At 43.9% G+C, this 72089-nt stretch overlaps 1 protein-coding gene across 1 annotated transcript; it reads right to left on the reverse strand.

Annotated features, from left to right (window-relative positions):
- Positions 1-33485: 33485 nt before the first annotated feature.
- On the reverse strand, positions 33486-45576 carry LOC126519867 (uncharacterized). The gene is made up of 4 exons (XM_072285699.1): positions 45391-45576; positions 43288-43406; positions 34674-37896; positions 33486-34529 (listed from the first exon to the last, which is right to left on the reverse strand). Exons 1-4 carry the CDS (start codon positions 45574-45576, stop codon positions 33486-33488), a joined length of 4572 nt encoding a protein of 1523 aa, XP_072141800.1.
- Between the last annotated feature and the right edge of the window lie 26513 nt (positions 45577-72089).

Here is a 72089-nt window from a genome sequence, read left to right on the forward strand (position 1 = left end):
AAGAAAAGGCGTTTTCAGAAGAGCTCATTTGCATGGTGTATGTTACTCTCGCATCCACGTCGCAATCGAGATAGCAACGCAATCATAATAAATGCCTCGAAGTCGCTTGAAAGAACAATCTTTTAAATAATACAGAACGCAATTACAAGAGTACGGATAATTTTTTACGATTCGAGTCGGCGGTTAACTTGCTTTCTGTGGTGGGTGCCTGTTAGAACAGAGAATAGCTGATTTACGAAAACACACAGCCCGTGGAAAAAAATGTCTCTCTTTTGCTGCAAGGAAACGTGCCAAGAAAGAAAAGGCGTTTTCAGAAGAGCTCATTTGCATCGTGTATGTTACTCTCGCATCCACGTCGCAATCGAGATAGCAACGCAATCATAATAAATGCCTCGAAGTCGCTTGAAAGAACAATCTTTTAAATAATACAGAACGCCATCACAAGAGTACGGATAATTTTTTACGATTCGTCTTGGCGGTTCACTTGCTTTCTGTGGTGGGCGCCTGTTAGAATAGAGAATAGCTGATTTGCGAAAACACACTGCCCGTGGAAAAAAAAGTGTCTCTTTTGCTGGAAGGAAACATGCCAAGAAAGAAAAGGCGTTTTCAGAAGAGCTCATTTGCATGGTGTATGTTACTCGCGCATCCACGTCGCAATCGAGATAGCAACGCTATCATAATAAATGCCTCGAAGTCGCTTGAAAGAACAATCTTTTAAATAATACAGAACGCAATTACAAGAGTACGGATAATTTTTTACGATTCGAGTCGGCGGTTAACTTGCTTTCTGTGGTGGGTGCCTGTTAGAACAGAGAATAGCTGATTTACGAAAACACACTGCCCGTGGAAAAAAAAGTCTCTCTTTTGCTGCAAGGAAACATGCCAAGAAAGAAAAGGCGTTTTCAGAAGAGCTCATTTGCATGGTGTATGTTACTCTCGCATCCACGTCGCAATCGAGATAGCAACGCTATCATAATAAATGCCTCGAAGTCGCTTGAAAGAACAATCTTTTAAATAATACAGAACGCAATTACAAGAGTACGGATAATTTTTTACGATTCGAGTCGGCGGTTAACTTGCTTTCTGTGGTGGGTGCCTGTTAGAACAGAGAATGGCTGATTTACGAAAACACACTGCCCGTGGAAAAGAAAGTCTCTCTTTTGCTGGAAGGAAACATGCCAAGAAAGAAAAGGCGTTTTCAGAAGAGCTCATTTGCATGGTGTATGTTACTCTCGCATCCACGTCGCAATCGAGATAGCAACGCAATCATAATAAATGCCTCGAAGTCGCTTGAAAGAACAATCTTTTAAATAATACAGAACGCAATTACAAGAGTACGGATAATTTTTTACGATTCGAGTCGGCGGTTAACTTGCTTTCTGTGGTGGGTGCCTGTTAGAACAGAGAATAGATGATTTACGAAAACACACTGCCCGTGGAAAAAAAAGTCTCTCTTTTGCTGCAAGGAAACATGCCAAGAAAGAAAAGGCGTTTTCAGAAGAGCTCATTTGCATGGTGTATGTTACTCTCGCATCCACGTCGCAATCGAGATAGCAACGCTATCATAATAAATGCCTCGAAGTCGTTGAAAGAACAATCTTTTAAATAATACAGAACGCAATTACAAGAGTACGGATAATTTTTTACGATTCGAGTCGGCGGTTAACTTGCTTTCTGTGGTGGGTGCCTGTTAGAACAGAGAATAGCTGATTTACGAAAACACACTGCCCGTGGAAAAAAAAGTCTCTCTTTTGCTGGAAGGAAACATGCAAAGAAAGAAAAGGCGTTTTCAGAAGAGCTCATTTGCATGGTGTATGTTACTCTCGCATCCACGTCGCAATCGAGATAGCAACGCTATCATAATAAATGCCTCTAAGTCGCTTGAAAGAACAATCTTTTAAATAATACAGAACGCAATTACAAGAGTACGGATAATTTTTTACGATTCGAGTCGGCGGTTAACTTGCTTTCTGTGGTGGGTGCCTGTTAGAACAGAGAATAGCTGATTTACGAAAACACACAGCCCGTGGAAAAAAATGTCTCTCTTTTGCTGCAAGGAAACGTGCCAAGAAAGAAAAGGCGTTTTCAGAAGAGCTCATTTGCATGGTGTATGTTACTCTCGCATCCACGTCGCAATCGAGATAGCAACGCAATCATAATAAATGCCTCGAAGTCGCTTGAAAGAACAATCTTTTAAATAATACAGAACGCCATCACAAGAGTACGGATAATTTTTTACGATTCGTCTTGGCGGTTCACTTGCTTTCTGTAGTGGGCGCCTGTTAGAATAGAGAATAGCTGATTTACGAAAACACACTGCCCGTGGAAAAGAAAGTCTCTCTTTTGCTGGAAGGAAACATGCCAAGAAAGAAAAGGCGTTTTCAGAAGAGCTCATTTGCATGGTGTATGTTACTCTCGCATCCACGTCGCAATCGAGATAGCAACGCTATCATAATAAATGCCTCGAAGTCGCTTGAAAGAACAATCTTTTAAATAATACAGAACGCAATTACAAGAGTACGGATAATTTTTTACGATTCGAGTCGGCGGTTAACTTGCTTTCTGTGGTGGGTGCCTGTTAGAACAGAGAATAGATGATTTACGAAAACACACTGCCCGTGGAAAAAAAAGTCTCTCTTTTGCTGCAAGGAAACATGCCAAGAAAGAAAAGGCGTTTTCAGAAGAGCTCATTTGCATGGTGTATGTTACTCTCGCATCCACGTCGCAATCGAGATAGCAACGCAATCATAATAAATGCCTCGAAGTCGCTTGAAAGAAGAATCTTTTAAATAATACAGAACGCAATTACAAGAGTACGGATAATTTTTTACGATTCGAGTCGGCGGTTAACTTGCTTTCTGTGGTGGGTGCCTGTTAGAACAGAGAATAGCTGATTTACGAAAACACACTGCCCGTGGAAAAAAAAGTCTCTCTTTTGCTGGAAGGAAACATGCCAAGAAAGAAAAGGCGTTTTCAGAAGAGCTCATTTGCATGGTGTATGTTACTCTCGCATCCACGTCGCAATCGAGATAGCAACGCAATCATAATAAATGCCTCGAAGTCGCTTGAAAGAACAATCTTTTAAATAATACAGAACGCAATTACAAGAGTACGGATAATTTTTTACGATTCGAGTCGGCGGTTAACTTGCTTTCTGTGGTGGGTGCCTGTTAGAGCAGAGAATAGCTGATTTACGAAAACACACTGCCCGTGGAAAAAAATGTCTCTCTTTTGCTGCAAGGAAACATGCCAAGAAAGAAAAGGCGTTTTCAGAAGAGCTCATTTGCATGGTGTATGTTACTCTCGCATCCACGTCGCAATCGAGATAGCAACGCTATCATAATAAATGCGTCGAAGTCGCTTGAAAGAACAATCTTTTAAATAGTACAGAACGCAATTACAAGAGTACGGATAATTTTTTACGATTCGAGTCGGCGGTTAACTTGCTTTCTGTGGTGGGTGCCTGTTAGAACAGAGAATAGCTGATTTACGAAAACACACAGCCCGTGGAAAAAAATGTCTCTCTTTTGCTGCAAGGAAACATGCCAAGAAAGAAAAGGCGTTTTCAGAAGAGCTCATTTGCATGGTGTATGTTACTCTCGCATCCACGTCGCAATCGAGATAGCAGTGCTATCATAATAAATGCCTCGAAGTCGCTTGAAAGAACAATCTTTTAAATAATACAGAACGCAATTACAAGAGTACGGATAATTTTTTACGATTCGAGTCGGCGGTTAACTTGCTTTCTGTGGTGGGTGCCTGTTAGAACAGAGAATGGCTGATTTACGAAAACACACTGCCCGTGGAAAAAAAAAGTATCTCTTTTGCTGGAAGGAAACATGCAAAGAAAGAAAAGGCGTTTTCAGAAGAGCTCATTTGCATGGTGTATGTTACTCTCGCATCCACGTCGCAATCGGGATAGCAACGCAATCATAATAAATGCCTCGAAGTCGCTTGAAAGAACAATCTTTTAAATAATACAGAACGCAATTACAAGAGTACGGATAATTTTTTACGATTCGAGTCTGCGGTTAACTTGCTTTCTGTGGTGGGTGCCTGTTAGAGCAGAGAATAGCTGATTTACGAAAACACACTGCCCGTGGAAAAAAATGTCTCTCTTTTGCTGCAAGGAAACATGCCAAGAAAGAAAAGGCGTTTTCAGAAGAGCTAATTTGCATGGTGTATGTTACTCTCGCATCCACGTCGCAATCGAGATAGCAACGCTATCATAATAAATGCCTCGAAGTCGCTTGAAAGAACAATCTTTTAAATAATACAGAACGCAATTACAAGAGTACGGATAATTTTTTACAATTCGAGTCGGCGGTTAACTTGCTTTCTGTGGTGGGTGCCTGTTAGAACAGAGAATGGCTGATTTACGAAAACACACTGCCCGTGGAAAAAAAATGTCTCTCTTTTGCTGCAAGGAAACATGCCAAGAAAGAAAAGCGTTTTCAGAAGAGCTCATTTGCATGGTGTATGTTACTCTCGCATCCACGTCGCAAACGAGATAGCAACGCTATCATAATAAATGCCTCGAAGTCGCTTGAAAGAACAATCTTTTAAATAATACAGAACGCAATTACAAGAGTACGGATAATTTTTTACGATTCGAGTCGGCGGTTAACTTGCTTTCTGTGGTGGGTGCCTGTTAGAACAGAGAATAGCTGATTTACGAAAACACACTGCCCGTGGAAAAAAAAGTCTCTCTTTTGCTGGAAGGAAACATGCAAAGAAAGAAAAGGCGTTTTCAGAAGAGCTCATTTGCATGGTGTATGTTACTCTCGCATCCACGTCGCAATCGAGATAGCAACGCTATCATAATAGATGCCTCGAAGTCGCTTGAAAGAACAATCTTTTAAATAATACAGAACGCAATTACAAGAGTACGGATAATTTTTTACGATTCGAGTCGGCGGTTAACTTGCTTTCTGTGGTGGGTGCCGGTTAGAACAGAGAATGGCTGATTTACGAAAACACACTGCCCGTGGAAAAAAAAAGTCTCTCTTTTGCTGGAAGGAAACATGCAAAGAAAGAAAAGGCGTTTTCAGAAGAGCTCATTTGCATGGTGTATGTTACTCTCGCATCCACGTCGCAATCGAGATAGCAACGCAATCATAATAAATGCCTCGAAGTCGCTTGAAAGAACAATCTTTTAAATAATACAGAACGCAATTACAAGAGTACGGACAATTTTTTACGATTCGAGTCGGCGGTTAACTTGCTTTCTGTGGTGGGTGCCTGTTAGAACAGAGAATAGCTGATTTACGAAAACACACTGCCCGTGGAAAAAAATGTCTCTCTTTTGCTGCAAGGAAACATGCCAAGAAAGAAAAGGCGTTTTCAGAAGAGCTCATTTGCATGGTGTATGTTACTCTCGCATCCACGTCGCAATCGAGATAGCAACGCAATCATAATAAATGCCTCGAAGTCGCTTGAAAGAACAATCTTTTAAATAATACAGAACGCAATTACAAGAGTACGGATAATTTTTTACGATTCGAGTCGGCGGTTAACTTGCTTTCTGTGGTGGGTGCCTGTTAGAACAGAGAATAGCTGATTTACGAAAACACACTGCCCGTGGAAAAAAAAGTCTCTCTTTTGCTGGAAGGAAACATGCCAAGAAAGAAAAGGCGTTTTCAGAAGAGCTCATTTGCATGGTGTATGTTACTCTCGCATCCACGTCGCAATCGAGATAGCAACGCAATCATAATAAATGCCTCGAAGTCGCTTGAAAGAAGAATCTTTTAAATAATACAGAACGCAATTACAAGAGTACGGATAATTTTTTACGATTCGAGTCGGCGGTTAACTTGCTTTCTGTGGTGGGTGCCTGTTAGAACAGAGAATAGCTGATTTACGAAAACACACTGCCCGTGGAAAAAAAAGTCTCTCTTTTGCTGGAAGGAAACATGCAAAGAAAGAAAAGGCGTTTTCAGAAGAGGTCATTTGCATGGTGTATGTTACTCTCGCATCCACGTCGCAATCGAGATAGCAACGCTATCATAATAAATGCCTCGAAGTCGCTTGAAAGAACAATCTTTTAAATAATACAGAACGCAATTACAAGAGTACGGATAATTTTTTACGATTCGAGTCGGCGGTTAACTTGCTTTCTGTGGTGGGTGCCTGTTAGAACAGAGAATGGCTGATTTACGAAAACACACTGCCCGTGGAAAAAAAAGTCTATCTTTTGCTGGAAGGAAACATGTAAAGAAAGAATAGGCGTTTTCAGAAGAGCTCATTTGCATGGTGTATGTTACTCTCGCATCCACGTCGCAATCGAGATAGCAACGCAATCATAATAAATGCCTCGAAGTCGCTTGAAAGAACAATCTTTTAAATAATACAGAACGCAATTACAAGAGTACGGATAATTTTTTACGATTCGAGTCGGCGGTTAACTTGCTTTCTGTGGTGGGTGCCTGTTAGAACAGAGAATAGCTGATTTACGAAAACACACAGCCCGTGGAAAAAAATGTCTCTCTTTTGCTGCAAGGAAACGTGCCAAGAAAGAAAAGGCGTTTTCAGAAGAGCTCATTTGCATGGTGTATGTTACTCTCGCATCCACGTCGCAATCGAGATAGCAACGCAATCATAATAAATGCCTCGAAGTCGCTTGAAAGAACAATCTTTTAAATAATACAGAACGCCATCACAAGAGTACGGATAATTTTTTACGATTCGTCTTGGCGGTTCACTTGCTTTCTGTAGTGGGCGCCTGTTAGAATAGAGAATAGCTGATTTACGAAAACACACTGCCCGTGGAAAAGAAAGTCTCTCTTTTGCTGGAAGGAAACATGCCAAGAAAGAAAAGGCGTTTTCAGAAGAGCTCATTTGCATGGTGTATGTTACTCTCGCATCCACGTCGCAATCGAGATAGCAACGCTATCATAATAAATGCCTCGAAGTCGCTTGAAAGAACAATCTTTTAAATAATACAGAACGCAATTACAAGAGTACGGATAATTTTTTACGATTCGAGTCGGCGGTTAACTTGCTTTCTGTGGTGGGTGCCTGTTAGAACAGAGAATAGATGATTTACGAAAACACACTGCCCGTGGAAAAAAAAGTCTCTCTTTTGCTGCAAGGAAACATGCCAAGAAAGAAAAGGCGTTTTCAGAAGAGCTCATTTGCATGGTGTATGTTACTCTCGCATCCACGTCGCAATCGAGATAGCAACGCAATCATAATAAATGCCTCGAAGTCGCTTGAAAGAAGAATCTTTTAAATAATACAGAACGCAATTACAAGAGTACGGATAATTTTTTACGATTCGAGTCGGCGGTTAACTTGCTTTCTGTGGTGGGTGCCTGTTAGAACAGAGAATGGCTGATTTACGAAAACACACTGCCCGTGGAAAAAAAAGTCTATCTTTTGCTGGAAGGAAACATGCAAAGAAAGAAAAGGCGTTTTCAGAAGAGCTCATTTGCATGGTGTATGTTACTCTCGCATCCACGTCGCAATCGAGATAGCAACGCAATCATAATAAATGCCTCGAAGTCGCTTGAAAGAACAATCTTTTAAATAATACAGAACGCAATTACAAGAGTTCGGATAATTTTTTACGTTTCGAGTCGGCGGTTAACTTGCTTTCTGTGGTGGGTGCCTGTTAGAACAGAGAATAGCTGATTTACGAAAACACACAGCCCGTGGAAAAAAATGTCTCTCTTTTGCTGCAAGGAAACATGCCAAGAAAGAAAAGGCGTTTTCAGAAGAGCTCATTTGCATGGTGTATGTTACTCTCGCATCCACGTCGCAATCGAGATAGCAACGCTATCATAATAAATGCCTCGAAGTCGCTTGAAAGAACAATCTTTTAAATAATACAGAACGCAATTACAAGAGTACGGATAATTTTTTACGATTCGAGTCGGCGGTTAACTTGCTTTCTGTGGTGGGTGCCTGTTAGAACAGAGAATGGCTGATTTACGAAAACACACTGCCCGTGGAAAAAAAAGTCTCTCTTTTGCTGGAAGGAAACATGCAAAGAAAGAAAAGGCGTTTTCAGAAGAGCTCATTTGCATGGTGTATGTTACTCTCGCATCCACGTCGCAATCGAGATAGCAACGCTATCATAATAAATGCCTCGAAGTCGCTTGAAAGAACAATCTTTTAAATAGTACAGAACGCAATTACAAGAGTACGGATAATTTTTTACGATTCGAGTCGGCGGTTAACTTGCTTTCTGTGGTGGGTGCCTGTTAGAACAGACAATAGCTGATTTACGAAAACACACAGCCCGTGGAAAAAAATGTCTCTCTTTTGCTGCAAGGAAACATGCCAAGAAAGAAAAGGCGTTTTCAGAAGAGCTCATTTGCATGGTGTATGTTACTCTCGCATCCACGTCGCAATCGAGATAGCAGCGCTATCATAATAAATGCCTCGAAGTCGCTTGAAAGAACAATCTTTTAAATAATACAGAACGCAATTACAAGAGTACGGATAATTTTTTACGATTCGAGTCGGCGGTTAACTTGCTTTCTGTGGTGGGTGCCTGTTAGAACAGAGAATAGCTGATTTACGAAAACACACTGCCCGTGGAAAAAAAAGTCTCTCTTTTGCTGGAAGGAAACATGCAAAGAAAGAAAAGGCGTTTTCAGAAGAGCTCATTTGCATGGTGTATGTTACTCTCGCATCCACGTCGCAATCGAGATAGCAACGCTATCATAATAGATGCCTCGAAGTCGCTTGAAAGAACAATCTTTTAAATAATACAGAACGCAATTACAAGAGTACGGATAATTTTTTACGATTCGAGTCGGCGGTTAACTTGCTTTCTGTGGTGGGTGCCTGTTAGAACAGAGAATGGCTGATTTACGAAAACACACTGCCCGTGGAAAAAAAAGTCTCTCTTTTGCTGGAAGGAAACATGCAAAGAAAGAAAAGGCGTTTTCAGAAGAGCTCATTTGCATGGTGTATGTTACTCTCGCATCCACGTCGCAATCGAGATAGCAACGCAATCATAATAAATGCCTCGAAGTCGCTTGAAAGAAGAATCTTTTAAATAATACAGAACGCAATTACAAGAGTACGGATAATTTTTTACGATTCGAGTCGGCGGTTAACTTGCTTTCTGTGGTGGGTGCCTGTTAGAACAGAGAATAGCTGATTTACGAAAACACACTGCCCGTGGAAAAAAAAGTCTCTCTTTTGCTGGAAGGAAACATGCAAAGAAAGAAAAGGCGTTTTCAGAAGAGGTCATTTGCATGGTGTATGTTACTCTCGCATCCACGTCGCAATCGAGATAGCAACGCTATCATAATAAATGCCTCGAAGTCGCTTGAAAGAACAATCTTTTAAATAATACAGAACGCAATTACAAGAGTACGGATAATTTTTTACGATTCGAGTCGGCGGTTAACTTGCTTTCTGTGGTGGGTGCCTGTTAGAACAGAGAATGGCTGATTTACGAAAACACACTGCCCGTGGAAAAAAAAGTCTATCTTTTGCTGGAAGGAAACATGTAAAGAAAGAATAGGCGTTTTCAGAAGAGCTCATTTGCATGGTGTATGTTACTCTCGCATCCACGTCGCAATCGAGATAGCAACGCAATCATAATAAATGCCTCGAAGTCGCTTGAAAGAACAATCTTTTAAATAATACAGAACGCAATTACAAGAGTACGGATAATTTTTTACGATTCGAGTCGGCGGTTAACTTGCTTTCTGTGGTGGGTGCCTGTTAGAACAGAGAATAGCTGATTTACGAAAACACACAGCCCGTGGAAAAAAATGTCTCTCTTTTGCTGCAAGGAAACATGCCAAGAAAGAAAAGGCGTTTTCAGAAGAGCTCATTTGCATGGTGTATGTTACTCTCGCATCCACGTCGCAATCGAGATAGCAACGCTATCATAATAAATGCCTCGAAGTCGCTTGAAAGAACAATCTTTTAAATAATACAGAACGCAATTACAAGAGTACGGATAATTTTTTACGATTCGAGTCGGCGGTTAACTTGCTTTCTGTGGTGGGTGCCTGTTAGAACAGAGAATGGCTGATTTACGAAAACACACTGCCCGTGGAAAAAAAAGTCTCTCTTTTGCTGGAAGGAAACATGCAAAGAAAGAAAAGGCGTTTTCAGAAGAGCTCATTTGCATGGTGTATGTTACTCTCGCATCCACGTCGCAATCGAGATAGCAACGCAATCATAATAAATGCCTCGAAGTCGCTTGAAAGAACAATCTTTTAAATAATACAGAACGCAATTACAAGAGTACGGACAATTTTTTACGATTCGAGTCGGCGGTTAACTTGCTTTCTGTGGTGGGTGCCTGTTAGAACAGAGAATGGCTGATTTACGAAAACACACTGCCCGTGGAAAAAAAATGTCTCTCTTTTGCTGCAAGGAAACATGCCAAGAAAGAAAAGGCGTTTTCAGAAGAGCTCATTTGCATGGTGTATGTTACTCTCGCATCCACGTCGCAATCGAGATAGCAACGCAATCATAATAAATGCCTCGAAGTCGCTTGAAAAAACAATCTTTTAAATAATACAGAACGCAATTACAAGAGTACGGATAATTTTTTACGATTCGAGTCGGCGGTTAACTTGCTTTCTGTGGTGGGTGCCTGTTAGAACAGAGAATGGCTGATTTACGAAAACACACTGCCCGTGGAAAAAAAATGTCTCTCTTTTGCTGCAAGGAAACATGCGAAGAAAGAAAAGGCGTTTTCAGAAGAGCTCATTTGCATGGTGTATGTTACTCTCGCATCCACGTCGCAATCGAGATCGCTACGCAATAATAATAAACGCCTCAAAGTCGCTTGAGAGAACCGTCTTTTAATTATTACAGAACGCAACTACAAGAGTACAGATAATTTTTTGCGATTCGATTCGGCGGTTCACTTGCTTTCTGTGGTGGGCGCCTGTTAGAAGAGAGAATAGCTGATTTACGAAAATACACTGCCCGTGGAAAAAAATTCTCTCTTTTGCTGCAAGGAAACATGCCAAGAAAAAAAAGGCATTTTCAGAAGAGCTCATTTGCATGGTGCATCTTTCTCTCGCATCCACGTCGCAATCGAGATAGCAACGCAATCATAATAAACGCCTCAAAGTTGCTTGACAGAACCGTCTTTTAATTATTACAGAACGCAATTACACGAGTACGGATAATTTTTTACGATTCGATTCGGCGGTTCACTTGCTTTCTGTGGTGGGCGCCTGTTAGAAGTGAGAATAGCTGATTTACGAAAACACACAGCCCGGGTAAAAAAAATCTCTCTTTTGCTGCAAGGAAACATGCCACGAATGAAAAGGCATTTCCTGAAGAGCCCATTTGCATGGTGTATGTTACTCTCGCATCCACGTCGCAATCGAGATAGCAACGCAATCATAATAAACGCCTCAAAGTCGCTTGACAGAACCGTCTTTTAATTATTACAGAACGCAATTACACGAGTACGGATAATTTTTTACGATTCGATTCGGCGGTTCACTTGCTTTCTGTGGTGGGCGCCTGTTAGAAGTGAGAATAGCTGATTTACGAAAACAGACTGCCCGTGGAAAAAAAATCTCTCTTTTGCTGCAAGGAAACATGCCACGAATGAAAAGGCATTTCCTGAAGAGCCCATTTGCATGGTGTATGTTACTCTCGCATCCACGTCGCAATCGAGATAGCAACGCAATCATAATAAACGCCTCAAAGTCGCTTGACAGAACCGTCTTTTAATTATTACAGAACGCAATTACACGAGTACGGATAATTTTTTACGATTCGATTCGGCGGTTCACTTGCTTTCTGTGGTGGGCACCTGTTAGAAGAGAGAATAGCTGATTTACGAAAACACACAGCCCGTGGAAAAAAAATCTCTCTTTTGCTGCAAGGAAACATGCGAAGAAAGAAAAGGCGTTTTCAGAAGAGCTCATTTGCATGGTGTATGTTACTCTCGCATCCACGTCGCAATCGAGATCGCTACGCAATAATAATAAACGCCTCAAAGTCGCTTGACAGAACCGTCTTTTAATTATTACAGAACGCAACTACAAGAGTATGACAATTTTTTACGGTTCGATTCGGCGGTTCACTTGCTTTCTGTGGTGGGCGCCTGTTAGAACAGAGAATAGCTGATTTACGAAAATACACTGCCCGTGGAAAAAAATTCTCTCTTTTGCTGCAAGGAAACATGCCAAGAAAGAAGAGGCGTTTTCAGAAGAGCTCATTTGCATGGTGTATGTTACTCTCGCATCCACGTCGCAATCGAGATCGCTACTTAATAATAATAATAAACGCCTCAAAGTCGCTTGACAGAACCGTCTTTTAATTATTACAGAACGCAACTACAAGAGTACGGATAATTTTTTACGATTCGATTCGGTGGTTCACATGCTTTCTGTGTTGGGTGCCTGTTAGAAGAGAGAATAGCTGATTTACGAAAACGCACAGCCCGTGGAAAAAAAATCTCTCTTTTGCTGCAAGGAAACATGCCAAGAAAGAAGAGGCGTTTTCAGAAGAGCTCATTTGCATGGTGTGTGTTACTCTCGCATCCACGTCGCAATCGAGATCGCGACGCAATAATAATAAACGCCTCAAAGTCGCTTGAGAGAACCGTCTTTTAATTATTACAGAACGCAACTACAAGAGTACAGATAATTTTTTACGATTCGATTCGGCGGTTCACTTGCTTTCTGTGGTGGGCGCCTGTTAGAAGAGAGAATAGCTGATTTACGAAAATACACTGCCCGTGGAAAAAAAGTTTCTCTTTTGCTGCAAGGAAACATGCCAAGAAAGAAAAGGCATTTCCTGAAGAGCCCATTTGCATGGTGTATGTTACTCTCGCATCCACGTCGCAATCGAGATAGCAACGCAATCATAATAAACGCCTCAAAGTCGCTTGACAGAACCGTCTTTTAATTATAACCGATTGCAGTTACAAGAGTACGGAGAATTTTTTACTATTCGATTCGACTGTTCACTTGCTTTCTGCGGTGGGCACCTGTTAGAACGGAGAATAGCCCATTTAAAAAAACGACACTGTCCATGGGACAAAAGTCTCTGTTTTGTTGCAAGGGAACACTCCAAGAAAGAAAAGGCATCTTCAGAACAGCTCATTTGCATGGTGTATCTTTCTCTCGCATCCACGTCGCAATCGAGATAGCAACGCAATCATAATAAACGCCTCAAAGTCGCTTGACAGAACCGTCTTTTAATTATAACCGATTGCAGTTACAAGAGTACGGAGAATTTTTTACTATTCGATTCGACTGTTCACTTGCTTTCTGCGGTGGGCACCTGTTAGAACGGAGAATAGCCCATTTAAAAAAACGACACAGTCCGTCGGACAAAAGTCTTTGTTTTGTTGCAAGGGAACACTCCAAGAAAGAAAAGGCATCTTCAGAAGAGCTCATTTGCATGGTGTATCTTTCTTTCGCATCCAGGTCGCAATCAATATGGCAACGCAATAATAATAAACCCCTCAACGTCGCTTGACAGAACCGTCTTTTAATTAACACAGAACGCAATTACAAGAGTACGGATAATTTTTTACGATTCGTTTCTGCGGTTTTTGCTTTCGGTGGTGGGCACCTGTTAGAACACAGAATAGCCCATTTAAAAGAAAAGGCACGGTCCGTGTGACAAAAGTCTCTGTTTTGTTGCAAGGGAACATGCCAAGAAAGAAACGACATTTTCAGAAGAGCTCATTTGCATGGTGTATCTTTCTCTCGTATCCACGTCGCAGAAGAGATAGCAACGCAATCATAATAAATGCCCCAAAGTCGCTTGACTGATTCTTCTTTTATTTAATACAGAACACAATTACAAGAGTACGGATAATTTTTTTACGAATCGTTTCGGTGGTTCACTTGCTTTCTGTGGTGGGTGCCTGTTAGAACAGAGATTAGTTCATTTAAAGGAAGTCGCAGTCCTTGGGACAAAAGTCTGTTTTGTTGGAAGGGAACATTCCAAGAAGGAAAATACATTTTCAGAAGAGCTCATTTGCATGGTGTATCTTGCTCTCGCATCCACGTCGCAAAAGAGATAGCAACGCAATCATAATAAATGCCCCAAAGTCGCTTGACAGAACCATCTTTTATTTAATACAGAACGCAATTACAAGAGTACGGATAATTTTTTAGGATTCGTTTCGGCGGTTCACTTGCTTTCTGTGGTGGGTGCCTGTTAGAACAGAGATTAGCTAATTAAAAGAAAGACGCAGTCCATAGGACAAAAGTCTCTGTTTTATTGGAAGGGAACATGCCAAGAAAGAAAAGACATTTTCAGAAGAGCTCATTTGCATGGTGCATCTTTCTCTCGCATCCACGTCGCAATCGAGATAGCAACGCAATAATAATAAACGCCTCAAAGTATCTTGACGGAACCGTCTTTTAATTTACACAGAACGCAATTGCAAGAGTACGGATAGTTTTTTACGATTCGTTTCGGTGGTTCACTTGCTTTCTGTTGTGGGCGCCTGTTAGAACAGAGAATAGCCTATTTAAACAAACGACAGCGTCCGTGGGACAGAAGTCTCTGTTTTGTTGCAAGGGAACATGCCAAGATACAAAGGCATCTTCAGCAGAGCTCATTTACATGGTGTATCGTTCTCTCGCATCCACGTCGCAATCGAGATAGCAACGCAATAATAATAAACGCCTCAACGTGGCTTGACAGAACGGTCTTTTATTAGTTACACAACGCAATTAGTCCAGTGGGCTGGACTAAAGCCGTTGACTACTGGAGTGTCCCTATAGCTGAGCAGAGCCAGATAAGGATCCTTTGACTTGCGAAACAGGTCCTTGATAGTGCGCACCATCCTCTCCGCCTCTCCGTTCGATTGAGCGTAGTGTGGACTGCTGGTCCTGTGGTTAAAGCCGTATGACGCTGCAAACGCCGCGAACTCTTGCGACGAGAACGGTGGGCCGTTGTCTGACCTGACTTCTTGGGGGATTACATTGCGGGCATAGATGGATTTGAGAGCGTCGATGAATGCCTGAGCTGTCGTGCTCCTCACGGTCACCACCTCAGGGAACCTTGAATAATAGTCCACCACCAGGATGAACGTCTGGCCGTTGAGGTGGAACAAGTCCATTCCAAGGAATTCCCAGGGATGTCCAGGTAGGGCTGTGGAGAGCAGGGGCTCGGCAAAGTTCACGCGGGTAGAAGCACACTGTTCACAGTTGGCAACCCAGTCAAGAATCCCAACAGGCTGTCAGCCTGTCAGCTTGTCGGCTATACGTTATTTTTGCTTGTAAGTCTGTCAGCCTGTAAGTATGTCAGCCTGTAAGTCTGTCAGCCTGTAAGTCTGTCAGCCTGTAAGGCTGTCAGCCTGTAAGTCTGTCAGCCTGTAAGCCTGTAAGTCTGTCAGTTTGTAAGCCTGGCGGCCTGTAAGTCTGGTGGTACCTACTATTGGCTGCCGCCGCCTGAGGCAACATTCTTTGACAATCACATTGAGCGATAACTTCACTTTCGCGAGATTTCACGATTCAGCCGTCAAGATTCTTGCATTTACCCTATGCTTGTGTGCAGCTGTCCATTGCTGATCCTCGCAAAAGTGAAACTACCTCTGAAAGTGATCTTCTGAGAATACATCCCTATAGTGGTCTGCGTACCAAGCATGCTTGACTACGCTGATAGTTGCTGTATAGAAAATACACCTTTGATTGATCATTTCAGAGTTTTATTACACAGAAATACACCCGGCCTTAATAGAACTAGCATATTCATATATATCTATTACAGTTGAATCCCGCCACAATGAATACCGTTACAACAAAATTTCCAGGACAACGAATAATTCTTAATTCCCCGTCAGTATCCCATAGAAATTACAGCCCCAAGTTTCTCAGCACGAGCCATTTTTATTGAGCGTGTTCGCTTCAACGAAATTTTCGCAGTCAAAATCAAAACCGGAACAAGTGTTATAGGCAAAAGTTTTAAGTTAAATCCAAAGCCGTAGTAAGCACGTAATCATGTGATTGCAGTTTCGCCATTTTGGGTTTTTTTTTCGTGGTGGCGTCAGTCGCAGCGTGTCTCTTCGACGACGAGCTTTCATCCATGCGTGGGACGAGATGTCAACGCAAAACCCTTTCCCTCAAGCAGAAAGCTGAAATCATCACCCAAGCTGTGAGTGGAAGGAAGGAAGTGGTAATCGCTGAAGACTTTGGGATTCCGGCCAGTTCGCTGTGTACGATTCTAGGAAATAAGGACAGCGTAAAAAAGGCACTTGCTTCAGGCACATCTTCCAAGCACAAAAAGGTGACGCCGCCCCTCCATGAAGAGCTGGACAACGCGGTGCATGCGTGGTTTGTTGAAGTACGAGGCAAGAACGTCCTCCTCAATGGAAGCATCGTCCAGCAAAAAGCCTTGAACCACGCCTGCCTACTCGGCATTGACGATTTTAAAGCCAGCGTTGGCTGGCTGAACTGTTTCAAGGTCCTCCATAACATCATCGGAAAAGTGTTGTGCAGCAAATCGATGTCCGCAGACGTTGACGGAGCTTCGAAGGTGAGCAATGTGGCCGGCATTTAAGCAACTTCACGCCGGCAGACATCAACAATGCCAATGAGAATGGGCTATTCTACTAGATGTTGCCGGCCAGGATGCTCGACATTAAGGGGCAGCGCTGTCACGGCGGCAAACAGCAAAAAATGTGTGACGGTGCTGCTTTGCACAAACATGGATGGCTCTGACAAGCGTCCTCCATTAGTAATTGGAAAAGTGCCAAGCCGCACTGTTTCAAGGGATCCCGTAGCCTACCTGTGCAGTACAAGGGGAACAACAAGTCATGGACGACCCGTGCTATTTTCACAGAGTGGGTGGTGGCATTCGACCGCAACATGAAGCGGCAGGACCATAAAGTTTGCTTGCTTCTGGACAATTGTTCAGCCCATCACTCCGAAGAAGTCAAGCTCACTAACACGGAGCTGATGTTTTCCGCTACAAATTGCACATCTGTCCTACACCCTCTCGATCAGGGTGCGATTCTGAGCCTGAAGCGCGCTTACCGCGGGAGGTTAACTCAGCGGCTGCTCTTCAACAGTAAAACCGGCCAAGACACGAAGGTGGACATGTACGTGGCACTGCAAATTATGTCTGCTGCCTGGAACACACTGGGTCACTCAATAATTGCAAACTGTTTTAGGCACCCGGATTTGCCGAAGATATATCCTTAGACTCTGACGTAGTAGTTCTGCGGAAACCCGCAAGGTGGAGAGAAGTAATGAATAAAGGGAAAATGAGACATCCACCTGTTCGTAGCAATTGCTACAAAGGAAACCCATACGGGTTCCTAGAAAGAAAAGCCTCATAGTTGAAGAAAAAGGCCCTGACCAGGACGAATTTTTCTTCAACTGTGAGGCTTTTCTTTTGAGGAACCCGTATGGGTTTCGTTTGCAGCAATTGCTACGAACAGGTGGGTGTCTCATTTTCCCTTTATTCATCATCCTTAGACTCTGCTAGCGCAACACCGACGAAGAGGCATCAGCGGCACTGGGGATCACGGCCGCCTGGAAAACACTGGAAAAAATGGGAAACGTGTTGCCTAATCTCGAGCTTGATGAATACATCGGTGCTGACGATTGTGCTATAGTTCACCAAGAGGTGAATGATGAGCCGATTATCAAAGCCGCCTGCAATGATGAAGACTCTTCTGATGTCGAAGATGACGTACAGGATGTGCCTGCTGAGGCAACTGCCTCACAGGTGATGGACGCTATCGATGTAATGAGGAATTTTGTTAATGTCCGTGAAGACGATGTCGTGATGGGTCTGCAGACTCAATGTGAAAATCACGTGACAGCACTGCTCACCGTGAAGCGCAAGCAAGCCAAGCTTACAGATTTTTGGCACTAGAAGTTTTTGCTGCTGCTTGGGCAATTATTTCTGCATTTCGTATCAAATTTCTGTGATAGCGAAGAACGAATTTTTTTTCGGGCACCGTAAATTTCGTTGTAGCGGGCTTCAACTGCATATATAAGTCCCCCTTTTCTTTTTGAAGTGGTCGCAAGTACGGGCTCCCACGTACCAAGATGTGAAATCAGCTTTATTTCGCTGGATGTAGAAAGCAAACGCAGCCCACCTTCCCGTCAGTGGGACGATACTGCGGGAGATGGCCAGCGACTTGGCTCTACAACTTCGGCACGCAGACTTCAAGTGTAGCAATGGATGGTTCAGCAGTCTTAAAGAGCGCAATAATTTGACCTTCGTAGCAGTCTGTGGCGAGAGCGGCAGCGCGAACAAGAGGGTCATCGACGCCTGGAAGGAACACACGTTGGCTCCATTGCTTAGCGAGTACGGTACAGACGATGTGTACAACCTTGACAAGGCAGTCCTTTTTTACAAGATGCTGCAAACGTTTGCAGTGAAGGACACCGCGGTCAAGGGTCAAAAGCAGGGCAAGGAAAGAATCATTGTTCTGTTCGGTGCGAACATGTGTGGCAAACACAAGCTGCCGCTACTTGTAGTTGGAAAGTGTGGGAAGCCTCGCTGCTTTAAAAATGCACGGCTGCCGCCAAGAGATGAGCTTATCATACCGGCACAGCAAGAAAGCTTGGGTCACAGGCGCAATATTTGAAGATTATGTTCGGCAGGTTGGCCGCAACTTCGCGGCCACAGGCAGGAATGTACTCTTCTTTGTTGATAATTGGCCAGCGCATGGCGTCATCCCACACCTGAAAGTTATCCGGATGGTATTTCTTCCTCCGAACACCACGTCGATCTCGCAGCCAATGGACCAAGGCGTCATTCAACACACAAGGAAGATTTACCGCCACCACCTGCTCGAGCGCATGCTCCTTTGCTTCGACAACGGCAAGGAGTACTCCATCGACCTCCTCGGGGCCACATGTGTTATTGTGCATGCATGGAGGCAAGTAGAACCCACTTTGGCCATGCGGTGTTTTGAACACGATGGCTTCTCGAAGGAAAGCACCGTCAATGCTGATACTGACTATTCACGTGCACTTGATGAAGAAGGAGCTGAGTATTGTGACCGCATTAATGCACCCTGCGCAGAGATACCGAATCCAGTGCAGTTGGCTTCGCCGAGTATCAGAACTTTGAAAAAGATCGACAAACATGCTACTCAGATTTGGAGTGTGAAGCTACCGCTGATGCGGCCAATGTGCGATCACAGCGACAACGGCGGCTCTAACAAGCCCTTCCGAGCACCCGCTCTCGGGGAAGTTATCGAATCGCTGAACGTTATCCGCAGTTTTGTTGAGTGCTACTGTGGAAATTCTGAAATGCTGCATGTAGTTGGCCAACTGGAAATAACGTGACCCTTGGAGCCTCGAACTACAGGACGCGGCAAACCGTATTCGAACATTTTTTTTTTGCAGTCCCAATGACTTCAAATTAACGAGGTGTACCATTATCATTGAAAAGGAAGGTATACAAGCAGTGCATTTTATCGGTGATGACATTTGGGGCAGACTTGGAAACTGACAAAGAAGCTTGAGAACAAGTTAAGGACTGCGCAAAGAGCGATGGAACGAAGAATGCTAGGCATAACTTTGAGACAGAAAGAGAGTGGTTTAGATCAGAGAGCTAACGGGTATAGACGACATTCTAATTGACATGAAGAGAAACAAAATAGCACTGGGCAGGTCATGTAATGCATTGAGTAGATGACTGTTGGACTATTAGGGTGACAGAATGGGTACCAAGAAAAGGGAAGTGCAGTAGAGGATGACAGAAGACTAAGTGGTGCGACAAAATGAGGAAATTTGAGAGTGCTAGTTGGAATCAGTTGGTGCTGGACAGGGATAATTGGAGATCGCGGAGAGAGGCCTTCGTCCTGCAGTTGACATAAAATAGGCTGATGATGACTGTACAAGGTCTGCCCCAAAAGTTTGTGCAGTTCATGCTACCACACTCTCTGCTGCATTTTTGCTGACTCACTTCTGCAGTGAGTCAGCAAAAATGCAGCAGTGGGTGAGGTGGCATGAACTGCACAAACTTTTGAGACGGGCTTTGTAGCTGCATTAGCGGCCCTACTTCCTTTGTGCATCAGCAAGTTTTTGTGCCAGGTGCCTGCGTACACTCTTAATTCTTTTTTTCTCATCTTCTGGCGTCACATCGCTGCCCATGAAGATCCGGAGGAGGCCTGCACAAGAAAAGCAATCACGGCTATAAAAGTAATGAAAGCAGCTAAACAAATATTCCCAGCATGACACTGCAAGTTCCCAACAGTATACCCAAGGTTCAAGGAAATATTTTGTCATAGCTACGTTTTCAATTTAGCAACAAAATTACAGGCTACTTCATGCCTGTTCATTTGCATGCCTCAAATTCTTTTTAGAGCTTCAACATGAAATATTTCAGTAGCAGGTTATCGCAACACAGTGGTTTAGCACAACAGCTTCGCTGTTACTGTGGCCTTTCGTGTTTGCCATCTATAGATGAGCAGAAGAATTAGCTAAAGCACACAGCTGGCAGCTGTCAGAGCCAGTAAGGGTAAAGGTTAATGATAGGCTAAAGTATTCTGATCAGCATAGCGGCTCTCAATTGTGAACACTTAGGCTTGTTGGTTTATCGTCTTCCAGAAAGTAGCGAAATTACACAAAAGTAGCACTCCTATAGATACCAATCTCCTTGCTGATGTAATTTCACTGCGCTTATAAAACTGTCAATACTCAAGCACACTGGATAGTGCTGCTATGTTTGTGCACAAAGCACTACATCCATACACCAAAAAGTTTTAATTTATTCAGAATGAAAAAGACAATTACCACAACTGAATGTGAAATAATAGCAGACATGTTTTTTAATGTTTCCGTTAAGTGAGATTTCAATAGAAATGAGTCACTAGTTAATGTTTTCTGTATAAATACCATTTTCAATAGCAAGAAGCCCACTACTATGAGGAGTTAGTAAGGATTTCAGTTTAAGTTTGTTTGTTATAGGATGGCACATCAATGCAGGTTAAGCACACTGTTTTGCGAAGCAGAGCACCACCTTCAGTGACTGTATCAAAAAATACTGCTGCTACATTTTTTCATTACACAGTATGTTCAGTTGTGCATACTTTTTAGGGATGACAGCTTCTGTGGTGTTACAGCTTGTCTGGACTCCGTCCTCCCCATGGACCGCGACTTGTTCGACAGGGTTCCTGTAACGCTTCTGTTCCGGGGTTCATCCGGCGTCCAGTAAATTGTAGAAGCCATGCGGCAAAACATGGAGTCAGACGACGCCCGGAACAGTGTCCCCCATGCTGCCTTGTCGATCCATTTGCCGGATCCAGCATACATCTGCAATATATAATCATACATAGATAGCTCGTAGCTGACAGGTTTTATACTGGACTATATACACTGCATTTTCTCAACTCTGCAGTTTCCTGGCATTTTGGCACATTTATTTGTGTCATTTGGACCAATACCTGCAAGAGTGAAAGTAAATTATCCAGGAAGATTTTTATAAATGTTTTAGACCCTCCTACATAAAGATCTCCTAGGGATCAGCAGCAATCACTAAACTTGGAAAAATGACAATGATCTGCAAGAATATTCACTGCTACAGCTTGATGAAATCACTGAAATCTACCTAGACATTGGGTAGCCCAATTTCAAGTATGTTCCATGTGATATCTGCACAACCACTTTTTTCCACAGGTTACTCTGTGCGGTCACTAGATGCAAAATAGAAATCTGCACCAGCAATGCGATCCAAGGACTGCATGATTACATAATTATGTTAATGTACACAAACAAAAAAGAACTTCGTGTGCACTGTGATGTTCATGTAAAAAGAGGATTAGCCTTCTAATTAGGTTTTCGAGCCCCATTTTCGAGACGCTCTACGGAGCCCAGTGCACCATATGACTTATAGTAGAAGTAGTTTCAATTTGTATGCTTATTTCTTCGGTGTGGCAGCGATATCTTAATTAGCATGGAAGACACAGGAGTTTGAAAGTGAAAATGGCTATCTCCACAAGCATCAGGCACACTTTATGGTGGCCTAGTTAAAGAAGCCATCAGGCTAATAACACAAGCAGCTGTTTGTTTCCTTCTGCTCACTATTCCATTGCTGTCATTTGTGCACTCTCTTAATTTCACAAGCACCAGCAAATCCAGATGATCTGCAAACACTTCACCTACATTGGTACACATTGAGAGCAACCATTGTTGAGCTTCCATGGGACACTGTTTGACACAAGAAATTGTGAGAATAGTGCTAAGCAACAACAAACCCAACAACCAAAATAAAGCATTTATGTGAGACAAAAGTGCAGAGGGAAGCACATACCAAGGTCAGATATTCTACTTCGGCACTCAAGCCAACCAAAAGTGGTTACAGTAGTGTGCTGTAAGCTGACCCCTTTTCATTTATTTTAATATGCCTGTGGTGTGGCAAGCTGATGAGGATGGCGCCGAGGGTGTGACTATGTGCTTGGCCGGTTGCGAATTGTGACCATGATGCTGTGCAGCATACCTGATTGACATAAGCCGCCTATATACAAATTTATAAGAGGAAGACACTGTCTGCTAAGGAAGCCTTCCCCAGAGATGCTGACACACAGATGGTGAGCTAGTGGATAAGAATCATGTGGCGACAGCGCTCAAGAACTGTCTCCTTGTCCTTGATCCATACTTGAACGTACATCGCTATCATTCTAAGTGGCATGACATGCCAGCCGGAGCCACTTGACGTCTGCATCAACAAGCGTTTTGAGGACTGCCTGCGGAAATACTTTGCGATGTGGTTGACTGATGAAGCGTGTAAGCTAACAGCAAAGGTTGTGTCAAATACACACCACTAGAGCAAGTGGCGAGCTGGGTCACTGCAGCATGGGACAACATGCCACGAAGCTTGATTGCATGTTTTCAAGGAGCGCAGCATCTAAAGTGCTCTAGATGGCACCAAATATAGTGTGCTCTATGTGCTGACAGGGATAAGGTAAGCAACAAAGCTAGCAGCAATGACGACATCACATGAGCTGGGGCAGGTTCGCGGTTAATAAATGCTGTTTGCATTTTGTGTCTGTGGTTCTTTCTTTTGTCCGGCTTCCATTCAAGAAAAGCGCTTGGGCTTTAGACCTTCAGGTGTTAACTTAGAAGGGAGTCTGGTTTAGATGCATAAATATGGTACTCGGCCATAGATCTAGTTCATGGATCATACACAGTTACATACACCCGAAAAGAAAAAACAAAAGATGGAAAAATCTGTAAATTTCTTACACATTCTGAAATGTATGAGCACCTTTAGCACCCAAATGTAACACGGAGAACAATTATGGGACTTAAAAATTACCTTTCCATCATCTCTTGAGGATCCGATTACTACATCGAGGGCCTCTTCTTCGGGGAACAGGTCGATGTCAGCTGCAAAGAAAAATGTACAACTTTTCCCTTGAATTGCCAGGTTTGATACTTCAAAAGCAATATAGAGGAGTTCCATTCTAATGAAAGTGCACAAGGTAACCATTACACAATACGAAGGAATAGAAACCAAAACTTCCAGTTGCCAAGAACATTGTGTGGGACAGGCCACACACTGGTACCTTGCAAACATGACCAGTGCAATGTCACTGCAATCTTCAGTGCATAGGTAACTATTTCTGCCTAAACTCAAGGGAATCAGGTATGAATATATGAACGGTGTGAATATTCACGCATCCCTAACTACAATTATTGTGAAACAAAATATTTTCCTACCGAAGTCATTTGGCACCATGCCTGGCATCTCGTTGCATAAGCCATCTTCAGGCACTGAAAAATTAATGTTGAAATCAGTTTTACAATGTCGTGAAATCTAGAATTGCTCGAACTTTATATGGCATCTTTCTCTTAAAACACCATACCATGCAACCCATTTCCTTTATATTATATACAGTACATAACAATAATAATAATGATATACAACCACAGTTGCTTGTCATGTTCTGGTTCTGTTGCTTCACATACACCTTCAAATTTGAGAAAAATACACTCCACTTTTACCAGGTGGTCTGTGGTAGTGCTTTTCAGCTGAACTGCTTGGTTCTGTCAAAAACAGAATTCAGTTTCGTGTGCCCACCGTATCTAAATTATTTAGTCAAGAAAAAAAGTCAAATAACCCGCTTCTATTCCGTTAAATTTTGGAAATGACCGGGCATAATGTTAGCATGAGTAGGCATCAGTGACATCATAAGAGCAAATGTGAAATACTGCAAATGCATGATGAGCACCTGTAGGCACAAGTGAATTTGTAAGGTAGTAGCAGTGAGTAAGCACGGATCTAGAAAAAATTTGTGCTTGGAAGTGAACAGTGCTGTATAAAGAAATACAGTCTTACCATGCTATTGTGCAAAGCTGCAGTTATAATTTCTTTGAAAATTTCACAATAACATGAAAGCAGACATAAAAGTGCAACTTGAAGACGGAGCCACACGAGAATGTCTCATTACCTTGCTCTGGTGACCAAGCCCTTGAAGTGCTCTGCACTTGTGTGCAACTTGTACCTGCAGCAAGAAATCTGTTAGGTGACCGAACTCCCACGACTGCTGACAATATGTCCTGAAAGATGTAATGAACTGCCACAGAGAAAAATGATCCTTACTAGGCTCTGACAAGCAGTCCACTGCACTTGGCTGGCCTGGAGCTGGGGCAAGAGTGGTTCCTGATGACAAAAGTGCAAATACTGCTCACATTATCTTCTGAAAGATTCATTGAACTGCCACAGAGAAAAATTATTCTTACTGGGTTCTGACAAGTAGCCAACTGATGGTGGCTGCACAATCGTAGCCGGGGCAGCAGTGGTTCCTGAAGGTAAAACTTAATGACCACTAAAATATGTGATATTCTCAAAGGTTCAACAACACGACCACAAAGAAAAGGTATCCTTACTGGGCTCTGCAGGAAAAATTGTACGGCACGGCTGAACCAGTGGTGTGGCATCTGTGGTTCCAAGAGATAAAACAAGAATATCCAAATTTAGGTGACAGATATGATTGAACGAGTCACGCACCAGACTGTAAAAATATATAAAAATGCCAATGGCTAAAAACAAAGTGGCACTTTGTGCTAGTTGCATCAAATAAAAATGTGAAGTAAAACCTGTGGCCAAACAAGCAGTTCGTGCCATCTGCCAGTTGCCATCAAAGACAGCAGCGCATATCATGGTGATAAAGCATGAATCAGGATAATCATTATCTGTTATGCTCTTTTTCCCCTTCGCCCCCAGTACACCCATGCCTTCTACGTGTCATTTGCATGAATAGCACACAGAACAGGGAAGGTATAGAGGGTGTTATTATGAAGACTTCTAGCGTTATTTAAAAATCGCCATTATGAATAAACGGAGAGCTCTTATGAGGTTGTAATTTTTTGGAAAGCCCAGGTGACAGAAGCCCATAAAGATAAGTTGTCATCCTTTAAATGGCTGTGGTCATTGAAAATAGCCTCTTAATGTATTCCACTTCTCAGCAGTCACACTGCATTTTACAGCCCCTAGAAAGTCATATTATGGAGTGTTTCCCAAGAGTGAGCAGCTGTAAGGAAAATTTTTAGGCAGCTAACCGGCTGAAAATTTGAATTTTTAATATGTTCTTACATATTGAAACAGAGCATGCTCATAATTTCAATCACAATTTCTCCTAAACTATATAAACAAAAGCAAAGTCAAGACTTTTGTACTATGACAGAAATAATAAGCTAACAAAAATGACACATTTCCACACTATACAACTTACCTGTGGCTCCTTGTCCTCTTGGTCCTGGAGGACCTGCCACCACCGAAACACCCAATGAGGTGGCATAGTTAATCTTGCTCTCTGAAATTTTTGCAATACATCATGCTACAGATGATTGGATTGCTTCCACAGAATAGAATGTAATTTGGTACAGTTGGCAGTGACGTACAGTAGACAAGCACATGTAGCTACCAATTTGCTAATACAGCTTCACAAGCATTTTAATGAGTATGCAAGAACAAAATGTTATTTAGGAATGGAACGTACACCTGCAGACACACTAGAAAGCAAATAAACTTGCTCGTTGACTGAGGCTTCTCCACTATCCACATTAGCTTACAATAGTCTGAAATATTTCAAGTACTGCAATATTAGAAAAGACAAAGGGGTTCAAAAAGTACCTCACCTTCACAAAGTTTTTGTTATTCTTCTCTTGTTTTTTTGCATAGGAACTCAATGATACTTCATGTGATACAAATTCACTGTTACTTTTGGCTGATACTGCACAATACAGCTCCATCTCCTTTCAATAATCAATCGGAATACACTTCAATGATCTGCTGAAACAAGCCCACAAATTTTATTTTATGTACTGTGATGCCCTAGCAGTTATTTCAAGACTGAAAAATTACGAATTAATGGCAAGAGGAAGAGGTAAATGTGAATGTTGCCAAGGCATTTTAAAGATATGACTAATTCCCATCAGTAGATGAGTGAAAATTACAGGCCTAAATTAACTAACAACCAGACATATTTAAGATGGTTAGGATACTAAAACTAAAGGGCTAGTGATGCGAGCAGTATGAGCCAACTCTTACGGGCTCACATGAGATGAACTTCTGCTTGGTCGAAACAAAACCAGCACAATCATCAAAATATCCATTAATGCAATGGCACCACATTCAGATTCAGATTCAGATTCAGATTTATTGGTTCCAAAAACAGAAGCAATTACATGACAAATATACAGACGAGGGTCCCAAAGTCAAAGAACTGCAATGGGACCCTCGGTTAATAATAACAACATTGATGGTGATATCAACAGTCAGCAAATTAGCGTATTATAAAACAACATCTACAGATCAAATACATCATTAGACATCTCATTTACTATCAAACACGAAAAGCACGTTATAAAAGAAAGTCGGAAAAAAGCATGGGTGAAATACAAGAAATGACATGTGAGATAAGTCAAAGGTACACCGCCAGATCGTAGTTAAGTTATCGCAGGAAATGATGCTTAAGGAGATTTTTAAAAATTGCAAGAGAAGTAGAGGATTTTATGGTTGATGGTAATTCATTCGACAGAGAAATGGCAGCGAAGAAAGACGTTTTTGTGCCGTAATTGGTATGAAACATGGGTAATAAGAAATTGTTGTTAGCCGCAAATCTGGTCATATTTTTATTCTGCAAAAGGTCAGTTGCAATGAACGGAAACGTAAGGTAATTATGAAGCAACTTGTAGAGTAAGATGAGTATGTTAAACTGGAACAAATTAATGATAGGCAAGATATTATATGCTCGAAGTAACAAAGAGGCATTAGATTGCATGGAGCTAGAAGTGATAATGCGTATTGACTGATTTTGGATATGTTGAATTGATGATAAGTGACAAGCGTACGTGTTGCCCCATGAAACAATGCCGTAATTAATGTGACTATGAATGAACGCATTTCTCATGAGGCTAGCAGAGCCTCATGAGAAAAAAAAAGGGCGAGCTTTGATTAATGCACGTATACCAAACGCAGTCTTGTGCTTGAGATGTTGGAAGTGAGAGCGAAATGTAAGGTTAGGGTCAAGATGTATGCCAAGAAAAGTGACATCGGTGCTAACGGGAATTGAATGAATTCCAAGCTTTACTTCAGGAATAGAAGTTAAGGCCCTTTGAGCACTTTTGAATAACATAAATTTAGTTTTAAATGATTAATAACTAAGTAATTGTTGCTACACCATTTTATAATGTTACTTAATGCAATATTTAATTTAGAAGTAAGAGTAGTAACAGATTTGTCAGATGAAGATATGGTTGTGTCATCTGCATATAAAATGCAATGAACGCAGTTGGTGGAGTTAAGAGAATCCGGAAGATCATTAATATATAAAAGGAAAAGCAAAGGGCCCAAAAGTGATCCCTGTGGTACACCTTCTTTCTTTCTTTATTGATACTGATACTTGGTTAATACATTTTGTTACTGAGAAAGTATTTGCTGCATGTACTGTGTACGGCCGGTCAAGTAAATAATTTTTTAAGAATGTTAGCGCAGGACCGGTTATACCATAATAAGAGTCAAGTTTATTAAACAGGACTTGATGGTTAACCGTGTCATAAGCTTTACTGAAGTCTAAAAATACAGATCCGACTAAGTTTCCCGAATCAATACATTTTTTTATGTAGTCAGAGATAGAACAGCTAGATTCGTGGAACTTCCTGGGCGGAAACCAAATTGATTGTTCTTTAGCAATTTAAACTTTGTTAAGTAGTTATTAAGACGTTTAACAAATAATTTCTCAATGAGTTTACTAAGGCAGGATAGAATTGCAATTGGTCGGTAATTATTAACTGTGTGTTTGTCGCCTTGTTTAAAAACAGGAATAATCTTGGCATTTTTTTAAAAATGAAGAAAATGCACCTTCTTTGAACATAAGGTCAATAATGTTACAGAGCGTGTCGCAAGCTAAATGCGCAACCAGTTTTAAATGCCTGACACAAATATTGTCTAAGCCAGGCCCTGTATTTTTAAGGTTAGCAATCGTGGAGCGCACTTCATTTGGTGTAGCTGGTAACAAGAAGAATGATTGTGTCGTACGGCTCAAAGTAATATGCAACTTCGCATGTATGTTGTTATTAGTGTAAACAGAAGAAAAGTAGTCCGAAAAAGCATTAGCAATTTCGTTGGGGTCAGAAAGAGTGAGACCTTTGTAATTTATTTTGGTTATAGAGGCATTAATAGGTGATTTGTTAAGAAAAGAGTTCAATAACTGCCATTGCTTTTTGGGGTTATATTTATTGTGATCAAATTTATTTTCCTAGTACTTTTTTTTCGCCTGTTTTAGTAAAACATTCAGTAATTTACAGTATCTACTATAGCGTCTAGCTAGTCTAGTATTAAAGGGCTGATGTTTAGTTTTCTTGTACATGTTTTCCTTCTTTCTTAAACTTTCTAGAAGACCGTCCGTCATCCATGGGTTGCGCAGATATTTATACTTTTTCCCACATTTTACAGTGCGTGTGTTAGCCGAAACGGCCAATAAAAATAAAGTGCAGAAATTCTTTAGTGCTTCTTCGGGATCAGACATAGAATTAATTGGCGACCAGTCAGTTTCACTGAGGGCTTCAATAAAGGTATCTGCACTAAATACGGTAGTAAAGTAGCTATTATCGTTCTCATGTATTTCATTGTTAAATGTAAAAAAAACAGGAAAATGATCGGTTATGTCAGTGTTAATAACCCCGGAGCAAGGCGATGGTGATATGTTAGATAACACGTGATCAATAAGTGTACTGCTCCCATGAGGGGCTACCCTAGTTAGGCAGTCAATGAGCGATTCAAAACCGAATCCAGCAAAACAATCTGTGTAAGTTGTGTACGAGGTAGCTTCAGTGTCAAGTAAGTTAATATTAATATCACCTACAATCACCACATCTTATTTTCAAAAGCTATCTTGGACAATACTGCATCAAGAGAAAGCAAGAAATCGTTAAGGGAAGATGACGGTGAGCGATAAATGCAACCAAGGATCAAGTTCTTATTGTTATTAAGGAATGACCGGTCGACTTCTATCCACACTGACTCACAATGATTCACTTTAACTGCCAGATCAAATCTGCGAGCGTAGGTAACAGCTTGTGAAACAAAAATGGCGGTGCCACCATGACTGTTAGTTGGACGATGACAATACTCGGGTTGATAAGACGGAAAACCGCTCATGTTGTTGTCGGAATCAGAAAGCCAAGTCTCCGATATGCAGATAAAAGTGAAGACATGGTCAAGTGAAGCAATGAAGTTATTAATTCCATCTATGTTCTTATGAAGGCCCCCGCAGGGGCACCTTGAGACTCAAGGTGATGGTGCTTGGCGCCACCACGGACCCTTAGCCCCCATACCGAAGCTGTAATCCGCACCGTGGCGACAGGTTGTAAGGTGAAAGGTAGAAACCATGAACGGTGGCGGTCGGGGCCATGGTCAAGCCCAGGCCGACGGGCTCCCCGTCTGTTTACCAGGTGGGAGGCTCCGGGACCTTCTTGTGTCTATAAGGGTGAAACACAGGTGACACAATAGGAACCCTTAATCCATACATGCCGCATGGATTCTCAATTTCCCCCTCTAAAAAAAAACGATCGGAACCAGAAACGGTACCGCACCGAAGGAATCAAGGTTACAACTCAGAAATGTGCTGAAAATTTTCCACAGTTCCTGGTAGTTCACGCTGTTGAGCAAAACGCTCCAGTGGCCAATCTATCAGTGTTTGTACTACAAAAGTGGCTAGTAGCTAACATAGGCGAAGAATGTGAAGCAAAAAAACTGTCCTCAGGAGATCTGCTTGTAGAAGTCAAATCCAAAAAGCAAAGTGATACGTTACTTGCACAAAAGAATCTTGCTGACCATAACATCACTGTAACACCTCACAGAAGCCTGAACAGCGTTCAGGGAGTAATTTCTGAACGGCTGCTAATGACAGAAAACGAAAATGAGCTCCTCGAGAATTTGCGAGACCAAGGAGTAACGTCCCTTCGCCGCATAAATATAAGGCGCAACGGCGAAGAAAAAACAACACCTCACATCGTGCTAACATTCGGCAGCACTCGCTTGCCAGAGTCTGTCCGGGTTGCATTCATCAGGTGCCCAGTGCGCCCATACATCCCTAACACTAGGAGATGTTTCAAATGCCAAAGGTATGGCCATGGCAGCAACACATGTAGAGGCAAGGAGACCTGTGCCAAATGCGCCGAAACAGAACACACTACTGACAACTGCCAAGCAAGTGAAACAAAGTGTGCAAATTGCAACGGTCCACATGCAGCGTACTCACGAACCTGTGAAGTATTCAAAAAAGAAAAACAAATAATCAATCTAAAAGTACGAGGAAACATATCTTGCCCTGAGGCAAGGAAAAAGTTCAGTCAAGAGACATCCAGGTCATATGTTGACGCCATGCGCCGGGGGGCCGAGCGGCGTTTGGTGACAATGGGCACACAGTACACCATTGTTGATGTGTGCCTGCCCCGTCCCCCACCCGAACGGCACTCCGGTGTCGGCACCATTGACATCCCGGAGGTGCACCTGACGGCGGCCTCTGGCACAACCAAAGTTAGTGGGAGTGGCGACACACCACTCCAACTTCAGGCCACTGCTCAGGCAGGGCCATCCACAACTCTGACAGGTGCAGCCAAGGCTGCCATACTAGCACACAAGAAAGGCTCGCTGGCCACTGAGCCGGTAGGCCGCAGGGCTTCCCCCCATCGGGAGAAGCCACAAATCCGTACCCCCGCGGGTTCCCCACGGAAACCCTTCACCTCGCTGGAGGCGATGGATATAAGCAGTAGCCCGCCTCCGCAGCAGCGGCGGCGCAACTCCCTTGATTACAAAAAGGGAGGAAAAATTCCAATAACGGGTCCCACAAAACCGGGAGCATAGGTCTTGAAATACATCCGTCCGAAATACATCCGAAGTTATTAGATATGGCGTTCCTCATTCACTAGAACTGTCGAGGCATATTAAAAAACTACGGTGACATAAAAGATATTCTTGCAGTATATTCCCCGGTTGTTTTGTGTCTCCAGGAGACAAACTTGGAGTAAGAATTCGATGCCAAACGATCGATCGATTGGTTCGTTGAAATTCACCCCCACCGTCGGCGTCCGAGACGCACCGTCCGAGACGGTCTGCACAGGTGGCTCAATGGGTGACTTAGGCCCGAAGGACAAGTACGCTGAAGTTACGAACGAACAAAAACTTGTATTTACAGATACGATTACAAAGGTCGGTTACAAGATTGCATAGTTTCAACAGTACATCGGTTACAAAGTGTTACACTGGTTTGGACCACATAGGGCGACCCTATTTCGGCAGAGCCGATGGTGCTTAGCACCGAAGCCAGGTCCAGAACTCTCCATCGGAGCGCTGCGGCCGCGTTTTGTAGACGCAACGCTCCGCCCACAATCTTTGCTGGCGAATTACCGCCGGGTTGCGTTTCAACTGGACAATTCGTTCACCAATCACTGCGTTCAGCAGAACTTGCGTGCGTGATTGGCCAGTCGAACAACCCTCAGTCTAAGAACATCTTTTTTTAGTACAGTTTGCAGTGTATAATCCTCACCCGAAATACACAATATACAACAACAAAGGGGTGAGGGTCATGCCAGCTGTACACATAGCAAGTTCCGAGCAGCGGCTCATGAGCACAGCCGGCGCAACAAGCACGGATCAACAAAATACATTCACAAAACCCAAAAGCCTGGGAACGTCGGGACCATGTTTTCAGTGCTCGAACACGTGCGCGACGCGACCGGATTACAAGACACCGCAGGCCATGCGGTGCCATAAACGAGCGATTGTCTGCAAGTCAAACTGTCACAGAGGAGCATGGGATAATTGTCCACCCGCCACGGTCGGCCTTGTGTCCGGGCCGTAAGCCGAAGAAGACGTTCCCACGGCGCCTCGGCACCGAGGCAAAACCGCAGGCTCTTTTGCGGCTCAAAGAATCCCTACGCCGGTCAGCGCGCGATGCAAAGCCGTAAAAAGTAATGAGGCTGGCGCGCCTGCTTGCGGCCGCGCGATCTCCGTTGCCCGCGGCCAGACCCGAGCCAAGCACTCTTCAAGGGCACCCATCAGTGCACCGCGGAAGTCAGGCGCGCCCGCCCGTTACGGCGTTTGACGCCCAGTCGGGGAGACCCCAGCTGGGAAGGAGTTCACCCCCGCCAGCCGGCCGCGCGCAAGGAAAACGCCTGCGGGGATTCCCAGGAAGCGCAATGCGACGGGCGTCCGAAGCTCCCTTTGTACTGTTATGCACGACCGCTACTGTGGCGCTGGTGGTCCTCTCCGCTCCCCGAACTGTGCGGTAGCCGTGGGCGCCGACAGCGTGGTTACTCTGCTTGCCCGCGAGGCCCCGCTCTGTGTCAACCGTTGACAGCCATTACTCAAGTGTGCAAACAATCTCGTCGAGACGCATGCCCCCTGCCCAGATGGCCCGCGCCGTCCTTTTGGGTTTGTTTTGCCGCTGCCCGTAGCGGGGCTTACACCCCCCACCCAAGACGAGACAACAACTCGCTTACAGTGTTGTCGAAGCAGAAACAAAAACAAAAGCATGCTGCGTGTAAACTTGTACATACGCCGCATCTGGACATGACAAATAAAAGTTACCAGCCACGCTTAGGCAGCGCGTTTTAACGATGGTCCGAGTTCGCCCACGTTGTAAATGCGTGAGCCGCGCCTTGCTCATGGCAGTAAGCAACGAAGAAGAATGTACAGCGCTGGCTCGCTTACTGAAACAACACAACTAAATGCCAGTGCTTTATGATGGGCGCGGTATGTGGCTCATTCCGTAGAGAGTGTTAACACATGGATAAATTTCACCGTAATATAGGTACAACCAAGACACACACAAAGCAAATACACAAACGAAACAAATGGTAAGGCTTCCCTGATGCAACAGGGCTCGCTTCATGAAACTCAAATATGCAGTATCGTACAAATATGAGCCGGAAGCATACTGTCAGCCTCTAGTTCTGGAGGAAAACATACAAACATACATAATTGAGCTTAGACGACGACACTCGCCAAAACAAACAGACTAAAAGAACAGGGTACACACAGAAATGTGGAAGCATGAGCTCATCGTCCAAGGTCGTCCGTGTGGTTACCGCAGTCATATCACATCACACCACACTTGTTCCCTCGCCTCCACTGTCCGTCACTGCGGGTTCCCTATCTTTTACATCCTTTTCCCAGCAATGGTTTGTCAGACGCGAAAGTGCGTCGGCGTTAGTATGTGCGATTCCCTTTCGGTGTTGCACCACTACATCATAGCGTTGTAGCGCTAAAGCCCAACGCGTCAGTTTTGCACCCTGAGGCGTGGACTGAGTGAGGTACGCAAGAGGGTTATGGTCGGATACTACAAATATTTTCGTGCCAAACACCCACGTGTCAAACTTTTTGAGACCCCAAATGACACCAAACGCCTCGCGTTCAATCGTAGACCATCGCATCTGAGTGGGCGTGAAGCGGTGACTGGCAAAAGCAATGGGGCACTCTGTGCCATTGTCGGTCATCTGAGCTAGACATGCCCCCACAGCAATTGCAGAGGCATCGGTGAACAGCCAAAATGGCTTGCTCGAGTCTGGAGTCGCCAGCTCTACGGCACTGCACAGAGCACCTTTGAGACCTTCGAAAGCCTCGTTGGCCTCAGGAGACCACGGAATGCGATTGGAAATGTGTTTAGCAGTCATCTGCGTGAGCGGCTTCGCTATGGCCGCGAAATTTGAAATGTATCCCCTGTAATAACCACAGAGGCCAAGGACGCTTCTCAATTCCTTTTTAGTACGCGGCACCTGCAGTCCCTTGATGGCTGCGAGCTTAGTAGGGTCCGGGCCATGCTTGCCGGAGCCTACCACATGCCCAAGATAGCGGATAGATCCACGGGCCACCTGACATTTTTCGAGGTTCGCTACCAATCCCACTGATGTCAGAGCTGAGAAAACAGCGTGAAGGTGGCGGATATGTTCCTGTATCGACTTGCTGAACACAGCGATGTCGTCCAAATATGCGCAGGCGTAGTCCTCGTGCGGTGCTAACAGCTGATTCATGCTCCTCTGAAAGCTAGCTGCAGCGTTCCTGAGACCGAATGGCATCACCCTCCAAGCGAATTGACCCAAGTGTGACACGAACGCCGCAGCCCGCTGCGAGTCTTCCGCTAAGGGCACCTGCCAATAACCACGACGGAGATCAATAAGGGTAATATGGCTAGCCTGCCCGACGTTCATTATTAAATCCTGTGGGAATCCCATAGGAAATGCGTCTGGCTCGGTCATCGCGTTTAAGCTTCTATAATCAACACACAGTCTCACTGTGCCGTCTTTCTTGGGGACGCACACCAACGGATGTGCAAAGGGGCTTTCACACCTATAGATCAGGCCTAATTCTAGTAGTTCCGATATTTGTTTGGAGACTTCGCTCTTCAGGGCTACCGGAATGCGATAGGGGCGGCAACGCTTTGGCGCGGCTCCTTCCATCAGTTTTATGCGATGCTCGTTCACCCGCGCTATCCCAATTTCGGCCGTAAATAAGGCGGCATGTGTTTGAAACACCTCATTCACTAACGCTCGCTCCGGCGGTTCCAAATGTGATATACTGTCTGCGGGTAAGAGGGCCGTAGTGCCGAGAACCCTACCCGGACGCGGCGTGTACTCCACCTCTCCAAACTCGCGGTCGTCGTGGAATATAACGCCTATGCTAGCCACACGCGACGTGTACGGTCTCAAGTGGTTCGCGTGAACGAGCATGCGTCTTCCTTCCGGAGTTTCAATGTAATAAGAGTGCTGCCTGTACTTCTCCTTGACCGTGCAAGGCCCCAGCCACTTTGGGTACATCCTACCAAGGCGGTTACTATCGAACGCGAGCACCTGGTCCCCTACCTGAAATGCCTTTTCCTTCGTGCGGAGATTGTATTGAGTGGCATATGTCCTCTGCTGGTTGGTGGTAGTCAAGTCGGCCGCCTCAGCTGCTATCTGTAGCTGCTTTTTCAATTTCTGCATGTACTGCGAGGGTCTATCTGCGACCAAAGCGGGCACCTCCTGCTCCCCTGACCACGTTCGTTTTAGTATGGCGAGTGGGCCGACTGGTTCTCTCCCATACATCATACGGAATGGCGACACGCCCGTAGTATCGTGCAGGACTTCTCTGTAGGCCCACAACAGGAAGGGGACAAATTTATCCCACTCTCTCCCCTGTTTGCTGATCACGTGAAACAGCATGTTTTTGAACACTCGGTTCCACCGCTCCACCGCTCCGTTGCTTTCCGGGTGGTCAGGCGTGGAAAAGCGACGTGAACAGCCGAGGCGCGAGAGAAACTCATTAGTGACTGAGGCGGTAAAATTCGTTCCGCAATCGGAACAAACTACCTCTGGTATCCCGGTTCTGCTAAAAACTCCTAACATCGCGTCGCAGGTTGCCTTGGCTGTTAATGATGTGAGGCACACGACCTCAGGCCAGCGGGAGCAAAGATCTATAATGCACAAGGCGTAGCGATGGCCGCGACTGCTAGGGGGATCGATCGGCCCTATAACGTCTAGGTTTACCTTCTGAAAAGGGTACTGCGGCCTTACTAGAGGCGTGATGGGCACTCGATCTGATTGTCTTTTGTCTGCTCTGATTTGACACCCGTGGCAACTGTTGCAGAATGCCTGAACATCTTTTTCGACGCCTGGCCAAAAGAAACTAAGCTTAATCCTCGCTCTCGTCTTGCGACAGCCAAGGTGGCCGCCCCAGCATGACTCGTGGGCGAGACTAAGTACCTCCGCGCGCCGCGTCGTAGGTAAAACTAGCTGTTTTACCGGCTGTCCCAATACGTGGTCGCGGTGGTAAAGCAGACCATCAATCACGATCATGCCACCCTTTCCTTCTTCCGCATTTTTCCAGGCCCTGCTGAGAGTGGCATCACTCTTTTGTTCCTCACGTAACGTCCCGGCATCACCCTTCACTGTATCGGAGCTACGATTGGATTCTTCTTGTGCCCCTTCCTCGTTTGAATGCAGCGCATCGGCCTTGCTCGCAACGCTAACCGGGTTTTCGGGATTAACCTGTCCCCCATCGAGTCCTACGGCTGTAACCAGCTCTTCGCTGCTGCTCCGCGGGAGTTTTTTGGTGGGCGGCTCGCAAGCCTCGTCCCGACCCTGCTGGAGCGCGCTCCAGTCCTCTGCTGAAAGCAGGCAATCCGCGCTCACGCTCAGCCTATCCGTGAGTGCGCACAATACTGGCGTCGCCTCCTCCACTTTGGAAAACACGGGTTGGCCCTGTTTTAGTGTCAGTGGTAGCGCCACGAGTTTTGCTTCAACTCGTTCGCCAAAAGCTGCGCGGAGACCTACACTGCCATGCGACTGTGCTAATTCCGGTGGTACCGCACTTTCGCGAACTACAGTTATCTCGGCACCCGTATCCACTATTGCTTTCATTGTTCGGCCCCTACAATTGAGAGCTACACACAACAAGCGGTCACCCGCAGCTGGGTTCTCTAGCGCGACCCGAGCGGTGAGCCTCTCTGGCTGTTCCTGCTGGGCGGCCGTCTGCGCCAGCCTTTCGCGGATGCGCGGACAATTTGGTCTAATGTGCCCGGCCGACCCGCACTCAAAGCAAATTGTTGGCCTCTGCTGTCCTGCGGGTGGACACGGGGATTTTGGTTTTGTCCTCTGTCCTTGGTGCGAAACCAAACCACTGCTGCTGCGGTTCTCAATTGTAATTTCTGGGCCCTTACTGCCGGCGCCCCGGGGTTGCCCCTTAGGTAGGTCCCCGCGGCCGTGAGCGTCCTCAAAAGTTTGTAAAAGTCTAGCAATTTCGGACGCCTTGTACCACCCTGCACCTTCTCGCAGCCTGACGTACCTGAGCGCCTCTTCCGACAACACTGTCTTCAGCTGGTCAGCCACCAAGAGTTCTAGCAGCTCCGCAAAATTTGACACGTCCCTAGATGCCACGTAAAAATTTAGGTAACTGGCAAGACGTGTCGTGAAACTCTTCCACGTCTCGGTCTTCCGCTTCCGTACCCCGAAAAACCTTTTTTGATATTCAAGGGGAGACAACTGCAGCTCATCAAGGACGACTTCCTTTAAAGCTTCATAATCACGGTGCTGTGCGGGGGTCAGACGTGTTGACAGGTACTCGATGCGCTCCGCTAGGAGCGGAAAAACTATCTGACCCCAACAGCTTCGCGGCACCTCGTAGGCCTCCAAGGTGTGCTCTACAGATTCGAACCAAATGGGGACCTCGGCGTCTGTGGGAAATTTGGGGAAAGCACCAACTAATAATTTTGAATATTTCCGCCATTCCGTGTTTCTGTCATTCTCAAGCGCACTGCCACTGCCGTCCCGACCACTCGACGGTGACGTTGTACGGGCCCTGGCGAGCTCCAGTTCAAGGGCAAGGCTCCGGCGACGTTCCTGAGCCATCTTTAGTCTAAACTCCATCACCCGCTCAGACAGAAAGGGCTCGCTTTCACTATCGCTGCTACCCCTCTCCCTCTGACCATCCTCATCGTCCCTGCCGTTCTGCATCATGATTAGCTTCGAAGCCCCGCAGTGACTGAACAGTAAGAGGAAAGGAAACTCACGTTTCAGATGAGGATCACTGGTGGACGAGGGTCCAGATTTCCCTGCGTCGCTCTCGCTCGGGCTGCTTCCTTGCCGGGGTTCAGTCGGCGCCTCGACGTCTTACTCGCTGAGGTGCGTCGCCTAGCGATGTCTCGCTGCTGGGCTTCCTCCTCCAAGGCTTGAGCCAATTGCAGACGCCGGAGGTGCCGCTAGCTCTTGCGATGCCACTCTGGCAGATGTACCGCTGTCTTGATAGCGTTTAGCTTGTCTTCCGAACCTATCCTGTCGGCTGCGCGAGTAAGAATTCGATGCCAAACGATCGATCGATTGGTTCGTTGAAATTCACCCCCACCGTCGGCGTCCGAGACGCACCGTCCGAGACGGTCTGCACAGGTGGCTCAATGGGTGACTTAGGCCCGAAGGACAAGTACGCTGAAGTAACGAACGAACAAAAACTTGTATTTACAGATACGATTACAAAGGTCGGTTACAAGATTGCATAGTTTCAACAGTAAATCGGTTACAAATTGTTACACTGGTTTGGACCACATAGGGCGACCCTATTTCGGCAGAGCCGATGGTGCTTAGCACCGAAGCCAGGTCCAGAACTCTCCATCGGAGCGCTGCGGCCGCGTTTTGTAGACGCAACGCTCCGCCCACAATCTTTGCTGGCGAATTACCGCCGGGTTGCGTTTCAACTGGACAATTCGTTCACCAATCACTGCGTTCAGCAGAACTTGCGTGCGTGATTGGCCAGTCGAACAACCCTCAGTCTAAGAACATCTTTTTTTTAGTACAGTTTGCAGTGTATAATCCTCACCCGAAATACACAATATACAACAACAAAGGGGTGAGGGTCATGCCAGCTGTACACATAGCAAGTTCCGAGCAGCGGCTCATGAGCACAGCCGGCGCAACAAGCACGGATCAACAAAATACATTCACAAAACCCAAAAGCCTGGGAACGTCGGGACCATGTTTTCAGTGCTCGAACACGTGCGCGACGCGACCGGATTACAAGACACCGCAGGCCATGCGGTGCCATAAACGAGCGATTGTTTGCAAGTCAAACTGTCACAGAGGAGCATGGGATAATTGTCCACCCGCCACGGTCGGCCTTGTGTCCGGGCCGTAAGCCGAAGAAGACGTTCCCACGGCGCCGCGGCACCGAGGCAAAACCGCAGGCTCTTTTGCGGCTCAAAGAATCCCTACGCCGGTCAGCGCGCGATGCAAAGCCGTAAAAAGTAATGAGGCTGGCGCGCCTGCTTGCGGCCGCGCGATCTCCGTTGCCCGCGGCCAGACCCGAGCCAAGCACTCTTCAAGGGCACCCATCTGTGCACCGCGGAAGTCAGGCGCGCCCGCCCGTTACGGCGTTTGATGCCCAGTCGGGGAGACCCCAGCTGGGAAGGAGTTCACCCCCGTCAGCCGGCCGCGCGCAAGGAAAACGCCTGCGGGGATTCCCAGGAAGCGCAATGCGACGGGCGTCCGAAGCTCCCTATGTACTGTTATGCACGACCGCTACTGTGGCGCTGGTGGTCCTCTCCGCTCCCCGAACTGTGCGGTAGCCGTGGGCGCCGACAGCGTGGTTACTCTGCTTGCCCGCGAGGCCCCGCTCTGTGTCAACCGTTGACAGCCATTACTCAAGTGTGCAAACAATCTCGTCGAGACGCATGCCCCCTGCCCAGATGGCCCGCGCCGTCCTTTTGGGTTTGTTTTGCCGCTGCCCGTAGCGGGGCTTACACTTGGGATCAAAACATAAAAATATTTTAAGTAAATGTAAAGTCTTTCGTCACGACCGAGAGCATGCGGATAGGCTCTCTGGAGGTACTGCCATAGTTGTTCAGAGTAGTGTGCCTACTCGTGAAGTGCAGCTTCAGACTACATTTGAAGCTGTTGCAGTATCTGCAGTACACTTTAAAACAATTACAGTATGCTCCGTATATATCCAACCACACCTGACAGTAACGCTCCATGATTTAGAAGACCTTTTAAAACAATTACAAGAGCCATATCTGTTAGTCGGCGACTTTAATGCTCATTCCAATTTGTGGGGAAGCGAACAAACGGACACTAGAGGCCGTATTTTAGAAGATTTTATTCTCTGCAATAATATATGCCTGCTAAACAGGGGCAAACACACATATTGCTCTCCAAGATCCGGAAAATGGAGCTCCATAGATTTGTCTCTTACATCACCTTCTGTTTTTAATGCTTTTAAATGGGATGTCTTGGACAACCCGTATGGTAGCGATTATTTACCTATTCTTATCAACCTAACATCATCTCCGCCAATCATTCCTACAAAACCACGACGTTGGAGGCTCCATTTGGCCGACTGGGTGCTCTTTCAAGAAAATGCCAGCTTAGAAAAAATAGATCCACATAATTTAGATATAGATGAACTTAATGAAATTGTCACAAACTACATTATCTCTGCAGCGCTCCTGGCCATACCTCAATCTTCTGGAGTGGTGAAACAAAACCACAAAACCTGGTATACAAAGAAATGTAGAATAGCAAAAAAGAAACAAAACAAAGCATGGGGAAACTTTCGAAGGTACCCCACGCAGAAAAATCTCATAGACTTTAAAAAGGCAAGAGCACAAGCCCGATATATCCGCCGTAAAACCGAAAAGACTTCGTGGCAAAATTACGTGACTTCCATAAATAGCTCAACCACATCAAAAGAAATGTGGGAGAAGGTACGAAAGCTAGATGGTAAATACTCCCCTTTCACACTTCCCCTTCTAACAGCACCTGGTATACAGACAAACATCGAAGAACAGGCAGACATTTTAGGTGAATTTTTTTCGGCAGTTACCCGATCATCAAACTACACAGAATCATTTCTTACGTACAAGAACCCAGCCGAGAAACAAAGATTACCTACAAGTGGATATGCAAATGAACCGTATAATAAATTATTCACAGTTCAAGAAATCAACACAGTCTTGTCCGTTGGTAAACAGACTGCACCCGGCCCTGACGGAATACACTATCAAATGCTGTCCCACCTCTCTGAACCTGCCGTAGAGGCACTGTTAAGTTTCTTTAATAAGGTGTGGGTATCGGGTAAACTACCCGAAGCCTGGAATAAGGCCATCATCGTTCCATTTTTAAAGCCTGAAAAACCACCAACCTCTTCGTGTAGTTACAGGCCCATAGCGCTCACCAGCTGCCTCACAAAATCCTTTGAAAGTATCGTGAATTTGAGATTAACCATCGTGCTAGAAGCCCGTGAGCTTCTCGATGCCCATCAGTGCGGTTTCAAAAAGGCATGCTCCACAACAGACCACCTAGTTCGTCTTGAAAATACTGTCCGTGAAGCCTTTATACACAAACAACAATGTCTCGCTGTTTTCTTCGATTTAGAGAAAGCTTATGACACAACCTGGAGGTACGGAATTCTTCACGATTTGGCTGAACTTGGCATTCGTGGCAGGATGCTGAACTGCCTAAAAGACTTCCTGTCAAACCGTTCATTCCATGTACGCCTCGGTTCAACCCTGTCAAGAACTTTCATTCAAGAAAATGGAGTGCCCCAAGGGAGTGTTTTAAGCACGACCCTCTTTGTTGTTAAAATGAATTCAGTCAGCAAAATAATTCTAAGGTCAATTATGTATTCAATCTATGTCGACGATCTTCAGATAGCTTGCACATCCTCAAACATAGCAACATGCGAAAGACAAGTGCAGTTAACAATAAATAAACTTTCAACGTGGGCTGACCGAAATGGTTTCCGGTTCTCCCCACAGAAAACAGTGGCCATCCTTTTTTCACTCAAACGTGGCCTACAGACAGATCCTAGACTATACCTGAACGAAGCGGAATTGCCCGTAAAAAGTGAACACAAATTTCTGGGCATAACTTTTGACAGAAAACTGACCTTCTTGCCACACATAAAGAACCTGAAGAAGAAAACTTCCCAATCATTAAACATATTAAAGGTGCTTTCACATAAACGCTGTGGGGCTGATAGGGCCTGCCTTTTACACATCTACCGCAGTATAGTTCGCTCTTGCCTCGATTACGGGTGCATAGTATACAACTCAGCTCGACCGTCCTACCTGAAGCAACTAAGTCCAGTTCATAACTCAGGTCTGCGCCTTGCAAGTGGGGCATACAGGACATCACCCATAAACAGCCTATACGTCGAATGTAACGAACCAGCCCTCGCAGATAGAAGAGCCATGCTCACATGTGCATATGTCCTAAAAACACGCTCACTACCAAAACATCTCTGCTACTCCATAGTTACGAAGTGCCCGTCTAAGCAGCTTTTCAACAACAAACCGAATGCGACGAGACCCCTTATTCTCAGATTTCAAGAAATTTGCAAGGAATTAGGTATTCTAGACACACTACCTGATGTTGCCCAGAGACCCGAACCACTACCACCTTGGCACACCTTTCCCAGTGTAGGTGACTACACACTGACACAATTTCATAAAAAGCAAACTCCACGTGAACATATATTAGAAGAATTTTTGGCGCTAGACAAAACGTACAAAGAACACACAGCATTTTATACTGACGGTTCTAAAACACCATTTTACGTCAGAAGTGCTGTAGTGCAAGATAAATGGGAAAAGGTAGTCAGGTTGCCTCAGTGCGCGTCAATTTTCTCAGCCGAAAGTCATGCCATTTCGGTGGCTGTATCAAAAATAGTCGAGATGAACATTCAAAACAGCATTATCTACACGGACTCGCTAAGTGCAATCACAGCACTGAAAGCCAGGAACGTAAGGGAGCCTTTAATAGGAAATATAATCCATAACATAATAACTGCTCAAACGCGAGGACACGAAATTAAGCTGTGTTGGGTACCAAGCCATCAAGGAATTAGAGGCAACGAGAGAGCTGACGCGTGCGCCGCTCAAGCCTGCCATAAGGATGTCAGTACTGTACATATACCCTATGCAGATTGCATGAAGTTAGTAAAAAACAAGCTTAAAGAAAAATGGCAGCGTACATGGAATAGCGAAGAAAATAACAAACTACATTTAGTAAAACCTATTCTAGGAGAATGGAGATCATGCAGGCATCAGGAACATTTTATTGAAGTAATTTTATGCCGCCTGCGCATCGGACACACCCACTTAACACACAACTTTCTACTGAAAAAACAAGACAAGCCCTTATGTGAGAAATGCGGCAATGAACTCACAGTAAATCACATTTTATTCTCGTGCACACAACTCGAACGGCTAAGGAAAAAACATTTTACTGTATTTTACAACGAACGCATTCCCTTCCATCCAAGTCTGCTTTTAGGAGATAACCCACTAGTAGAAACTTCATCTGTTTTTAGTTTTTTGAAAGACGCAGCGATCCTAAACGCAATATAATATATCACTGAGCTACTAATTCTAAAATTTATTACCCGGTTTTTACACTCATCTTATGATGCACCTCACCCGTTTTCTCAGTCCTGAGAAAAAGGTTGAGGTCCTCAATTGGTTTGTTGGGCTCCTCAGAGTCCTTGTCTGGACAAGGACCTCGCTAAGGATACCCAATTTTTGAAATAAGTTATACCATGTGTTTGGCGCATGATAGCCTAAGTTGCTTATGCGCCATAAAACCCAATACAATACTATACAATACAATTCTTACGAAGGCTACGAGCATTGAAGTGAATGAGTGATCGTTTATTTGCGGTAAAACAAGATTTTACGTCAACGGGGTAGAGCAAGGCCATGGAAAAAAATGGAAAAAAAATATTTACAGTGAATCACGTGAAGATTCGAAGGTCCGACTCAGTGAAAATGCGATAGACCCTGCTATCATCAGTTTTGCGGGCTTTTATCTGGCAGTTTTCTGTCCATAAGTATTTCCACTTATTTTCTTTTTTGAGTGCCAGCGCCTTCGAGAACATCTTCTTGTTATCAATGGTCAAGTGGTCATTTACATAGACAGGCGTGCTAGTGCCACCTGTGAAACCAATGTGGTCTGTGCGAAGCCTAGCTCTTCTTGCCTTCCTGATGAACTTATTTTTCTTATCCCGTGAGCAGAAGCGAGCAATGATGTTCTTCTCATTTGATTTAGAGGCAACACGGTGAGCCGTGTCGATACCAGCGGGTAAGAGAGGTTACTCGATAGCATCGCCAATTCGCTTCAGAATGACTCCGCAGTCTTCACCCTGCGAAGTAGGGATTCCCTTAATTTCCACATTATTCATTCTCGAATATTGCTCTAAATCAGCCACTTTTCTTTCGAGCGCTTCGTTACGCGATAAGAGCGCCTTGTTTGAGGTTACGAGTTCTTCCTGTTTTAGTTTTATTGTGTCTAGTTCCTTGTTCATGAACTGAACACTTTCACAGAGGGAAGCGTGCTCACCTAGTCCTACATTCTGTAGCTTGATGTTAATTCGTGATACTAAATCATCGATCAGTGTATCCAATTTCTCGTTCATCACTGCTTCAAGAGATTCAATTTTTTTCGCCAGTTCCGCTGTGGTAGGCATAGTGAAGCATATACACTACGAACAGTAAAACAAGAACTTTTGGCAGCAGTTGCGGCAGAATTAATTTTTAGATAGTGTACAGATGTAATAAACCAACCTGTTGGCAAGAAGAATTTTCTTAGAAGGAGGACATGCCGCCGCAACTGCTGCCGCCAAATTGAATCAGTGCCGTTGTGTGCGTCCTTATATGGTCCTCGTTGAAGTCACGTGCAGTCCGCGCAGACTCAGCAGACAGTACAGGGCTCAGACGCTTGAAAGCACTCGCAGCGAGTGCAAGCGCACGTGGAAATGAAACCACGGTGGCCACAGAAGACGCAGGATCCAAGGACGAGCAGGAACACAGGCCACTGATCAACCTGTTAGCAAGAAGAATTTTCTTAGAAGGAGGACATGCCACCGCAACTGCTGCCGCCAAATGAATTTTCATTATACATATAATGAACATTCTCTGACCCAGATGGTTTACAGCAAACATGTGTCCACAAGAGGGCCATGTCACACATTGCCATGATGCAACGTGGCAACCGGAGTCAAGATAACGCTGGCCTTGCCAAGTGTATAAATGTGTGGGCTTTTCCAGAGCATTGCTTCAGTTCAGTTGCAGCTTTCCATGTACATTTTAGACGAGCTACCCTATTCCAGCTAATGGCAGCTGCTGCCATGGAGTACCCATGGCAGAGACAGGTTGAGGACTATTACTTGGCAACACATTGTGTGATATAGTTTAGTTGCAGTGCTTTAGCGAGAGTGCTTCGTTATGCTGCATTAAGGTATATCTGCAGAACACGATTTCCATTCAGAAGTGTGCGATCGCACCAACAGATTGCTAATTGAGTACTGCTGCTGAATGCATCAATTCTCTGTAATAATCTACTTGCACTCAAGTATATTTAATTCGACCTTCAGCAAACATGAGCGCTTACTCACCACTTGCGAAGACTTTTGATGCCAAAGCGTCTTGCAGGTTTGCACTCCGAGTCTTCAAGCTTACCACCTTTTCTTTCAAACTTCTCCGCTCCTCACCGGCGTCTTTTTTGCATCCTCGAGCTGCTTGCTCAATTCTGCAATTTCCTTCTTGCACTTGGCAAGTTCTTCAAGAACAGCACAGCCTCGGTCGCAGCATGTGCACTGCACATCCTGTTGCAGGCATGTACCTTCGATTTCTGCTAGCAGTTCTTTTTCCGCACTTCGCTGAACATCAGCTCTCATATTTTTGGTTGCCTGCGTGGTCTGCTGTTGTAAACAAAATCAGTTTTAAGAACATGGCAAGAACACAACAGAGCTCATTTTAAGATCGCTTCAGTGCAATCTCGCAAATGTAAAACACACAGTACATGCACAAAACATGCTTATATGATAATTTAAGACAAAACTTTGCAGTTCAACAAAAATTCGTCCAGCTCCCAGATTCGAATCCCAAATCTTTAGGGACCAGCTCTTAGGCGCCTGTTCCTGCAGCAAGCGTCAGCATTGTCACTTGTAGCTAAGCTAACGAGCACAATGAAAGAGGGAATGCGGAACGCCGCAGGGCATGAAAGAAGCGAGGAGCAAAGTGGAGAGGAGGGTGCAGCAGAACCATGAGGCAGAAAGTGGAGGAGGGTATGGTGAAAGCATGAGAACCACAGTTTGGCAACGATAACTACAAAATGGTGTCAGAGTAGCATGCGTCATCTGGGAGATCTGGCGATGGTGGCGGCGGCTGTGAATCGCACCCAAGCACTGGCTCTCATGATCTGAAGATTAGCGAAGTCGTGCCACACTTTGCCCCATTTGCAACATGCCACGCGAGACAGATTGTGTGTCAGCCAATATATTCCAAAATGAAAACACACACAGAGTTGCACTCAAATTTCGAATTAGGGAGCATCGCAATTGAAATTTTTTCAGCTGCAAATTTTCACTTTAACCTATAATTCAAGAACAATGAAGCCTTCTGTCTGTGTTCCTGTTGGCGGTTTCTGCACAGAGGGGTGCTTTAGGATCATTCACACATGTGCAAAGCATGGCTTCCTTCAAGCTGTCATTGAATTTGCTCTTGAGCTTCCACATGCTAGCCACCTGGTTAGCCCGGTTGAGCAATCACCCCGGAAAAGCGGTGGTTGTTTGTTTAACCCTGGACAAGGACTAATTTTCTTCTCCTGTGAAGCCTTATTTGAATCTACAGAATGCATGACAGCACAGAAATTCCCTTTCATACATCCCAAATAAAGAGATCTACTGAAACTCAAGCATGCTTCTATCTTATTAGAAGGAATTTACCGCATGCCAAGCTTCCCTGAAAACGCAATGCAGTGAAGTACAGTGGTGCCTCAGTTTATAAGTCTAATTCCGTAACTTGAGTAGCATCTAAAATGATCACGGATTGAACCACAGTTTCCCATAGGAAACAATGTAAATGTGGTTAATCTATTCACACTCAAGGGATCTTTAAAAAATTGCAGACTTCTAACACAATGCAGCATAGTCAAGAATTGTACTATTTAATTTCCTGAGCATTTATCATTTTCTTTAGGTTTATTGCCATGTGGTGGCAATATTAAGCACATAAAGGTATACGCACCATATACAGTACTGAACAGAAAGATATATTTTGAATTTGGGTTCTATGATGTAAACTGCTCAGAATGTTGGTGCTGTGTTATGCCAGACCGCTAGCATAGAACAACGGTCTTTTGAACATGTACTGCCATTGTACTTTACTCACACAGCCCAGCCAGCCCACCATGTCAATAATTTGGGTATTCCAATAATGTACTGCAAGAAAACAATACCAAACAGTAGTCAAGATATGTGTGCACTGGTGAGAGAAACATTATTGATAGGCGAGAGGTTTGCCACACAAAGGCTTAGTATGCTACTACATGTTTATTATATAATGAGATCAAAAAATGCGAGAAAAGAAAAATGCACACGCATTCACTCAAACAAACTCTGAAGGGAGGGGCAGTGAGCCCCTGGATGTCAACTAAGTGGAAAGTGGAGCTTGTAGCACCACCAATAACCAAAATGTTATACATTTTTGTGGTGCAGCCAAATGGACAGATATCAATAACATTTCGTTTATTTTGGGTGCCATAAAGCTCCCCTTTTCTCCATGTTCATTTTATGATGCTCATTGCTACCCATTTCAGAGTTCCTACAAGAGTAGATGCTTGTGCATATGTTTCTTTCTTGCTATATTCACGCAAGATAGGCTGGCTCCTGCACCTGCCGGTCAAAAAGAAATAATATGGGGTTTTACGTGACAAAACAACTTTCTCATAATGAGGCATGCCGTAGTGAAGGACTACAGAAATTTCAACAATCTGGAGTTCTTTAACATACACCTAAATCTAAGTACACGGGTGTATTCGCATTTTGCTCCCATCGAAATGCGGCTGCCGTGGCCGGGATTCGATCCCACGACCTCGTGCTCAGCATCCCAGCACCATAGCCACTGAGCAACCACGGCGGGTGCACCTGCTGGCCACTTTGAATAAGAACAACAAAGTCCGTAGTGGTATGCGTGCTCTCAGAGTATAAACCATTATTAAAAGAATGTTTTGCCAAAGACTCACTTGTTAACTTTGTGACAATGTATTGAACCTGTAGTATCATTCCACACCTTTTGTTCGCCTAATATGTCCACCCATCATTGAAATTTCTCTCGCCAGCACACACATATTTTAACTACCGGTTGATATTACGAATTCCTTGTGATAAATTCTTGGACTACACAAATTACGTACACAGCCATGTGGTGTGAATAAAGTATGACAGAAGTGTGTTTTCAAGAGACCTATTGCCCTAGGCTAGCAGTGTAGCATTATGCAGCACCAGCATTCTGAGCAGTTTAGCTCAATGGACAGAAATGCAAAATATAAATATTTGTTTACTGCTGTACCCTGAGCAGAGCAGACCCTGTGATCACTAAGATGGCAGGCATTTAGCAGCTGTGACCTCATGTGAACGACGTCAGTTTCAGTTATGATTTGTGAGATTATTGTATGTACACCTGAGCATAATGTCTAATCATGATTTCAATTTGGATGATACAAACCTGCAAGAAAGCGCAGACCATCGTCAGCTGCTCAATGGCCGATGACATGAGTTAATACAATATAAAACATATCAACCGTATATCCCCGAAGTGCAGTCAGTGAGCCTGATCAACGACCATAGTAGCAATGTGGGCTTGTTGGTATGGCATCTTGGCGGGAGAGTTTTAGCGTGGATAAGACTGGACAGTGGACACAAGAACACACGCAGTACACACACAGCGCTACACAAAGTGCTGCATGTGCCTTTTGTGTGTCATCTTGTTCCCAGTCTTATTCGAATAAGCGCTAAAACACTCGCACGATGATGATGATGTATTGCCATCCCACCTGAAACAAGGCGGTGACAGCCTAGCTGCCTTGAGTTAATCAGGTATGCTATATTTTTTCTCCTTCCTCAAAACTTCTCCATCTACCCTGCACCGCTATCCATGTCTGTAATGGATCCATTCATATCAACCTCTTCCCTGCCTTTTTTCCACCAATATTCTAAACGTCTTTTGCTTATCTCAACTGCTAACCAGCTGATGCTCCCGTCCACTCTAAGTACCAGCACTTCTGGAAGGTGGACCTTACCTACGACTCTCATTGGGCGAATCCCTTCGGATAACCATGTCAAGAGCCTGATGAACACTTTCTTGTGCTGAAGCTGGCAAACTAAGCCATAGCATTGCTTCATGCATAAATACAAGTACGTGTACTGTAAAAAGAACAAAGAGGTGGTAGACAGTGGACTAGCTTAATTTCTAGAGACCATACTTTTGTACAGTCCTGTTTGTCACTTGAGGCAAGTTGCATCAACAGAGGTAAGCTTTTCGAAATGGTGCTGGTAGTGAACAAGAGCATTCATGAATTGAGGTAACACTGTATAACGTTTAAATGACAGCATATTGAGGATTTTTTATGAAAATGAACAAAGCACAAGGAAACAGGTGTTGGGTATTTAGTTATCTATGCTGAAAATCACAAGAAACAGTGTGTGTAAGGATGTAATATATGCTCTACATGATGTCCTCTGCAGAGCTCATTTCCCTAGAACAAAGACGCAATGTTCTTGTAAGGTCTTCAACAAGCCTCACTTGTTTAGAAAACGCTAGCAAGTAGCCACATTCTTTCGCTCATAAAACATAGCCACATGACCCAAATCAGTAGCAACATATCAAACTAAAATCCTGTTAACTATAAGTTGTCATACCTTTCAATTGGCCCTCTTCTTTCTCTTCTCCAATGAGACTGCAGGCTTTCTTAGCCTTTTGGTCATGTGCACTCTAATGTCTTCTTCGGTCTATGCATTGCATTTAACAAAGTATTACAAAGCTGACAGTGCTGACAGACAGCAATGCTAGGCGAGAAACATGCAAGGGTCGTAATGACAAATTTGGCCAGCATACTAGTTCCTCTGGCATTACTCTCGTTTGATCTTCTCATAATTGCAAAGCATTTGCAAGTGTGGCTCCCACGTCCACTGCATGACAGTTATCTGTTCAAGCAGTGGACAGGTGTCATCACATCTCACTAAATATCGAATCAATGAACGCTATTTAGGCCCAAAATTAAGTGTCGAAACAAAAATTATGTTGGTAACTGACAAAAGCACACATTTGCGCTGATGGCTCCTGCGAAGCGGTGTCCGCATTGGCGCCTGAGGCAGGGCGTGCTGCACCCACTCCCCATTTCTTAACGCCGACCCTTTCAGGCATGTTGCAGATAGCCCGAGACTGTCATCAAAGCCATACCCGAGAGATACGTCTCGGGCGGACCAGTGTGCAGTCGCATCGAAACCCGTAAGCGTCGTTACGAGATTCCGTCGGCCGTTTGCTAAACTACTGCACAATGAGCGGGACAAAGTACAAGCTGCTTAAGATTAAGTCGTTCGAAAGGCGCGTCGTATAAGCTTAAGGTACGCTTAATAAGGAATGTGTGGTACTTACCAGCCATGTGCAGCACTCTGGCCTTATAATAGCCTCCCGACGTGATGTCGTCTCCATTCCACCACATGTCGTGGCGGACAGTGGGATCAAAATCCGCGATATTTTGAGGTTGAAAATTTTGCACTGCGGTGTGCTCGAGAACCGCAGTAGTCATATCTACCTCGTACTCTACTAAGACGAACATCTCGACTAAGGATACGCAGAATTTGCTCAACAAACACAAAGCAACACAGTCGTATCCGCATGCGTATCCGTCAAGATGACACTGTGTACTGTATGGATATGGATTCGCATGCGACTTCGATAGGACCATAGCAGAAACAAAATAATAATAATGCTGTAAAACAGCAGCGGGCTCAAAGTTCTACAGAAGCTTAATGATAACAATTTTCATAACTTCATTAGGCTTAAGCATTCATAAAATGACCTCGTAACTCATATGAAAGTAACTGTAACTGCGTTTCAAAAACATGGGTTATATTTAAGCAAGAAGTCCACAAAGTCACATGAATTACCCTAAAAGGGTCTGTTATATCTAGAGCATTGGGAGCGATATTCTGCGAAAAATAAGACATATATAGGGTCAACAGCACATGGTAAGTGCTGATTTAAAAAAGAATATCATTTCCTTCTAATGTTGCAATAATGCAGCATAGGCATCGCCAACACAAGAGCTGCATGCATGTGCGTCCACAGAAAGGCTGCATTCGAAACGATATGTAGCAATTTCTGCCGCAAACCATTAAAGGAATGCTGATCGCCATGACGCTACAAATATGATGATCCAAGCTTGTCCATATATTTATCAGATCATGCAAAATGACACCACCGAAACAAGGAAATCCGAAACAGCTTGATTCTTTTCAGGTAATCATGCATGCAATTTAATTAACGACGCATTGGCATTTCTGCTCAAGGAAAACTGAAGACAGCTTGCATGCACCAAATCTTAGAAAAAACGGGCACTGAAATAAAGATAATAAATGCCATAGATTTCTCAAGAACCACAATCATAGAAAAATAACTTGTTAGGCAAGGTTCTGGTTGGTGTTGCAGAAGTCGCTGGGTGTGATGGCGCAGAACCAGCGCCTAAAGAGAACAGAGTGCCAGCGATCGGTCCGTCAAGCTCGGCTTGGCGGCCCCTCAGTGGGACTAGCCGGGTGTCGCGGGGTCTCCCCTGCGTCTTCTCTGGACCTAATAAAGTTATTTCACTCACTCACTCATATATCGTTGAGAGAATATAGCCATCCGCAGCTTCTACAACACGGATCAGAGTTTTGACGGCTAATTGGCTGTGGTTTACTGAACGTGTAGGCTGTGCACGCCGCTTTTACAAATGTGCTGCAACACCAGGATGTGGTAGCACTGCGCGCAAAATATGCAGGGACGTCGATTATGCTTGGATCAGTTGACAAAGCAGAAAATAAAGTTAATCTAGCCACTTGCTTGTCTGACATACGTGCATGTGCTTGATAATTCACGAGCAAGCACGAGTAAATTTAAGATATAGAATCTTCTCGGCTGCGATATTCAGAATCTCTCTTCCGGATCCTTTGTCGTTTTGCACTAGCTTGGTCAGAGCGAATCTTGTGCTAGCATAACCAACCTTATAAGAAGAAACAGAAGGACAAATGGGCGTTTACCCTTTCGCTATCCCATCAGTAAAAGATTCAATCAGTCAATCATTCGTATACGCATGCGTGCGTTCCATGTTTTTTTACGTGTATGTGTATGCCGCAACCCTTCAAGGTGGTTTTCCGAACCCTTTATTTATAAGGTGATTCACAATAAACAAGCAACTAATCAGTTCGTCATTTTTCTTGAACAATGCTTTCACTAGGTCACTCTAGAAATGTCTAGTGTTTCTAGCTTTAACCAAAGTTACGGGTATGGATAAGCAGTTACAAATTTTCACAGCGGCCGATGTGCAGGCTCCGAGTCGCATTTCAAGCAGTAACATTTTTGCTTACGAGTTGTTTGGCTGTAATTACGGCCAGCAAATAAATCGAAACTTTTTTTTTGCATTTTTAGTGACATAATGTACTTTACAATCTAATCGCTAAAATTTGACATTGGCTTGGCATCACGTGATTTCGCCAGCAGAACGTGATTCTGACCACTCACACGAAGCCAAGCTATAGCCAAGCTAACAGTTGAGATCGTGCATCGTGTGTGAATTCAGTGTTGCGCCATTGCTTACGCTTACATTGTCACATTGGACTGCCTCGCGGTGTTCGCCACAGCGAAAAGTTTGGGCTTTCGAACTTTTAGCAATGTCCCTAAATCAGCGGAAACGCTACAGGCAGTACCTGCAGCCGGACTGGAACGTTGAAGTGCCACGGCAAACTCGAGAGTACGTGTTGAAAAGAGCCAAGTCATCCACTGCTGCATGTCAGGTACGTGTCGTTCTAACTTTCAGTATTCCAATCTGCGATAAACAAAAAGCAGTAATGAGTTTTACTACAAGAGGGGCAAACTGTCACGCGTCAGAGACGTCGGTCTACTTTCCGAGCCATTTGTCCAAAAAACGCTGTCTTGAGTGCTGCCCCGCATATCGATCGGTCTCGACGCGAGTAAAGCGAGAATTGTTTCGTGCTGGTACTCGATTGGGATGCACACGTTTCTTCTGAGTGCGGTTACAGCCAAGGAGGTTTCATTACAACGTGCCCCGATCGAGTCACGGTTGCCGCCGCACATAACTATAGCGATCAGTTTTTTCTCAGAACGAAGTTCAAGAGGTATCCTAATCGTGTAGCTACTGTATTGTTTCCAAATTTCAGTATCAGTTATTACTGACATTGAATTATGCAATTTTACTGACTTGTTAATTCAGTGGCTTGGAGGGAGACATACTTTAATGCGCTGTGCTGCATGTGATGAATGTTTTCTGCAACTGCTGGCAGGATAACTACTTTCCTTTTTTTTCTATGCAGTATTAGGCATCTATACTAATTGAAATGGATTTGTGTGAGATTGAGCATGTAGACACATTGCAACGCTTCTATTTCAATAACCCAGTGAAATATTGGTTCTTTAAGGAGCATTGTTCTGGTAGGCATTACTGTGAGTACGACAAACTATGTGCAGAGTTGAACACTTGGACACATGGATATTGCATCTGCATGGTTTAACTTTTAAACGTGGTACAATAGCTCGCTACATATAGCAAGCCATGTTTAGCGGATTTCCTCTTGACGTCCACATTTGTTGCTATAAAGTGCAGGAAGGGTGTGATGATGCTCATGAAACAAAGTGACTTAGACAGCAACGGGAGATGCTACAAAAACACAATACTTGGTTAAATTGGCATATCTTCTCGGCACATAATTGGCTGTCATAATTACTTCTGACCCTTGTGCTTAGACTTAAGCTGACCTGCTATGCCGTGCCAACACTATTTGTAAATACAAGGCACGGTGCTTGCAAAAAGGACTTGGCCAGAGGTGGCTGATGACAGAATAGGCCAATTCCTAGGGAGCACATTTTCACAGGGTTTCTTTAACTGAGGTAGGGTTGGTGAACTGAGGTAAAATTCTGCAAACATTGCTATTTGTAAAGAGAAACATTCTCAAATAGAGAGACCCCTACACCTTGCTGCTCCTTGGGACGTACACTGTCGCACCCATAATTGAATTAAATATGTATGTAGAACAACACGGTTCTTGTTTGCACTGAATTTTAATCAATGAAATGGCTTTGCATAGGTGAGGTAATCTTACTGTTACCACTATGCCCTATGTATGTGTCTTGTGAATGCGACACTTGTTTCTTCAGTGTTATCCCTAGAAGATAAAATTTATTTGTTTGCTCTTTCAGATGAATCTGGCAAACCTGAGCAGCCCTTCCATGGATGTCACTAACATTGATCCCAACGAGAATGAAGCAGATCATCTTGGGCAGACTAATCTTGCTTCTGAAATTTAAGCTCGTGAAAGTACAAGTGCCTGCGTCAGCAACGTAGAAGACACTAACGAATCTGCAAGTGAAATAGGCAGTAGGGATGAATGCAGTTCTGCCTTCGAGTTGAACAATGATGATGATGCAGAGAGTGAACCAGAGAATGCTGCTGAAGGAAGCGAACATAAAGCCCTTGAAGATGATGAGTTTTACATGTACTTCACAATGCTTTCAGAGGAGTACCTTCCAAACCAGACAACAACAAAAGCACAGGCTCTTCTCCTTGTGCTGGCATATGTTGTTACTTCTGGCCTCACATGGACACAACTACAAGGGTTTCTTACTTTAATAAATGCTCTGTTTGGGGTGCAAGTTGTGCCATGCTCCACATATTCTGTGAGGAGGCTGTGGAAGAATAGAAAAGAAGCATTAAGGATCCACCTATACTGCCAGAACTGCCATCAATATCTGGGAAAGTACAGTGATGTCAAAGGCGAAGACACCATCACTTGTGCTTCTTGCAGCAGTGAGAAGAAGCTGCAACATTTATTGAATTCTGCACGTTTTTTTCCTAATGTTTAACATTAAGCAGCAGCTTCTGGTGCTATTGAAACAGGTTGGCAGTACCTTGCTTTCCAATTTGCAGAAGATTGCATCTGTTGCTCATGTGTCGGGTGTGTACTGTGACATCACGGATGGCAATCTTTACCGCAGTGTTAGAAAGCAGAAGAACATGACATGGAGCGACATCACTTTGACCATGAACACTGATGGGGCGCCTGTGTTCGATGCAAGTAAAAACTCAATATGGCCAATCCAAGTGATGGTTAATGAACTGCCACTTTTAACTCGGTGGCAAAATGTGCTAATTTCAGGTGTGTGGTATTCACATGTTCACCCACCTATGCACCTCTTCATGGAACAGTTTGTTGAAGAAGTCAACTGCATCGGAAGGCTGGTGTATCACACGCTGGAAGAACTTTTGAGTCAGCAGTGCATGTTATTGTGTGTTGTGTGGACTCCCCAACAAGAGCCGCTATCCTGAACAGGAAGCAGTACAACGGGTATTTTGGGTGCAGCTGGTGCTTGGAGCAAAGCATCACTATAGATGGCAAGTGAACTCAGTTAAACAGCAAACAGCTATTGTCAAGTCTATGAGAAAAACAGTTTGTGCTCTTTGCTTATGCATACTAGTATGCTTCGAATGTATTGTGCACAAATGAAAACACGCTGTAAAGAAAGCTTTGTGGGTTGCATGTTTCTCTGATCTTTGTTCTAGTGCATGCGCTGCACATTTGAAGAATACCAAATAGCTCTTCTTAAATCTCCTTACTGTATTTAACATACACAGCAAGGTTTGTAGTAGTTAACAAAGCTATCCCCATACCATACTGCTTTTTGTTTTCTTTGGTGCATTAGCAGCCTTGGCTGACTATGCCTGATGTATCTTATATTGACTGCATACTTTTATACTATTTTATAATGCAAATATGCGGTCACTAACCTTCGGTCATTTTCCCACTAATTATTTTACCCTTTGTTGCAAATCTGACAATTTTAATACCTTAATGATGTCCCATTTGTCATTGGCAAACAGCAGCTAAGGGGTGTTCCTGCATGTGATGACAAGTTTGTGCAGAAGGTGTCCTTAGCAGGATACTGCAGAAGAAGTACAGAAAGCTTTTCCAAGTTGGCTGGCTGCTGTACTTATAAATCTAGAAAACAGCAATACAACCATGAAAAACAGCGAAACTATTTGAAGCTTGGACTAAATTATGGCACTTCAGCTCACATGCATTACATTTCAGTGCAATTTTTTTTCTCTGTTTAAAAAACTGCAAAAAATTCTGCTGTTTATTGGAAAAAAAAGTAAGGAGGCACTGATTTTAGTGTTGCCATAGGGCGAGTGTTGTTTCTCATTCAAGGTCAGTAGCATAAAAGGCAAGCACAAATTCATGATGCATTACACACAGCAGCGGTGTGTAGTGCCGTTTTTCTTGGCCTTTGACAGCTTTTGCATTTTTTTGCCATTAAGACATGCGTTTTTCTAAATAGTATTTGACACTCCTTGCACTGTGGCATGGGTAGTAACATGATTTGCTGCCATCTGCTTCTGTGAAATCTGTGCGCAGGCTTCTCGTTTGTGCCTGACAGCTATGCTTCTGTTCACAGCTGTGGTCAAAGCCACAGAAGCTTACCTCTAAGTTTTTCTTCGAACAGAAACTGCAGGGCAATGGCGTTATAGACCTTACACAAAATTGGCACACCATATTGTAGGAATGTACCCATCACAAAGCTGAAAGAACCCGTCTAGGACCATCCAAGACTTGCAGTAATTGTGAGCCATGCCAAGTAGCCCTAACAAGACCACTTGCACTGGAGTGATTGTGTATTGTAAAAATTTAAATTTTAATCGGCAATGCTCATGGGCCACTCCAAACATTACAGTGCACTGCCGTTGACAGTGTTAATTTATGCCTTAATTATGTGTAGTTCAGGACGTTGTGCAACTGTAAGTTGTTTCAAGGAAACTTGTCACGATCATAAATGGCAAAAAATGGTAAGCGTTCGTTTCTGTGCATAAAAATCAATAATGCAGTTAGATCAATCATATCTTACTTTAACAGTAACTGCATACTGATGGAAAATCTCGCAAAATAGGTTGTGGATAAAGTGCTGCTCATGCTGGTTGCTTTTGTTTCGCAATATATATGTGCGAGAAAGAATACTTGCATCCTTTGTTTCTAGCTGGTACCGAAAAATTCTATTTCGTTACCTCTTTAGTCAAAGTCAAAGATGAACCCGGGAAATGTTAGAGCTATCTTGCATGACTCATGCTAACCACAAGTCTTGTACTGTCCTAGGCAGGACCCTCCACTTAGTGGTGGGTGCAGTATTGCAACATCGCAACTTTTCGCCACTTCTTCTGCGCTGCTGAGAGATGCCATCAATTTTGCATAAGGGCTATCTGTGAAATGTTTTACTCGGAAGTGTTTTAAAATCTTTCATATGCTCACTGCAGTGTCCAACTGAACATTCTAAATGCAGATATCATTCTGATCCTTAGTACAAATTATGCTTTGCCTGCAGGCACAATGAAGTACCCTTTCAACAGCCAGAACACCCCTGACAGGACTCACAGTGGTGTGCTCAAAGGAATGGTTGAAGCAGCACAGCGTATGGAACCTGTCTGTGGTATCAAGGGACCATCAACTCTGGTCAAGTCGCAAGGCCTTGATCTTGTTTGGGGGCTTCCACCTGACTATATGCATTGTGTTTTGGAAGGCGTTACAAAGCAGATCACTGAATTGTGGCTGTCGTGTACTGGTTCCTCGTGTTATATAGGCAGGCACTTGAAGCTTGTAGATGCAAGACTACGTTCACTAAGGCCGCCTATAATTTTCTCAAGGTCAGGACGGCCCTTATCAGACCGGGCATATTGGAAGGCGGCTGAATGGCGCTCTTGGCTTTTCTTTTATTGTCTGCCATGTGTGTCCAGCATACTTCCACGAGCCCATGTGACACATTTTGCACTTCTTACACAAGTAGTCTTTCTTTTGTTGAAAGACATTGTCATAGAAGCTGAAATCTGTACTGCTGAAAAGTTACTGTTAGCATTTGTTCAGCAGACTGCAAAGTTATACGGAGAAAGTGCAATGACATTTAGCATGCATCAGTTGTTGCATCTTTCAAAGTCGGCACGGATGTTTGGGCCTCTTTGGGGTACTTCGACATTTCCATTTGAAGATGGCATTGGTAAGGCACTCCAGCTTGTAACAGCTGCTAAGCATGTGCCTGTTCAAATTGCTGAACGGTGCATCATGCATCAGGCCTACCGGACTGCTTCAGCACAAGTAGAACTTTCGTCTTATCTTTTGTCTGCAAAGAAGGAGCTGGAGCACACATATAAGAGATGCTTTCAGACATGTGCTCTTGGGCAGGCACGACCAATTCATGATGTTTCAGAAAATCTGAAAAGGCTTTTCATTTCACGATTTGGTACCCTCCCACAACTGTGCAAGTATTTGAGGTGCCAGGTTGGCCCGATTGTCATTCACAGTTCCGAGTACTCTGTGCCAAGAAAAACCTGCTCTTCCTATGTAAAAATGTCCGATGGCATGTACTGTTATATCTTGGCCATTTATGTTGTTTCAGGCACTATGTAGAAGAACTTGAAAAAAAGTTGTTTTAGAATTATTCAAGAAAAAGCTCGGTCTTAACTTGAAAACTATAGAGCGGATGCACAGAATCGGAAAGCCGCATAAGAACGAATCCGCAGAAGAAACCTTGAAGCCTCGTCCAGTAATACTGAAGCTTTATGATTATAAGGAAAAAGAAAAGGTTTTCAAAACTGCGAAAAATTGAAAGGAAGTGGTGTTTCTGTTGGCGACGACTATTCAAAAGAAACACTGAATAAGCGCAGGCTACTCTGGAAGTCTGTCTTGAAAGAAAAAGAAGGTTCGCGCGTGCGCCTGAACCGCAACATGCTTACTGTAGATAACAATGTCTACGTATGGGATTATTCCAAGAAGAGCCGTGCCAAGATACGGCGATTTCCGAAAGCCAAATTGACACACTCAATGACTACACCGACAGATAGTAACCACTGAACCAATACCGTCTTTCAGGAAACAGTCTTTCGACTTATAAACCTTAATGCTCATAGCCTCTCGAATAAAGTCGGCGATATAGAACATGTGCTAGCCAGTTATGACCCCCATGTAGTCATTGTTAGCGAAACATGGCTGCGACCAGAAATACAAGATAGCGAGTTGTTAGCTCCAGGTTATAGGATAATACGTAATGATAGAGAAACTAGAGGAGGAGGAGTTGCAATAATAATACAGGAAAACATTGAATGTGTAAGGATGAACGGTATCCCAAATCACGAGAGCGCTTGGTGCCAAATGAAACTGGGAACTACTTCAGTCATAATAGGAGCAATCTATAGATCCCCTAACGCATCGATTAAATATTTAGAGGCCATCCAACACTACTTAGAAAAACAAAAAGAGCGAAACCAAAGGATCATAATTGCCGGGGATTTTAACTTGCCAGGGATTGACTGGAACTCGATTAATATACAGTCACGGGAACGAGCTGACTGCGAAGTGTTGCTCGATATTGCTTTCGCTAACGATTTAACACAGGTAGTACAGGAAAGCACACGAAAAACGGGAACAGTACAGTCCATATTGGACTTAGTATTTCTTGATGGACGGGTTGAAAGTGATCAGGTAGCAGTTGAAGCTGGCATATCAGACCATCATCTTGTATTTGTACAAATCAAAACCAAGGTTCCTGCAACAAATCCTAAAGAATGCACTACGCACGTTCCTAGTTTTGATAAAGCTGACGACACGAGCATCATTGATTATTTGTCGTTTCATCTAGGCAGCCTGAGCTCTGATGATGACGTCAATCTGTTGTGGGCAAGATTCAAAACCATTCTCTTGCACTTAGTAAACTCATTCGTACCAATAAGGAAAAAGAAAAGAAATAAAAGAAACCCCTGGATAACACGAGAGATCGTTCGCCTGAAGCGAAAAATAGGAAGACAAAGGAAAGTAAAAAATCGTGAAGAGATATCTAACCTATCAACACAGCTTCGAGTAAAGCTTTGGCAAGCAAACAAGAAATACTACGAGGAAACCCTTCCTAACTTCATGGTATCTTCTCCGCAAAAGTTTTGGCGTCACTTGTCGCAAACCACTCAAAGACAATACAGCATTGCTGCTAACAACGAAATCATAACTGACTGTTCAACTATTGCGTCTTACCATAACCAGTTCTTCCAATCTGTCTTTTCAAATGTTTCTAATTCTACTGCTCCAACTACAGTAACATCATTCTCAGACGTGTCAGATATGCCAGATGTACGAATTAGCTATGAAGGATTACTATCGCTGCTGCTAAATATCAGAGAACATAAATCTGTAGGTCCGGAAGGAATTCCAAATGCCTTTTTGCGAAGATACGCTGAATGGGTTGCGAGATACCTAGAAGTTATCTTTAATGCATCCTTGCAACAAAAACAGGTCCCAGACGACTGGCTTGTTGCGAAAGTTCTGCTGCTGCAAAGGTCTGCTGCAAACTCCTCGAACATATAATATCGAAAGCAATATTTGAGTACTTAGAAGATAAGAAAGCACTACATTCGAACCAACATGGCTTCCGGCAAAAATTGTCAACTATCACACAGCTGGTTGAAACCATCCACGATTTTTCAAAAGCAATAGATAACGGAAACAGGTTGATGCAATATGCCTTGATTTCTCAAAAGCTTTTGATAGGGTCCCTCATAATGAAATAATTATCAAATTGAAACAGCTTGGAATAAATACTAATATAGTGGAATGGGTTAGGTCATATTTATCAGGTAGGACGCAGTACGTGGACGTAAACGGCTACCAGTCCAATCGGTTATCTGTCACTTCAGGCGTTCCTCAAGGGTCTGTCCTTGGACCGATATTATTTCTCGCTTATATTAATGATATTTGTTCAGATAATAATGAAAACGTAACTGTGCGACTGTTCGCCGACGACTGTTTAATTTATCGAGATATATGTAACCACAAGGATCAAAAAGTGCTCAGCGAGGCACTGGCGTCTGTTGAAGAATGGTGTGAAAGATGGAAAATGCAAGTAAAGAAAGAAAAAAACTGTTGTTTTACGTGTTACAAACAAGGTTAAGCATGTCCTAAATTTTGATTATCAACTAAGTTCCACTGTGCTAACTACCGTTAACAAATGTAAATAATTAGGAGTAACAATATCTGAAGACCTCAACTGGACTCAACATATCACTAATATTTGCTCTACCGCTGAAAAAAGCTATGGTTCTTACGTCGCAAATTGAAACTCGCTCCAGCCCCCGTAAAGCTAACAGCGTATTTAACAATAGTAAGGCTTACACTGGAATATGCAAGCATTATATGGGACCCCTACAAAAAAGGATTATTTCATAAAATTGAGCGAGTGCAAAGAAGGGCGGCTAGATTTATTCTTTCAAGGTACTCCCGTACTGATTCTGTAACAGAGATGTTGGAAGAACTAAATTTACCCCCCCTCTTGGAACGCCGTCGCATAGCCAGACTTAAATTCTTGTTTTTGCTTTCTCGAAATTTATTTAACTTTGATGCAGCGCAGTACCTAATACCGCGACAAGTCCGGAGCCTAGGAGGTGACCACCACAACAACTTTCTAGTATGTAAATCTCATGTGAATACATACACATACTCGTTTTTTCCTAGAACCATAAGACACTGGAACGATTTACCGAACGCCATATGTGATTTTCAAACTGTAGAACATTTTGAAACCGAAGTTACAAAATATTTTCGATGTATGTGATGTAATATGTATCATGTAAGTTGTAGTATGTAGTACGTGATGCATTTTTTGGCTACACATTGCTGCTTTGTTTCACATAACGGTTGGTAAGTCAGATTTTGTATTATATTTATGTATAATGGCACGCTGTGATTAAGTATTAGCTATACAGTGCTGCTTTATGTAAGCCGTGATGCGTTTTGTGCCACTATTGTACCCCACCCCTGTAACGGCCCAATCCGCCAACAGTACCTGCAAATAAATAAAATAAAAAAATAAATGTACTTTCACTGCCAGCTACTGCTCACTACACCCAGTGCATTTGATGTGCCACACATTTTGCAGTGCCATCATCCACCTCCAACTGAGAACCACTTCTTGTATTGTGTTGAAGACATAACATTGCAGTGTGTTTTCCTAAGTGTTGGCAACATCTCATATTTATCTGAGTTACCTAATAAGGTAGAAAAGAACTAAATCGAAATTTGAAGGTTCATTTCCTAATTCAAGATTGCAGGTATGGGTGTCTTTGTATAATTTAAACTCTGGGAAGTGAGTTGTAGAGTCATTGTTAAGGTCGAGTAGTTGTATTTATCAATTCCAAATTGTGTCATCTGTCGAACTGTAGCAGGCTACTACAATTTAACCGTGTGTACTTTCTCCAATATATAGGCTTGTGGGAGCAGCATGCTGATTGCGGTTAGTGTACAGCTGTTATCCTGTATTGACGAACCTTCTGTGCTGTGTCTCAAAACACTGGACTTCATGTGATCCCATTGTCGTCGTACTAAACCATTAAGGCCGTTACGTGCCCTGAATGGTGCCTTAGCTTTTCCAAAACCGCTCCCTCCATCAAGATCGGCTTCCCTCCGAAGTTTCTAAAGAAAAATGCTTGTCCTGCAACGAGTGCTCTCGAAACTGTGTTGCATATGCTGTTGGTATGGGTTTTGTTCGCTTTTACTTGGGTCTGAATGCATGGGTGCTGTATACAGCTCGTGCCCGAGCATAACCGCAGCGGTTGTTTGCCCATTGAAGTGGAGACAGTGGTGTGTTGCTTTAGCAAGAACTGGGCCAGCCTACACAGGAATGTTCTGTCCTTGTTTTTGGCTAGTGCTCGTTTCGTTTCAAAAGCCATACTTTCTGCTTGACCATTCATTAGAGGATGACACAGTGCGCTTGTTGCATATGTCACCCCATTCTTCTTTAGGAAGCTCTCAACTTCTACTGAAATGAAGGAAGGTCTATTATCCTTGCAAGCTTTTTGGGAGCCCAAATATTGCGAAACGGTTCAGGATTTCTTCAATCAATGCGGCAGACTGTATGTTGTGCATAGAGCACATTTCGAATGATTTGCTGTATGCTTCGACAATCAACAGCATTCGGCCTTTTACGGGGCCAGCAAAGTTTGTGTGAACTGTGTCCCAAGATGTTAATTCATATTCCTATTCGGAGACCGGTGCCCTAGTTGGTGCCCTGAAGTGTTGACAAGTTGCACAGCTTTTAGCAAACCTTTAGATGTCTGTGTCAAAGCCTTGCCACCAAAATTGACTGCATGTGCATGCCTTCAGGGCCACAATTTCACAGTGGTTTTCATGCGCGAGTTCAAGAAGGTCATTTCTCACCTTTGTTGAAATTGCCACCCTGGAGCCTCTAACAAGGCATCCCCTTTTGCACTGAAAGCTCTGTCTCAAGTTTCCTGTATGATGAACACCTTTCCTTTGCCAGTTTATTCACTCGGCCATTTGAGTGGCCTCCAGCACCGAGGGCAAAACCAAGTCCTCTTGGGTCAGTTGCAGGAGTTCATGTGGTGAAAGCTCCAAGCTGGGCATGGTAATTAACATGAGCACTCCTCCCGGGCAGGGCAACAAAGCTCGTCAGCTTGTGCCAGTATTGGAAGTCTGCTGAGAACGTCGGTGTTTTGGTGCTGTCAGCTAGGCCTGTACACCAACTTGTAATGGTATGTTGCTAGTTTCAGGCACCATCGCATAATCCTTGCAGAAAGGACCCAGGGTACTTGCTTTGTTTCACCTATCATTTCAGTAAGTGCCTGGTGACCTGTTATTATGGTCATGTGCTGGCTAGCGATGTACTTATGAAAATGACATGCCATAGGTTGCTGCCAGACCTTTGTCGAGCTGGGAGTACTTTTCAATGCGTCACCGTGTTCGCAGTGGAATACAATGGATGCCTCTCAGCCAAGAGAATCTTCCTGAGCAAGGACAGCGCCGACACCATATGGCGATGCATCCACTAAAAAAAGGGGGGCTTCATCTTGTAGTGAACGAGTGCTGTAGATGTGTGGATCACCTCTTTAAGCGCCTCGAAAGCGGCTTGATGCTTGCTGTCTCACTTCCAGGGTGTGTTATTTTATAGAAGCCTATACAATTCAGCAGCTGTTGCTCTGTCCTCTAAAGTGTGGTCATTCGTAAAATGAAATAACATCCAGAAAAGTTCTTAGCAATGTCTTGTCAGATGGTTTTGGTGCTTGAAGCATATCCTCAAGCTTTTTCTCGGTGGTATGAACACCAGTGGCATCAATTTGATGTCGCAGATACTCAACTGACGCGATTCCAAAGTGGCACTTTTCTTTCATGAGGCAAAGGCCTCTCTCACTTCGCCTCAACAGAACCTGACTCAGACGCTGTGCATGCCCATTTGCACCCTTCCCATTAACAATGATGTCATCAAGCTAAACACTCGCCCCTGGAATTCCAGCCAACGTTGTTTCTATCAGGTGCTGAAAGGTAGCTGGTGTGGTGGAAATTCTGAATGGGAGGCATTTCACTTTGAACAGTCCTTTTATTGTGTTGACTGTGAGCAGTGCTGCTGTTCGACTTTCAGTTGTTGATATGCTTGATATATATCCAGTGTTGAGAAGGGGGTTTCGCCATGTAGGTTTGTGGACACGTCATCCGCAGTTGCTAGCGGGTATGATGCTTTCTTCACTGCTGCGTTAACAATACTCCTGTAGTCACCGCAGACACATAGTGTCCTGTCGTCGTTCTGAATGAGAACCAGTGTGGTTGCCAATTTGGTACGCTGCGTTAGTTTTAGGATGCCGTGTTGGTGTAGATGATCAAGCTCCTTTTCCATTGGCCCTTGCAGTGCCAGCAGAACTGGACAGTTGCAAAGGTTCACAGTCATGCCATTTTTGGTTCCCAGGTGAACCAAGGGAGCTGTGTAGCTCCAGATGTCTTTCTTGAATACATCTGGGGGCCGTCCGAGAACCGACATGGCTCTCCTATGTAACAGATCCCTTTCACCTGATTATGAAGTGCCGAAAACCAGGCTTTTCCTAGAAGGTTGCACTTGGTGCCCTTCATAACCAGCAACAGCAGCACATAGTTCTTTTATTTCAACTTGATCTGAATTTGCGCAGAGCCCAGGATGCATATCTTTTCGCCTGACCATGTGTGAAAGTCCAGCAGCTTGCTTGAAAGCTGGAGAGCATTTTTATTCTGCGTTTCGTGGTATTTCTCGACGGTTATCAGGGAGCAAGCTGCACCTGCGTCTACGTCAAACTGGAGCAGCTTCGCCTCCATCCTCAAGTCCGTGAGGAACTTGGAGGAGTGTATTCGTCCACTCGCTGACTGTAGCTCATAGCAGGACTCGCTGCCAGGTAGGGGGTTGGCACTTGTTTTTCTTTTCTTTTGAAATGAAGGCATTCTCGATGTGACCTTTCTTGTCGCAGAAGGGGCACTCGGCTGTCTTGAATTTGCATGTTTCAGGGCAGTGTGAATCATCGCATCGATGGCAATTTAGGTCTGATGAATTTTCGCTTCCTTGCTTGGTTTGCGCCATGCTGATAATTTCCGCTGAGTTCGCCACTTTCTCAAATCCTCACCGATGCCTTGACACACTTTCCGCTGATGAGGCTAAGCCTAGAGTGCATTGGAATGTCAGCTCTTTTTCCACGAACAGTCTCTGCTAAAGATGTTTGTCCCGGATGCTGCAAACAAATCTGTCACAGAGCATCACATGTTGTGGTAGCAGGTTGGGTTTGCTGCTGAAGTGCAAGTTTGGCTGTCAGGTGACGTCAATGTTCCAGCCATTGGCAGCACTCCAATGTTGCAGTTGGCTGTCAAGTTTATGAGGGCTGCAATGTAGCTGTGGATCGGCTCATGCGGCCTTTGGTCACATCTTTGAAACACATACCGGCTGTAAAGCTCGGAGGGCCTGAGGTCCATGTGCAGCCGGAGAAGTGTCGCTAAATCATTGGTTCACTTCTTCCGGGGTCTTCGCTGTGACCGGTGTGTACGCAATCTCGAAAGTGTCGGCCCACAAAGCCAGAGGAGAAGTGCCCATTTCTTTGCTTCGCTTCATTGCTGATGCCATTTGCCACGAAGGAAAAGTCGAGATGCTGGATCTATGATGCCCATGATTTTGCCAGAGAAAAGCTTGATGGCATAGTGAATTCCTCCTATAGCCATGGCTTTAACTTCAAAAACTTATCCGCTTCACAACTCCTGCCTTGTCAGCAGTTTTTCATGTGTGGTCGAGCCCCATCTGTGATAGGAATGCTCATCGGTTGGTGGCAGAAGACAGGGTTTATTTTCTACAAAAGCCGCAGGCAAGCACCATATGTGTTCGAGGGGGCAAACTCTCGACCCTTGTTCGGTCCCTGTCCGGTGGCCGAGATGCTGGGGCAACGGAAGGTTCTTGGAACTTGACTCGTGGTGGGACTGCTTCCAGTTTCTGCTGCACTGGTGCTTCCTCCAGCTGAAGAGCGGTGGTGTGTCACTTGTACACAACCCTTTTATTGTGGCATCTGCATTACTGTAACCTAGTTTGGGGAACTTCTCCGTACACCACGGCTTTAAGAATTGCCGTCAACCAACCTTATGATCACCCCTCCGCAGACCTCTTCAAAGACAGCAATATACTGTGAATATTCAGTCTTTTCGATATATGTCTGTGCTTATGCTACAAACAGGAAATTCTGGGCAACGTTTCAACTCTGTCAGAATCGGCTAATCTAGAACTGTTTCGGCGGCATACCCATTACCCAATGAATCCAAGGCACTATACTCTTAAAACACCACGGACTAACTACGGACAACAGACGCTTAAATATTATCTTCCAGCATTATTGAACTGCCTCTATGCGTCCCTTGATATTAACAGGTGCAGCAATGCCGACCTCCGAGCATTCTTTAAAGAAGTGTTTTTCTCATTTTTTGTATGGTTTGGCTCATCCTTGTGGAATTAACGGTTAAAAGTGAAATATGTAGCTTGCGGAAATAGGTAGTGAAACCGTCTTGTAAGTAAACATCCTATCTTGATGATGTGTGCTTACAACTCGGGCTGAGTTGGGAGCATCTCCTTATGCTTTTGTATATTGTTTCCGTTTTTTACACTTGTGTATATAAAGCCTTGTCATCGCTTTCTTTCTTTTTACCTAACCTTACAGCCAGTATTTGCTACAATGAAATTGGTGTTGTTATCCCTGTATATATTCTTCTAAAGTTGCGTTCTTCAAACCCTTAATTTTGTATTTTATTTGTTGTTTTGTGTGCTTATCTTATACTGCTGTCTTTCTTTGTGTTTTTTGTTTAGTAATACAATAGTGCTCTGTTTTTTTACTGGAGTCAATTTTCATGTTCCTGCATCCAGTCTTTGTACCACATGCTTGATGGTGTCCTTGTCAACGAACCTTGTGGGCCTCGGGAGCTAGTCAAGCTATGGCATTTTCCTGAGGTCCACTGCTCTTTGATTGAAGCAGGAAATGAAATGAAGTCAGCAAATGAATGAAGCCAGCAAATTCAAAGCGTGACAGCAAACACGTGGTGCTGATGTGTATTTGTGTGTTCATATAATGAGAAATGCAGGTTTGACTTGAGCAAGCCACATATGTTATCTAATTTCAATAATTCGAAATGTTCTGATAATTCAGACTTCGATACACAGTTGTTGGAGTTGCATTGGTGCATGTTCATTGTACTTGGCACATTATTATACTGGTTGAAGACTGGCAGGTCTCTGGATGGAATTGAAAACTATCTAGATGCCTGGAAGCTTGGAGACAAATCTGTAGCTGACACAGTAACATGAATAACTGTATAATGGCAGTGGACTGTGCAATAGCCCCAGCATCAGATGTTCCCAAAACATTTACAGTGTATTGAAATACATATGTTTTTGTTTGGTACTGTATGGCTAGAAATAAGACAAATGTACTTTGTTAAGAAATCGGGTGACTTCCCCCTAAAAATTGCATGTTTTTATGAATTATTAATACATTCAAACTTGCCTAATATTGACTGTATAAAAAAGATATATGAATGGCTGTTGCAATGTCGAAATCCCTTTGATATGTATTTTCTTTTTGGTTTGTCAATTTTGGTACTAGGAGGTTTATAAGATTACTGCAATCATGTGTACTGTGTGTTCATGCTTATTCAGTCCTTATTTTTTATGCAGTAAACATTTTCTATGAAGGAATTTCTGAAGTAGATTTATTTTATCACAATTAATGTACGCAACGTATCGTGACTGCGCTTAAGAAGCATCTGTTCACAAAATGCACGATAGCTTTAGGGCTCAAACTGCAGGTTGATTGAAGGTGACTTCCCTCGTCAAGTGACCATGGGCATTATGAATCGATGCTGCGAAAGGGTGTGAAAGGAGCAAAAGACAACACTTGATTGCAGGTGTGAGTGGCCTTAGCTATTGCTTTATGTCCACTGGGTGTTCTACGTTTTGGAGAAGGTTGCTAACCACATGTCACTTGTGCTCTCAGCCTCGGCAAAGCCAGCATATCTTTGCTGCATCAGCAGACAAAAGCAGCTGCTTGAAACCAAATTCAAAATGCCCTTTGTCAGCTTTGCTGCTGTTGTGGTATACAATGCCACTTACGTGAAAGTTTTAATAGGCAATGGCTGGATGCTGTCTTAATGCCTTTGTCACAGTGGTCATTTTAATGTCATTAGATTTGAATGTCATTCAGTGCAACAAATGCCATTCAACCCATGGTGGTGCTACACAAGAAAGAGTAAGTGTCATTCAGTCATGATATCGGTGGCACTCATTCCAAAAATATTTTGCAAGAATAGAACAAGGTGTATGTGAGCGTCTGAAAAGTCTATCTATTTTGAAATAAATATGGAGCATCGCTTCACTGAAATGACACGAACATGAAACTTCTATTTCAGAATCTCGCCACAGCCATGACAAGGCTTAGCGAGCTTAGCAGTGAGCCGATAAATTGAACAAAAACGATATGAGTGACATGGCACCGCTGAACGATGACTTGCATTTGTGTACCAGTTGGTCCTTTCGAGTAACGCCTAATCAATCCACATGACATCATCAAAAAACAAAGAGAAACAAAAAATATACAGATCCCATGCACTGTGGGAATCGACATAAGTGAAGCTTTCTCTGCTGGTTGCTTTGATTTTCCATAACTACTGGTGATGTTGACAGCGAAACCCTAATTTCTTCAACGTTTAGTCTAACACGAGAGTTGTGAGTTGACGTTAAACATTACCTTGTGTTCATCACTGCTGTTTGTCTGCATATGTATGTAGTACACAGAACACACAGGAAAAGGTGTTTGCATGAGGCATTGTTGTGCACCATATTTCATAACCTCTGAGAGGGTTGAGCATTGTCATTGCCTCACATGGCACATTGTATCATAACAGAAGTATTAAACTTGAATTGGATTATGGGCCTATACATGCCAAAGCCACAATGGGATTATGAGGCATGCCGTAGTGGGGACTCCGGATTAATTTTGATTTTCTTTAATGTGTCCCAAAATCTAAGTGCATGTGCGTTTTCTATTTCACCCCCATCAAAATGCGGCTGCCGCGGTCGAAATCAAATCCACGACCTCTAGCAATGCCATAACCGCAAAGCTGCCGCGGTGGGCACAGAAGTGCTGATTTCACGGTCAACTACTTCCGTAGTGTTGCTTGGACCCTGTGGTGCAGTTTAATTATAGCAGCTCTGCTTCTGGCACGCCCTGTGTAATTTGTCCACTTGAGATCTTTGCACGGTGTTTATTTTTCAGAAATAGCAGAAACGTGTACTTGAACTTAAGCTTATTCAGTTTCCCTGCAACCACTGTCGTATAGTAGTAGGGTTTCCTCGCCTTCTCACGTCGCCTTCCCCCCATCCCCTTGTATGGGAACTGCCTCTTCTCCTTGATCTCTACAGTTCTATGTCCCCTCTGGACTTGCACGTTAGTTGCACTGCTTTTGAGGGGGACCACGAATAATTACAGCTGTCAAGAGACTGGTGTGGCAATGCCCAGAGAGCTCCAGAAGGCATTGTGCACATCCAACATGGTGGGGTCCAAACGAGTTTCCTCTTTCCCTCTTCTCTCTGACTCGCCACTGTCATGTATACGCACGCTCTGAACCACGCCCTAACGCCATTGTGTGGCAGATAGCAGTAGCAATAGCAACAGCAGTGGGAAAGCCGAAGAGGCAAAGAAAGCTTCGCTTCAATACAGCCGCCCACACCCCGACCTTGTAGGGGAACAGGCCAGAGACTGGCATCACATACAGACAAGCACATATCAACACCTCCAAATACGTCCATGTAACTTGGACATGTAAACTAAGGCCCCCAAATTCCAAATTTGCCCCTTATGGTGGAGATGCCAAGTAACAGGCACTGAGTTTCTCAAACTGATTCGATTGTGAAAGTAATTTGATTCTAATCGCATTAAGTGTCGCTGTGTAGCAGCCAAATAATGTCATTCGATGCTAATGCTGTTCACATTAAAGCATCTAGTGTAACAGAGGTTTAAATGACAGTGAGGAAGCATGTTAAAATAAATATTAAAAAAGAAAAGATAAGTATTGCTGCATTCTTGTAGCATGCATTTGTGAGCCTCGACTTGCTAGGATACAGATGCTTGGCAGTAAACCAAGAGGGATGTCTCCTATTGCAGCCATTTTTAGTGTAAAATAGTGGATTGTTCGCAGCAGCGATCCAAATTCACTTTTATTTGTCTACTTTTAAAGGGACACTAAAGAGAAAAATGATTTCTTCTGCATGAGTAAACTACCTTTCTACGACACTGAAAACACAACTCTTACCATAAGATGCCTGGTAAGGCAGAAAAAGCGCGAGAATGAAAGATGGGTGGCGACGCCTCCTTGAAATTCCCGCAACTGGTCACTGTGACATGAATTTTGATGGCATCTTCTAGAGCCTACTTAATTATATAGCAGTACAGATTGGCTACATCGTGTTCTAAATGAACCAAATATTAAACATGGCAAGTTTCGGGAACCTTTACTCAGCCAACGCGGCCCAAATGCGAAAACATATACTTTGGTATCCCTGATGCCACACTAACGTATCGGCGTTGAGGTTTCGGCCTGAAATTCAAATACTGATACTTCGACCTTCATTTTCTCATCTAATAATCAAACCATTATTTTGAAATGACTGCCTTCAGAGTTCTCAAACAATGCTTTGTTAGTCTAAACTGATTTATTGTTTTACTTTAGAGGTCCTTTTAATGTGCACTAGCTTGTAATGACTTATGATAGCTATGTTTTGCACATGCTGTTTGCTACCTGTATACCACATATTTTCCCTTTTGTTTGCTTTTTTCATGGTACCTTAAACCATGTCTTGACAACTAGCCCAAGGGGAAGTTTTACTGCAACTGTGTATGGTTGCAATACTAAGTCATGTGATTCTTAGCAATGTGCTTCACTTGGTGGCTATTGTGCACAGTACTAGACAGTGACGTTGTCATTTTTACAAGCCCCTTTTTGGTATGCATTGACTTGTGCACAATGTATTAAAACTTTTTCATGTCTGTGATGAATGAGCAACATGTATGGCATAAACATATGTTGTTCTAGCTGCAGTGTTTGTATGTGCCAGCTATGAACACTTCGGCACTGTTGTTGATGCCTTCTACAGCTGCTTCTCCAGTCTACAGCTCATATCTATGTGTACCATTGTTCTAGCCAATGTGTACATTAGTGTGTCTGACGAAGCTGAACTTAGGTAAAGGCAATTTGTGAATTCCACCATTTTTAATTGTTAGTGCATCTTGCCTCAACTGCAGATTTGAATCTGGACGCTGTAGTAAATGTTGCATATTATTAGAACCGTTAGGGAAAGAGTTTATGATGTCCTTTACTGAATAAAACTGTGTGTGAAAAGTGGTTACAGAGCTTGTGTGCATATTATATGTCTATATACCGTATTTACTTGAAAATATGTTGAACACGAGTATAGTTCGACCCCTGTACATTGAAATCACCGAGAAATGAAAAATTGCAATTCAAATTTAGGTTGATTCGTCTTATCTTTTTGAAAAACAAGTTTTTGAACATCACACACCTTTATTAAACCTAAGCTTGGCTACTAAATCTCTCTGGTCTATCCCACAGCAACATTCTCGGTGGAACTGCCTGAGAAGTTGCCTTAGTCAGCTTAGTCAGATGCTTCGCAGGCACCCCAAACAATGTCCTTGATGATGTCGAGTGCATTGCTTTTGCAGCAGTTTATAAATCTAGTCACGGTAATCTCCACACTGGCTTTACAA

This window comes from Dermacentor andersoni, unplaced genomic scaffold (assembly GCF_023375885.2).
Source record: "Dermacentor andersoni unplaced genomic scaffold, qqDerAnde1_hic_scaffold ctg00000039.1, whole genome shotgun sequence".
Taxonomy (NCBI): Eukaryota; Metazoa; Arthropoda; class Arachnida; order Ixodida; family Ixodidae; genus Dermacentor; species Dermacentor andersoni.

Excerpts from the sequence above, each read along its gene's own strand:
- LOC126519867 (XM_072285699.1), bottom strand. The coding sequence starts at position 45,576 with ATGAGAGCTGATGTTCAGCGAAGTGCGGAAAAAGAACTGCTAGCAGAA. Across the intron at positions 43,407-45,390 it reads AGGATGCAAAAAAGACGCCG|CGAGGTCCTTGTCCAGACAA; the intron begins GTGAGGAGCGGA and ends GGGTATCCTTAG. Across the intron at positions 34,530-34,673 it reads TCCCCAAGAAAGACGGCACA|GTGCCCTTAGCGGAAGACTC; the intron begins GTGAGACTGTGT and ends GGTTATTGGCAG.